The following is a 72,089-nucleotide window of genomic DNA, read 5'->3' as shown; positions in this document are numbered from 1 at the left end:
TTAGAGTCTTGTATTTCTCTCCCCGCTGTGTTTTTCCACCACCGCCCTATCCTCGAGTCAGTAGTATGCCTCCACACCACTGTGTCATGTCCGCCATTATGTATAATTATTGGTGTGCTTGTAATAATTTGGTTGAGCCACCGTAGTTCGACCCTGTAATATATTTTATGCTACTGGCTTATTGTATCAAGAATTTGTCTACCAGTGAGGAGGATTTCTCTCATACTGGACTCAAAAGATTGGTTTCTCAATAAATATTTTTATTGGAAAACCGGTCGTGACAAGCTTGGTACCAGAGCCAGGCTGACTGTAGGAAGCCGCTAGGTGCGATCGCTAATTGGTTATTAGCATGATAGAGCTAATTTATATTTTTGCAATTGTAGTCATTTTCTGTCAGTCAGCATAAATTTATGATCTGACCCTGCAGAATTTTTGCCTACTTTTGTAGATGGCCGACAACAGCTGCGAGTCTCAGACCTTCGCCAACGTGCCCGATGGGTTCGTCAAGCTTCTTTCTTTCATCGTTCAGGTCGCGATGGGGCCATCCGTGCGCCCAGTCTTCACACTCTGCCAGCACCGAGTCAACGACAGTCTGACCATGCACCAGGCCGCGGTGCAGTTCAAGGGAGGGCGTGGTGAGTTACGCCGCTTCCGGTTCGTGGGAAGAGCCATGCCTACGGAGAGGCATGCTATGCAGATGGCAGCCCGTGAGGCGATAGCTCGTCTCAGGGATGTCCTTCCCGTGATGAAGACTCGTCGTTACCGTTATCTTCCGTGCCATGTGCCTTACACCTGTCACTACGCATACTCCTGCCCCAGAGGAGAGCGAGACGAGGCTTTTGAGATGCTCATTGAGTATCTCCGGGCCCTGGAGGCAGCCTTCGACAACCTGGTGGACGACTTCGTAGCTACCCGCATGGACTCAGTTCATGGCTGTGCTGCCAACAGGAGGGAGCTCCTACCCATCGCACCGCCACTGACTTTTGTCTCGTCATCAGCATCTTTCACGCCTACTCGTCGCCTGCCTTCTACCGAAGAATTCAACCAAGTCATTGCACCCTCTTCAGCGCGCACTGCACCACCCTTCGCGCCCACTCCTGTACGTGTTGCTCCGCCCCTGGCAACCGCTCCGTCCACTCTGCGCAACACTACACGTATGGAGCCCATTAGCGAGGAGGAAGTTGAGTCCCCAACCTCGCTACGCCTCGCCCTCGGCAGGGCAAAGGAGGTCGTCAACATCTCTGCCTGAATACGCCTAGCTGCCATGTAATGTACCGCTTTGTAAGATATGTACATAGGTTGTGAGAAGTAGCCTGTTTGCGCATCATGTAGGATCTGGAGAAGTGCACTAGCCTAAATAACATGTCAGGATTATGTACGCATATCCTGAGTGATGTATTGTATAATTACCGCCCGCGTGTAAGATATGTAATGAGCCGTCCTTCTCCGTGCGCAAGTCGATTTGTTTTTTTTAAGTAAGCTGAGTTATTTAGTTTTATTTGCCAGCTTTATACATTTATGGATTTGTTTTTGCGACTCTTTCCGCTTTTCTTATGGATCTTACAAATATATCCCCAGAGTGAAAAATGTCTCGTCCTTGGACTCGCTCCATGCCAACTCCATCAGAGGAAAATTATGATGCACAACCCAGCAACGAGTTCACTCAGGGACAGTCAAGCCAACAGGGCAGTGAATCGGCACTTTCACAGATGTGCCGCCTTTATGAACAGAGTCAGCAACAACATCGTGAAATGATGAACCAAGTCATCAACATGGGAAATCACCATGGACAGTATCAGCAGCATTCCAAGTTATCTGAGCTACAGAAGACACGTCCTCAAACATTTTCTCACACTGACAAACCCCTTGAAGCCGAGGACTGGCTTCGAGATATGGAGAGAAAATTAATTATTGCAAAATGTTCAGACCCCGAGAAGGTATTATATGCTCCGCACTATCTCACAGGAGCAGCCGCATCGTGGTGGGAGAATTTTCTGCACATGCATCCCAACGAAAATGACATAACCTGGGATGATTTCAAGGAAGGTTTCCGTGGTGCACACATTCCTAAGAGTATTATGAAAATCAAGAAGAGAGAATTCGATGACCTCAAACAAAGGAACATGACGGTGTCAGATTACAACAGTCAATTTACTCTATTATCCCGCTACGCCAATGAAGAGCGTATGACTGAAATCAAGAAGATGGAGAAATTCCTTGACGGTCTGGCGCCCGCGCTTAAATGCCAACTGGTCGTGCACACTTTTCCTGATTTTAAAACACTGGTGGACAAAGCCATTACTCTGGAAAATGAGAGACGCAGTCTGGAAGATATCCGCAAGCGGAAAAGGGACCAGACTAACCATGCTCGCAATCACCGAAGCAGGACAGATTTTCAAAAGGGTGGGACACACAAATCCTCATCCAATGTCTCACGCCCAATCAAGAATTTTCATGCAAGGGACAAGGAATTCACCTATCGCCCCGGCGTTACTTGTTACGCTTGTGGAGAAGAAGGGCACTATGCCAAACAGTGCCCCAAGCCAAGGAATTCAACCCCAAAGCCAAACAACGGCGGCAACAATTCCGCGCCCAAGCGAAACAATTTCAATCCCAACAATAACCACAGGAAGGGTCATCTGAACCACGTAACCAAAGAGGAGGCACAAAATGCTCCGGATATCGTACTCGGTACGTTTCCTGTCAACACAATACCTGCAATGGTTTTGTTTGATTCTGGAGCTTCTCACTCTTTCATTTCGAAAAGTTTTGCTTTGCAAAATAATTTTTCGATGCTTCCCCTGGAGAAATCCATGACCATCAAGTCCCCTGGGATTCAGCAAGTTACTCAGAATTACTGTCAGAATGTGGTCATTGAGTTCGAAGGATTGGAGTTTCACGCAAATCTTATTGTGTTGGAAAATAAAGGACTGGATGTCATCCTAGGGATGGATTGGCTAACCACCAATAAAGGTTTTATCGACTGTTTCAACAGGACCGTAATTCTCACACACCACCAAGGGAAGACAATAAGAGTATCAGCCAAGGAAGGAAAAATACCCCGGCAACCGAGATTAAATAAGGTGGACGTTTCTGAGCTAAACAAGGTTCCAGTAGTGTGTGAATTTCCAGATGTATTCCCTGAAGAACTACCAGGCATGCCACCAGACCGGGAAATAGAATTCCGCATTGAGCTAGCACCAGGAACCACCCCCATATACAAGAAACCATACAGAATGGCACCATCCGAGTTGATCGAGTTGAAGAAGCAAATAAAGGAATTACTGGAAAAAGGATACATTCGAGCCAGCTCCTCACCTTGGGGATCACCAATTTTATTTGCCAAAAAGAAGGATGGAACGCTGAGATTGTGTATTGACTATCGAGCACTTAACATGGTCACAGTCAAAAACAAATACCCGATGCCAAGGATAAACGATTTGTTTGATCAACTCGCTCAGGCCAAGGTATTCTCAAAAATTGACTTAAGGTCAGGATACCATCAATTGAAGGTACGAACGGAAGATATCCCCAAAACAGCCTTCACCTCCAGATATGGACTGTACGAGTTCACAGTGATGCCATTTGGATTAACTAACGCCCCAGCATATTTTGTTCACCTCATGAACAAAGTATTTATGAAGTTTATGGACAAGTTCGTCGTGGTATTCATCGACGATATACTGGTATACTCCAAGACACCAGAAGAGCACGCAGAACATCTCAGGATTGTGCTAGGAGAGCTAAGAAAACACCAATTGTATGCCAAGTTCAGCAAGTGCGAATTTTGGCTAAGACAAGTAGGCTTTCTAGGCCACGTACTGACCCAAGACGGTATCGCAGTGGACCCAGAGAAAGTCAAGGCCGTACTTGGCTGGAAGTCACCAGCCAGCGTTACAGACATACGGAGTTTCTTGGGAATGGCAGGATATTACCGCAGATTTATTGAAGGATTTTCCACCATAGCCAAGCCTATGACACAGTTGCTCAAGAAAGATAAGAAGTTTGAATGGACAGAAGCCTGCGAGAAAAGTTTCCAAGAGCTAAAGCGGAAGTTAATGACAGCACCGGTATTAATTGTACCCGACATACACAAGAATTTTGAAGTATATTGTGACGCGTCCAGAAAGGGTCTCGGATGCGTATTGATGCAGGAAGGCAAGGTTGTCGCCTACGCTTCAAGGCAACTTCGCAAGCATGAGGAAAATTATCCCACTCATGACTTAGAAATGGCAGCAGTTATTCATGCACTCAAGGAATGGAGGCATTTCTTACTTGGGAATCGATGTGAAATATATACGGATCACAAAAGTCTCAAATATATTATCACGCAGCCAGAACTAAATTTACGGCAACGACGTTGGTTGGAGTTGGTAAAGGATTATGATGTTGGTATCCATTATCATCCAGGGAAAGCAAATGTAGTGGCCGATGCCCTTAGTCGGAACCCCAGCTCCGACGAAAACAATCTGCACAGCTTGAGGCCCGAATTCCAACAAGAATTTGCCAAGCTCAACTTGATAATGGTGGCAGAAGGCACCATATCAAACTTGGAAATACAACCCAACCTTGTGGAGAAAATTAAAGAAGCTCAGCCCGGTCACACCAGCATCGAAGGCATCAAAAGAAAGTTGAGTATGGGCAAGGCCTCGGAATTCGTAATAGACAATGAAGGAATATTATGGTACGGAGAAAGGCTCTGCGTGCCAAACATAGAAGACCTTAAGCAGCAAATTTTAGCTGAAGCACACACCACTCCATATTCGATCCACCCTGGAGGAACCAAAATGTATAAAGATATTCAGGAAAGATTTTGGTGGCACGGTATGAAGAGGGACATAGCCGCCTTCATTGCATGTTGCGACTCATGTCAACGCATAAAAGCTGAGCATCAGAGACCAGCCGGACTACTGCAACCGAACAAAATACCTGAGTGGAAATGGGATGAAATAGGGATGGATTTTATTGTCGGACTACCTCGGTCACGACACGGGAATGATGCCATATGGGTCATTACTGACAGGTTGACCAAAGTGGCACACTTTATTCCAGTGAAGACGACCTACAACACTCAGAGGCTTGCCAGGATTTATCTTTCCCGCATAGTTTGTCTGCACGGTGTCCCGAAGACTATAATATCCGACAGAGGCACCCAGTTCGTCTCAAGATTTTGGGAGCATTTACAACAGGCTCTGGGAACCCAACTAGCCTTCAGTACCGCATACCACCCACAGACTGATGGGCAAACAGAACGCGTAAACCAGGTTTTAGAAGACATGCTGAGAGCATGTGTCCTCACATATGGAACCAGTTGGGAAGAAAGCCTGCCATACGCCGAGTTCGCGTATAACAATAGCTACCAGGCCAGCCTACAAATGGCACCATTTGAGGCTTTATACGGACGAAGATGTCGTACCCCGTTAAATTGGTCAGAGACCGGAGACAGCCGCATCTTCGGACCAGACATGCTCAGAGAAGCCGAGGAAAAGGTCAAGCTAATCAGAGACCGACTTAAGACCGCTCAAAGTCGACAGAAGAGTTATTATGATCAGAAACATCGTAGGGTCAGCTTTGAACCCGGTGAGTTCGTATACCTGAGAGTGTCCCCTATGAGAGGATTGCAACGGTTTAAGATTAAAGGAAAGTTAGCACCAAGATTCATTGGACCATTCTGCATAGTGGCACGAAGAGGCACCGTAGCCTACCAGCTAGACTTACCCGAAGACTTGTCCGACATTCACGACGTGTTCCACGTCTCTCAATTAAGGAAGTGCGTAAGCAACCCAGAGAAACAAGTATCCCATGAAAACATTGACGTGCAGCCAGACCTCACTTATCGGGAACGTCCCGTAAGAATATTAGAGGAGTCTGAAAGGAGGACCCGACAGAAGACCATCAAGTTTTTCAAAGTCCAGTGGAGCAATCACACCGACAGTGAAGCAACTTGGGAAAGCGAGGATTTTCTTCGGACAGAGCATCCACACTTATTTAAGGATCAGCTGAAATCTCGGGGACGAGATTTTTCCTAAGGGGGTAGGTGTTGTGACACTCCAAAATTTTAATTTGGTTTTTTATCAAAAACCTTGTGGTTTTCTTTGAAAAGAGGCCATTTAAATTTTCTTTCAGAAAACCTTCCTCTTAAAAACATCCTTTGCTTTGGCAAGGATTTTATTTTTCAAACTTTGGTGTTTGAATCTTTTGAAACTTCTTCTCTGTTGGTTCCCTCTCAAATTTATTTTTGGGAGTTTAAATCTTTTTCTTTTAAAATGAAACTCTATGAAAAACTTGGGACTTTCATATCTTGAAAACCACCCATGACTTGGCATTTTTGCCCATGTGGTAAAAACCCCTCCAAAACCTCCCCTCCTCCTTGTGATCAACCTAAGTTCTCTGTCCCAACTAATCCAAACAAGTTTTGGATTTTATTCTAATTATTTTTCCTCTCAAATCAATTCTGAAAATTATTTGGAGCCTGAGTAATTTTCAAAGCAAGTACCCTATTGCATTTGAGTTTTGACCTCAAACCAACTCTCCTGGATAGTCCTTTGTACCCACAACTCAGAACCATCTTGATCCACTCCTACTCTTTTCAAATTTTTCAAAATTCAGTCTCTGCAAGTTTGGACCAGATTTGCCAAATTTGATGAAATTCATATCTACACTCCTCCAAAAATTCCACCAAAATTCAGGAAGCCTACTGGAGCAATGAGTAGCCACTCCACCAAAAATCAGCTCAAGGAAAAATCACCAGAGGCCAAATTCATTCTGTCGAACACCTTGCATGCACTGCTGCTGTTCAAAATTCAGAAAATTCAGTTTCAGTGTCGTTTTCGTCCGTCAGTTTCTATCACGCGTAGACAGTGCGCTTGGCTCGATGCTCGTAGCCCCTCCCTCTTGTCCGGAGCTTCACACGCGTGCGTGGAGCCTTCCTGGCGTCGGTGGCGCGCTGGCCCGCCCTCGCCGGCGTCTTCTGCGGCGTCGGGACCTCCCGTGGCGGCCGACAGAAGGCACACCACGGCAGAACGCCGTTCAGCGCCGCCCAAAGCCCCTTGGCTCTCCGCGTGTCCCTGCCGTGCCAGCGCATGCCCGTGGCACCGTCGCCGTGGCCCGGCAAGCACGGAACGTGCTCCCTGCCGCCGACGGGCCGCGCCACCCCCGTTCCGTCGAGCTCACCCATAGCACCAAACCCCGGCCCGTTTAGCGCCTAAATGGGATCGGTGGACCTCAACGGCAATGCCCAAACCCCTAATCCCCCTGCACATCCACGGCACCGCCGTAATCACTCGCCGGAGATCCCCGTTCACGGCAACCGCCTCGGGCCGCCTATAAAAAGGGCCCCCGAGCTCACCCTCGTGCACGCAGCATCACCACTCCTCACCAACGCCACGCCAGGCCACTAGGGGACCCCGAGGAGGTCTCCTCCCCCAACTCCGGCCGCCCCGATCCGCCTCGGCCTCCACCACGATTCGCTCCGGTGAGGCCATCTCCGGCGCCCAAACCCCGTCCGTTACCCCCTCTAGCTACCAGGAACATAACCCCCTCTTCAATTTGACCTCTGCAGCCCTCTCCGACGAGTCCCTCGACCACCCGAGCCGCCGTCCGCCGGAGCAAAGCTCGCCGTCGACGTGGTACTCGCCGGCGACCACCACCACCACCATCCGACGCGGAATGGCGCCCTGAGCACGGAGGTACCCTCCGATCCCCCTGCCTCGCCGTGGATCGCCGCCGGCGACCACCGCGGCTCTCGGGCGCCGACGAGCTTCGTTCCCCTTTTTTTTGAAGTTCAAACCTGACAGGTGGGACCCCACCGTCAGCCTCTCTGCTCTCTCTATTGAAACGTTTTCTGGAAGCGCCTTCGGGCAAAGTACGTTTTCCCTTTGGGCTGGCGTAGTTTCTGCCGAAGCGTTTCTGTTTTTATAAGCTAGCCCCTGGAAACTTTCTGTTTCATTACAGATGAGTCCCTGGGCAAAAACCCTTATAACTTTTAAACAGAAAAGTATTTTTGATTGATTCTTTTTCTGTTCTCTTTAAAATTTTGTCTAGTTTTTTATCAGATTTATTTTAAAAATATTTGAAATACTTTCTGTGCACTCCTTGGTATTTACGATAGCGCATATATTTTCTTTATACCGTAGATACCGAAGGAGGTGACGGAGCCGCGAACTTCACCGAGCTAGGCTCCGACTACTCTGAACCAGGCAAGCATGTTTGAACTTTTGATATGATGAGTGTCTTGGCATGTTTTGCATTTAGTTAGTTTCATAGCATGCTGAGAAGCATATCGATGAACGTTATTTTATGTGACAATGAGGTAAGTGAGTTCGATGATCCATATGTGAATGGATGTGAGGATGAATGGCCATGTGTTGGCATGAGTATGGGTGAGATGGCAGTGTCGTAGCATGCCAGTCTTACGCCAGACTATGTGACTTCAGTGTCAAACCGTATCGGTCCAATTCCTCTCATTTCCTTCCCTGTACTACCACATGTTTTCCGCAAGGAATATGGTTTAGTAAGTTGTAAACCGCTTTTCTGGTACACACCAAAAGGAGAGGCCGTGATGATGGTTCCATGGCCCTGGATTAAAGCCAGTCATCCGGTCAGGGGGCATGGGTGTTTCCGGTTGGGACCGAGAGGGGGGCACCCCTTAGAGCGCGCGTATATAAATTTGATCCCATGCTATTCGAGATTGTGATCTCCCCGTCTCAAAAGTTTTTCTTGGACGATGTCTAGGGTGATTCCTAGCATCGAGAGGTAGGATGGGTGTGTACTGGTTAGCTGTGTTTTCTTCCGAAATACCGTAAACGGAACTAGTCCTTCGTGACTACGGAAATCCGTTGGCTGTGGGAAAAATTTTGTACAAACTCTGCAGAGTCTTATATTCCTCCAAATCATCTATTCCCTGTCCCAGATCGATATTATCTTATCCTAATCAAATGTCAGTTTTGATGGCAGAGACTCCGGTGATTCGCTTGAGTGCTAATTCCGGTTAAATGATTATCCCTGTGGATGGACTAACCCATTTATTCTTATGAATTAAATGTTTATTATGAGTATTATTTACCTGTGAATAAAAGCCCTCTCTGTGATGTCGCCCCGACGTCCGACTGTGGCATTTCTTTTAAATCCCTTTCTGTGATGTCGCCCCGACGTCCGACTGTGGCATTTCTTTTAAAGCCCTTTCTGTGATGTCGCCCCGACGTCCGACTGTGGCATTTCTTTTAAAGCCCTTTTGTGATGTCGCCCCGACGTCCGACTGTGGCATTTCTTTTAAAGCCCTTTCTGTGATGTCGCCCCGACGTCCGACTGTGGCATTTCTTTTAAAGCCCTCTCTGTGATGTCGCCCCGACGTCCGACTGTGGCATTTCTTTTAAAGCCCTTTTTGTGATGTCGCCCCGACGTCCGACTGTGGCATTTCTTTTAAAGCCCTTTCTGTGATGTCGCCTCGACGTCCGACTGTGGCATTTCTTTTAAAGCCCTTTCTGTGATGTCGCCCCGACGTCCGACTGTGGCATTTCTTTTAAAGCCCTTTATGTGGCGTCGCTAAGGCGCCCGACTGTGGCATCATTTCCTTTTATTTATTTATTAACCTTTTGAGGCGTCGCTTCAGACACCCGATCGGTATTCATTTGTGTTTTATTGGGATTTCAGGCGGACTACCGCCGTTTCCCTTTTACTTACCTTGTTATGCTAATTTTTGAATGTACCTTGGTGAATTATTCATGACGCATCCATGCATGCATTTGTTATATCTTACGTCCGAACTGTCTTGCGAGTACTTTCAAAGTACTCACTGGCTTGTTGATTTGGCCAGATGCTGACGAAGGCGGTCTCATGGATGAAGAGTATGATAGCGAGTCCGACACCTAGAGGAGTCCCAGTCAGTCTCGTGCGACCCTGGATTTGGTCACTGTTTTATATCCGCTTCCGCTACCAAATAAATTCAGCGAGCCTCACCTCGACGCTCGATGAGATGACAGACTTAGAGTCTTGTATTTCTCTCCCCGCTGTGTTTTTCCACCACCGCCCTATCCTCGAGTCAGTAGTATGCCTCCACACCACTGTGTCATGTCCGCCATTATGTATAATTATTGGTGTGCTTGTAATAATTTGGTTGAGCCACCGTAGTTCGACCCTGTAATATATTTTATGCTACTGGCTTATTGTATCAAGAATTTGTCTACCAGTGAGGAGGATTTCTCTCATACTGGACTCAAAAGATTGGTTTCTCAATAAATATTTTTATTGGAAAACCGGTCGTGACATTAATGTAATTTTCTTTATTGTGGCATGAATGTTCAGATCCAAATGATTCAAAATAAAAGTCCATATTGACATAAGAAATAGTAATACTTCAAGCATACTAATAAAAGCAATCATTTCTTCCCAAAATAACATGGCTAAAGAAAGTTTATCCCTACAAAATCATATAGTTAGGCTATGCTTCATTTTTTCACACAAAAATGCTCCCAAATTCTACACCCCCGATGACAAGCCAAGCAATTGTTTTGTACTTAAGTAATCTCAAACTTTTTCAACCTTCACGCAATACATGAGCGTGAGCCATGGATATAGCACTATGGGTGGAATAGAAAATGATGATGGGGATTGTGTGGAGAAGACTAAAAAGGAGAAAGTCTCACTTTGACGAGGATAATAAACGGGCTATGAATATGCCCATCAATTGATGTCAACATGAGGAGTAGGGATTGCCATGCAACGGATGCACTAGAGCTATAAATGTATGAAAGCTCAACAAAAGAAACTAGTGGGTGTGCATCCAATTTGCTTGCTCAAGAAGACCTAGGGCATTTTGAGGAAGCCCATCATAGGAATATACAAGCCAAGTTCTATAATGAAAAATTCCCACTAGTATATGAAAGTGAGAACATATGAGACTCGCTACATGAAGAACATGGTTCTACTTTGAAGCACAAGTGTGGAAAAGAGATAGTAACATTGCCCCCTTTTTATTTTTTTTATTTTTTTCTTTTTCTTTTTTCTTTTTTGGGCTTTCTTTTTTTGGCCTTTCTTCTTTTTTACCTTTGGCCTTTCTTTTTTTTGGCCTTTCCTTTTTGGGGGGGGGGGACAATGCTCTAATAATGATGATCATCACACTTTTATTAATTTACAACACATGAATTACAACTCGAAACTAGAACAAGATATGACTCTATATGAATGCCTCCGGCGGTGTACCGGGATGGGCAATGTATCAAGAGTGACATGTATGAAAAATTATGCAAAGTGGCCTTGCCACAAATACGATGTCAACTACATGATCATGCAATGGCAATATGACAATAGTAATGCATGTCATGATGATAAACAGAATGGTGGGAAGTTGCGTGGCAATATATCTCGGAATGGCTATGGAAATACCATAATAGGTAGGTATGGTGGATGTTTTGAGGAAGATATAAGGAGGTTTATGTGTGATAGAGTGTATCATATCACGAGGTTTGGATGCACCAGCGAAGTTTGCACCAACTCTCAAGGTGAGAAAGGGCAATGCACGGTATCGAAGAGGCTAGCAATGATGGAAAGGTAAAAGTGCGTATAATCCATGGACTCAAAATAGTCAAAAGAACTCATATACTTATTGCAAAAATTTAGAAGTCATCAAAAACCAAGCACTACGCGCATGCTCCTAGAGGGATAGATTGGTAGGAAAAGACCATCGCTCGTCCCCGACCGCCACTCATAAGGATGGACAATCCAAGGACACTTCATGTTTCAAATTTGTCACACAACTTTAACCATACGTGCATGCTACGGGACTTGCTAACTTCAACACAAGCATTCTTTAAATTCATAATCACCCAACTAGCATGACTTTAATACCACTACCTCCATATCTCAAAACAATTATCAAGTATCAAATTGATCATAGCATCCAATTCACTTCATATGATAGTTTTCATTATACCCAACTTGGATACCTACCATTCTAGGACCAATTTTATAACCATAGCAAATACCATGCTGTTCTAAGAGACTCTCAAAATAATTTAAGTGAAGCATGAGAGACTAGCAATTTCTACAAAATTAAGCCATCGCCGTGCTCTAAAAGATATAAGTGAAGCACTAGAGCAAAAACTATCTAGCTCAAAAGATATAAGTGAAGCACATAGAGTATTCTAATAAATTTCAATCAAGTGGGCTTCTCCCAAAAGGTGTGTACAGCAAGGATGATTGTGGAAAACTAAAAAGCAAAGACTAATATCACACAAGACGCTCCAAGCAAAACACATATCATGTGGCGAATAAAAATATAGCTCCAAGTAAAGTTACCGATAAACGAAGATGAAAGAGGGGATGCCTTCCGGGGGCATCCCCAAGCTTAGGCTTTTGTCTATTCTTGAATATCTTGGGGTGCCATGGGAATACCCAAGCTTAGGCTCTTGCCACTCCTTATTCAATAGTCCATCAAATCTTTACCAAAAACATGAAAACTTCACAACACAAAACTCAACAGGAAATCTCATAAGCTCCGTTAGTGAAAGAAAGCAAAACCACCGCATAAGGTACTGTAATTAACTCATTATTTATTTGTATTGGTGTTAAACCTACTGTATTCCAAGTTCTCTATGGTTCATACCACTTAATACTAGCCATAGATGCATTAAAATAAGCAAACAACACACGAAAAACAGAATCTGTCAAAAACAGAACAGTCTGTAGAAATCTGTAACTAACGCAAACTTCTGGAACTCTAAAAATTCTACCAAAATAGGAAGTCCTGGACAAATTGTCTATTGATCTACAGAAAAACTAATCAACACAAAAGCACGTTTCTTTGATTTAACAAAACTAATTTCGTGCGTGCAAAGTTTCTGTTTTTCAGCAGAATCAAATTAACTATCACCATCGGTTATCCTATAGGTTCTACTTGGCACAAACACTAATTAAAACATAAAAACACATCTAAACAGAAGGTAGATGCAAAATTTAGTACTAAACGTAAATAAAAAAACACAAATAAAATTGGGTTGCCTGCCAACTAGCGCTATCGTTTAACGCCCCTAGCTAGGCATAAAAGCAAGGATAGATCTAAGTAGTGCCATCTTTGGCACTTAATTCATAAGTAGCTCGCGTGATAGATTCATAAGGTAATTTAATTTTATTTCTTGGAAAGTGATCCATGCCTTTCCTTAATGGAAATTGGAATCTAATATTCCCTTCCTTCATATCAATAATCGCGCCAATCCTTCTAAGGAAAGGTCTACCAAGAATAATAGGGCAAGAAAGATTGCAATCTATATCAAGAACGATAAAATCTACGGGCACCAAATTTCTATTTGCAACAACGAGAACATCATCGATCCTTCCCATTGGCTTTTTAATGGTGGAATCCGCAAGGTGCAAATTTAAGGAGCAATTATCAAGATCATGGAAACCTAGAATATCACATAAAGTTTTCGGAATTGTGGAAACACTAGCACCCAAATCACACAAAGCATAACACTCATGATCTTTAATTTTAATCTTTATAGTAGGTTCCCACTCATCATTATGTTTTCTAGGTATAGAAACTTCCGAATTAAGTTTTTCATCAAAAGATTGCATCAAGGCATCAACAATATGTTTGGTAAAAGCTTTATTTTGACTATAAGCATGAGGGGAATTCACAATGGATTGCAACAAGGAAATACAACCTTCTAAAGAACAATTAGCATAATCAAATTCCTTGAAATCCAAGATAGTGGGTTCAATGCTATTTAAAGTCATGACCTCTCCAATCCCACTTTTACCAAATTTAGCATCAAGATCTAAAAACTCTGAATTATTGGGACGCCTTCTAACTAAAGTTGACTCATCTCCGGTCCCATTATTGTTAAGATTCATATTGCGAAACAAAGATCTAATAGCGGACACATCAATAACTTTAAGATCTTCATCATTATTTTCACGTAAACTAGAAGAACACGCCTTTACAAAGCAATCTTTCTTAGCATGCAATCTAGCGGTTCTTTCCTTGCACTCGTCAATGGAAATTCTCATAGCTTTGAGAGCCTCATTGATATCATGCTTAGGAGGAGTAGATCTAAGTTTGAGAGAATCAACATCAAGTGAAAGTCTATCAACGTTCCTAGCCAAATCATGAACTTTGAGCAATTTTTCTTCAAGCAAGGCATTAAAATTCTTTTGAGAGATCATAAATTCTTTCACACTATTCTCAAAATCAGAGGGTATCTTATTAGAATTACCATAAGAATAATTGTAGGAATTTCCATAATTATTAGAGGAATTACTAGGGAACGGTCTAGGATTAAAGTTTCCTCTATAAGCATTGTTTCCAAAACTATTCCTACCAACAAAATTCATGTCCATAGATTCATTATTATTCTCAATCAAGTTAGACAAAGGCATATCATTGGGATCAATAGGAGCACTCTTAGTAGAAATCAATTTCATAAGTTCATCCATCTTCCCACTCAAAACATTAATTTCTTCTATAGCATGCACTTTTTTACTAGTAGATCTTTCGGTGTGCCATTGAGAATAATTAGCCATAATATTATCAAGAAGTTTTGTAGCATATCCTAAAGTAATTTTCATAAACGTGCCTCCCACGGCCGAATCTAAAAGATTTCTAGAAGCAAAGTTCAAACCGGCATAAAAAATTTGTATGATCATCCATAAATTCAAACCATGAGTAGGGAAATTGCGAATCATCAATTTCATTCTTTCCCAAGATTGGGCAAAATGCTCATGATCAAGTTGTTTAAAATTCATAATATCATTTCTAAGAGTGATGATCTTAGCGAGAGGAAAATATTTAGAGATAAAAGCATCTTTGCACTTATTCCATGAATCAATACTATTCTTAGGCAAAGACAAAAATCAAACTTTAGCACAATCTCTAAGTAAAAACGGAAAAATAACTACAATTTAACAATATCATTATCCATATCTTTGTTCTTTTGCATATCCCACAAATCAACAAAATTGTTTAGATGGGTAGCGGCATCTTCACTAGGAAGGTCGGCGAATTGATCTTTCATAACAAGATTCAGCAAGGGAGTATTGATTTCATAAGACTCAACATCATTAAGAGGAGCAATCGGAGTACTAAGGAAATCATTATTATTGGTATGGGAGAAATCACACAATTTGGTATTATCTTGCGCCATGGCGACAAGTAATCCAACACACAAGGAAATAGAAAGAGGCAAGCGAAAGAGAGGAGAAGATTGGGAAAGACAGGGCGAATAAAACGGCAAGGGTGAAGTGGGGGAGAGGAAAACGAGAGGCAAATGGCAAATAATGTAAATGCGAGGGAGATGAGTTTGTGATGGGTACTTGGTATGTCTTAACTTGAGTGGAGACCTCCCCGAAAACAGCGCCAGAAATCCTTCTTGCTACGTCTTGAGCTTGCGTTGGTTTTCCTTGAAGAGGAAAGGGTGATGCAGCAATAGTAGCATAAGTATTTCCCTCGGTTTTTGAGAACCAAGGTATCAATCCAGTAGGAGGCTCCTCAAAAGTCCCACGCACCTACACAAACAAACAAAGAACTCGCAACCAACGCAATAAAGGGGTTGTCAATCCCTTCATGGCCACTTGCAAAAGTGAGATTTGATAGAGATAGTATGATAAGATAAATATATTTTTGGTATTTTATAATATAGATTGGAAAAGTAAAGATGCCAATAAAAGTAGATTGAAAGCTTATATGATAAAACATAGACCCGGGGCCACAGGTTTCACTAGTGGCTTCTCTCAAGATAGCATAAGTATTACGATGGGTGAACAAATTGTTGTCGAGCAATTGATAGAAAAGCGAATAATTATGAGATTATCTAGGCATGATCATGTATATAGGCATCACATCTGCGACAAGTAGACCGACTCCTGCCTGCATCTACTACTATTACTCCACACATGGACCGCTATCCAGCATGCATCTAGAGTATTAAGTTCATAAGAACAGAGTAACGCATTAAGAAAGATGACATGATGTAGAGGGATAAACTCATGCAATATGATATAAACCCCATCTTTTTATCCTTGATGGCAACAATACAATACGTGCCTTGCAACCCCTATTGTCACTGGGTAAGGACACTTCAATATCGAACCCAAAGCTAAGCACTTCTCCCATTGCAAGAAAGATCAATCTAGTAGGCCAAACCAAACTGGTAATTCGAAGAGACTTGCAAAGATAACTCAATCATACAAAAAAGAATTCAGAGGAGATTCAAATATTTTCTCATAGATAAACTTGATCATAAACCCACAATTCATCGGATCTCGACAAACACACCGCAAAAAGAGTTACATCGAATAGATCTCCAAGAAGATTGAGGAGAACATGGTATTGAGATCCAAAAAGAGAGAAGAAGCCATCTAGCTAATAACTATGGACCCGAAAGTCTGTGGTAAACTACTCACAACTCATCGGAGGGGCTATGGTGTTGATGTAGAAGCCCTTCGTGGTCGATTCCCCCTCCGGCGGAGCGGTGGCTAAGGCTCCAAGATGGAATCTCGCGGATATAGAAGGTTATGGCGGTGGAAGTTCTTTTTCGTTGGCTCCCTGGATGTTTTTGGGGTACGTGGGTATATATAGGAGGAAGAAGTAGGTCGGTGGCCACCCGAGGGGCCCACGAGATAGGGGGGTGCGCCCTGTAGGGGTGGGTGTCGGTGTCAAAACCAGCGGATTTCGAGTAGGGGGTCCCGATCTGTGCGTCTAAGCCTTATGGTTACAGGAGGCAACGGACACAATGTTTTACCCAGGTTCGGGCCCTCTCGATGGAGGTAAAACCCTACTTCCTTCTTGATTGATATTGATGATATGAGTGTTACAAGAGTTGATCTACCACGAGATCGTAGAGGCTAAACCCTAGAAGCTAGCCTATGATGATTATGATTCTGTCTCTCAGGACTAAACTCTCCGGTTTATATAGACACCGGAGAGGGCTAGGGTTTACATGGAGTTGGTTACAAAGACGGAAATATAATATCCGGATTGCCAAGCTTGTCTTCCACGCAAAGGAGAGTCTCATCCGGACACGAGACAAAGTCTCAGTCTTGTATCTTCATGGTCCAACAGTCCGACCAAAGTATATAGTCCGGCTGTCCGGATACCCCCTAATCCAGGAATCCCTCAGTAACCCCTGAACCAGGCTTCAATGACGATGAGTCCAGCACGCAGTTTTGTCTTCGGCATTGCAAGGCGGGTTCCATCTCCGAATACTCCAACGTAATTATCAAACACTTAAACTGTGTCCGGATCTGCAAGATGATCTTCACATACCACCGTAGAGAGAATGATATTTCACAAATGTAATCTGCTGACAACTTTAGACAACGTGACACGACACTATGGTCGGGTCATTATTCGAACCGTTTTCCCACAACCAGCCCTAGCGCATATTGCGAGGCGGTTTCCTCGGCACTTCTTGTCAAAGCAGAGATCATGTCCCCTTATCACGGGATTCCCATCAATATGGGTATGGGTAGCCCAACCGCACAATCAATCATGGCGCTCGGGAAATAAGCGATTCTCAACAGGAAAGTGGGGAGGCGCACCGTTCTTGTCGCCTCTATAAAGGGATAAGGATTCCCCATTTTCACCCACGCCTTCTTCCTCCTCTGCTTATCCATTCTCACTCCCTCGAGCTCCAGCGCCCTAGTTCACGCTTTCTCCGCACATCCAAACATGTCCGGAGCAGGAGGCAAGTGGGTGCTCTCCATCATGAAGGAGGAGCATATTGCGAATCTCCGGGCGGCCGGATACTTGGCCGCAGACATCGCGCACCGGCTACCGGACGAAGGGCAGATCATTCCAGTTCCGGAACCCCATGAGAGGGTCATGTTTCTCGCCCACTTTGTCCATGGACTGGGATTTCCACTTCACCCCTTCGTCCGCGGGCTCATGTTAGTACGGGCTCGATTTCCAAGATCTAGCCCCAAATTTCGTCCTCAACATCTCGGCATTTATCGTCGTGTGCAAGGCCTTCCTCCGCATCAAGCCTCAGTTCGGCTTGTGGCTACGAATCTTTTGCGTGAAGCCGAAGATCATGAGCGGCCAGCAAGCGGAGTGCGGAGGTGCCATGGTGGGCAAGATGCCCAACGTCACCTGGCTTGACGGCTCCTTTGTGGAGACCGTGAAAGGGTGGCAATTGGGGTGGCTCTACATCACCGAGCCGCGCGACGCCAACTGGGCGGCGGCCCCTGAATTCTGATCTGGAATTCCCATGCGGCTCACCTTCTGGGAAAAGAAGGGCCTGGCATGGGGCGAGCCCGCGGAGCTGACCGGACTTCAGAACTGCATCAGGAACATGAAGGACAAGAAAATCAAGCTTGTCAACATGGTCCAGGTCATGCTTGTCCGCCGGATTCTTCCGTGCCAAAGACGGGTATTTAATATGTGGGAGTTCATCCCGGCCGAACACCAGACGCTTCAAAAGCTCTATGGCATGACACACAAGGGCGCATGGAAGGTGCTATTCAAGGCCTCCGAAATACCTCCTCCCACATCCAAGGACCGTGCACTTCACGCCACGCGGCTCCCCCGTCCGGTGAGTTTTCTGGCTACCACCGGATGTAGTTTTTCCCAATGTACTCATGGGGGAATGTCAAGTCATTGTGTGTATTTGATCAGGAGTATGTAGAGACGGCGAAGTGGATTGACTGTCCGGCTCCACTGCCCGAAGGTCCAGATGGTGCTCTCCTGATGGAGATGCTAGTCCCGGCGCCCTACAAGGCGCCGGAAAAGAAGGCCGAAAAGAAGGCCCCGGGGACCAGGAAGGGTCTCTGGCGTAAGGTTGTACCAGACGCCTCGTCCGAAGACGACGAGGCACACTCCTCCCTTGTAGGGGAGGAGGAAGAGGAAAGGGCCGCCCCATCCGGAGAGGACGAGGGCCCCAGTAAGGCAGCCCAGGGGACCGGGAAGGGTCTCCGACGCAAGGCCGTCATACCCTCGTCGTCCGAAGATGACGAGGCAGATTCCTCCCGCGGAGGCAAGGGGAAACACGAAGAAACTCTGCCTCCCCGCACTGGGGAGGAGAAGAAGAGGAAAGCCGCCCCGGAGGGGGAGGCTAGGATGCCCAAGAAAGGAAAGGTGTCCCTTCTGGATTACTCCACCACGGCCGCCTATAGCGAGGAGGAGTGGTTGCCTAGGGGGAAGCCCCTAGTAAGATCATAAGTATCTGCACTCCGTTGTACTTTAGTATGACTTTGCTTCATAGTCTGTTATAACGCCGAACACGTATATGCAGTCCGGCCAGGGTCCATCCCAAGGTATCCTCTTCGGATGGGTCCCTGAGTGATTCGGTGATGAACTCGCTCCCGACCGCCACTACCCCTCGGCCTGCAGACGACACATAGGTGTTGTCCCAAAGGTTCCCAAAGCAGGGGGAGGTGGTTCTGGAGACGCCCCAGGGCGAAATTCCAGATGCCGAGCACACGAGGTATAAGCTCCCCGTGGACCGTGCCGATGAGAGCCGCAGCAAGCCGGGCTCTCAGCCAGATACTGTACCGGAACCTCCAATGGTTCCGGACTCGGGCAGGTGGCCCCTTGCTAGGGAGGGCGAGCCATCCATGCCAATGACTTCTGTTATGGCAGGGGCATCGGATAATCTGCTGGAAGTGCTTCACGGTGCTTCCATGGATGAAGAACACCGTACTCTTATGAGTGTGGTGATTCAAAAGGTTCTGTCTGCCAAGAGCGGACTAACCGAAGCCTGCACCAGCCTACTAACAGGGTTTGAGGTAAGTAATCAAAAATGTCTGAAATTATCACCCGATAGGTAGTAGCCCCTGATACTCTGTTTGGTGTTCGGAACGAAAAACCAAACGGAGGGTCGATTATAATCCGCAGGAGTCTAATAGTAGGTTTGCATGTGAATAAGGAGGCGGTGCTGCTTGCCGCTGCTTCCCGCACGGCCGAGGTCGCCGGACCTAAACGGGACCTGGAGCAGGTACAAGGAGAGCTCGGCCTCACGAAGAGGCAGCTCAAAGAGAACAAAGGTGAGTGATACCCCGTTCGCGTATTATAAATAATAAACAAAATTGGTGATTCTAACGACAAAGCGTTGTGACTTTGTAATAGGGGCCACAAGTGGCGTCCCTGAAGAAAGCGTTGTTCGAGGCCGAAGACAAGGCGGCCATGGAGCGCGTTGAGCGCGAAAATCAGAATGCTAGGGTGGGTGAGGTATAGCAAGAGCTCCAGGAGCTCGGTAAGAAGTTCGAGTCCTTGGAGCATGACCTCAAGATGATGGAGTCTGAGCTTCCGAAGGCCCTTGCGAGTATGTAAGACGCCAAGGCCGAAGCCGAAAAGGCCCAGCAGGAAATCCAGGCAGCCAAGAAGATAGCGGCGGGTAAGACATTCTTTATGCAAAGCAAGCATGTGGAGGAGGCGTTTCTCTTACTTACCCGAATTCAGAGCTCTCTAGGGGTATTTGCAGATCTGCCACGCAGCGTATCCGATGCCGCGGAGTTCTACCGTGCCGAGGAGCGGAGCTCGACGGAGAAGCTGTTCTGGTCCCAATATGCTGGAGCCGAACACCCGATGCCTCTGAGTGACCAATTGAAGCAATTGGTTGAACTCCACAGGGCGGCCAAAGTGGCTATGAAAGATTTCATAGTCCGGATGTGGTCTGGTGAGCCCTTGTCTGCCAGCTACTTCGGCCTGACAAAGCGGATGGTGAACGCCTGTCCGCGGCTTGAGGTGATCAAGCGATCCGTTTGCATTGAGGTTGCCCGCCGGGCCTTTGCCCGTGCGAAGGTGCATTGGGGCAAGCTGGATGCAGATAAGCTGGTGAAGGACGGGCCACCGGAGGGCAAGGCGCATCGCTGTCCCGAAAAGTATTATGATGGCGTTATGAAAGGCGCTCGTCTTGTGGCCGATGAATGTGCCAAGGACACGATCCTTGAGTAAACGTACTTCTGTCGTTGCTGTAATATTTAGATGAAGTTGCTTGCGCTATATAGCGCTTTTTGATTTAAAATATTACCTTTAGTGTGGTTGTTTATAAAATTCTGAAAGTAGGCCAGTCGTTGGCTTCCGCCACCACATAACTAGTACCGGGGTGTTCCTGGAAAAACCCAGACACTCTTTATCCAAATTTTTGGTCCCTGAAGGAGGTGTTTGGCCTAGCGAACAAGGCAATCGGACTATGCGGCTTTATAACTTTCACTTAGCCATAGAAGTCTACAATTTTAAATTTCGGCGAAGCCCCTAGAATTCGGAAAGCTGAATTGGGGCGCTATATACGCCTAAATCGGATGAAGCCGATTCCTCGCCTAAAGCGGAAAAAAATCTTTAAGGATTTTAAGACCTCTCGAACAGCGACCAGCTCTCGCCGCATCATGCCGGTCAGTTTTCGGCTTTCTCTACTGAGGTGCTCGTCCGGAAGAACCGGGACACAATCGCAGTAGTTCTCCCTGCGCTACCTTAGCCGATATAACGGAACATAAGGTACCAAAACAAGGGAGCCGGGCAAACCCAACTATTGACCCAATACATGATTCGAAGCTGATGCATATAGTGCTATAAGTTCGGGGTGTCGCACTGTTGAAAGTGTCCGGACTTGTCTTGCCGTGTTATGGGGCGCCATAAGGAGCCCCTGGCAAACTAAACATACCAAGGTGTACGGATGCAATATTAAATAAACATTTATAGAAAAAATGTGCAAATAGGAATAATAAGCTGATGCTATATATTATCTCCCATTGATAAATAATACGTCTAAGCGTATGTTTACAATGAATGCATTAAGCATAAGTAAATAGGACTATTTGACATGTCCCATCCAAGGGCGGGCTGCATGTAGGTATATACAATAGGTATAATGATCGTAAACAGATTCCACTTCGGTATTCCCTATGTGCGCAAAGCCTTTTGCCTCCTTGGTTTTCTCTCCTGTGCATGTCCGACAATCCGGCTCTTCTGAAGAGGCTGCCCGAAAGCAGTATCCTGAAAGGTAAAAAAGGGGGGTTATTAAGGTATGTTGCGGCTGAGCCGCGCTGTTTGACTGAGTCCCTATTGTGCCTCCGTCTATGCCCATGGTATTTTTAGTGCGTAATTCTGTACGCGCGGCACAGATGTTGCCTAGATGGGGCTGGAGCGGAGGCCGGACTGCTAGTCGCGCTCTTGGCGTGCCTGGCGATCCTGTTGCGGGGTACTCCGAACTCGCTTGATGGTGTTCGGGGTTGTCGTCGCCGGATTGGTGGTTTGTCGGAGAAGGCTGTATTGTACTTCCACCGTGAGGGTTGCAGTATGTTCTTCTGTACGGAGAGAGCGGTCCATGTTTTCGTTGACTGTTATGACCCCGCGAGGTCCTGGCATCTTGATCTTGATATATGCATAGTGTGGTACCGCACTGAATCTAGCGAATGCGGTTCGTCCAAGCAGTGTGTGGTAACCACTACGGAAAGGGACGATATCGAAGATTAACTCTTCGCTTCGGAAGTTATCCGGAGATCCGAAGACCACTTCCAATGTTATAGAGCCCGTGCAACGGGCCTCTACTCCTGGAATTACACCTTTGAAGGTGGTTTTGGTGGGCTTGATCCTTGAAGGGTCGATGCCCATTTTGCGCACCGTGTCCTAATAAACCAGGTTCAGGCTGCTGCCGCCATCCATAAGGACTCGCGTGAGGTGGAATCCGTCGATGATTGGGTCTAGGACCAATGCGGCTGAACCGCCGTGACGGATGCTGGTAGGGTGATCCCTACGATCGAAGGTGATCGGACAGGCTGACGATGGGTTTAATTTTGGGGTGACTGGCTCCATCGCATACACGTCCTGTAGTGCTCACTTCCGTTCCCGTTTGGGAATATGGGTGGCGTAGATCATGTTGACCGTTTTCACCTGGGGAGGAAAATTCTTCTGTCCTCCTGTGTTCGGATGCCGGGGCTCCTCATCATCGTCGCTGTGCAGCCCCTTGTCCTTGTTTTCGGCGTTTATTTTACTGGCCTGTTTGAACACCCAGCAATCTCTGTTAGTGTGGTTTGCTGGTTTATCCGGGGTGCCATGAATTTGGCACGAGCGTTCAAGTATGCGGTCCAGACTGGACGGTCCCTGATTGTTTCTTTTGAACGGCTTTTTCCGCTGACCGGATTTGGATCCGCTGAATCCAGCGTTGACTGCGTGTCTTTAGTGTTGTCGCCATTGTTCCACCGCTTATGCCTGTTGCGCCGTGGGTTGCCGTTATTGTCGCGGACATCTGAGGTGCCGGAACTATAGGTGTGGTGCTACTGCGAGTCAACCAGCTGTCCTCGCCCGCGCAAAAGCGGGTCATGAGTGTCGTGAGGGCCGCCATGGATTTTGGTTTTTCCTGGCCGAGGTGTCGGGCGAGCCACTTGTGGGGACCGATTCTCCGGGTATTAATTTCCAGAAAATGGCCCTTGTGCTCACCAGCCCCAGGATAACTGTTAGCTGATGAGGCACCAACTTGATACAGAAATTCCAAGCAAAATACAAAATATGTAGTACAAGACCATTCTGGCCTGTGAGTACAACAAGATGGTTCTAGTGGTTGATGGCGGAAGCGGTTTGTGGATCATCAGTGTCCATGGAACTCCATTTCCCACAGGAACAGCTGACCAGGTTAACTCCTATCTTCGCGAGGCTGCTATCACCGTTGCTTAGGTTCCGGGACTGTCGCCACGGTCGCTCCTCTCCGCGCAAGAAAAATCTGGCCAAGACAATAGCCAGGGACAAGCCAGTGAGTACTTTGAATGTACTCTGAAACATTATGAATACAGGTATAATATAACAATGATGTGCTGAAAACATATTATGCTCAAGACGTTAGTCACAAAAGATGAATAAAACTCTGATGCGTGCAAGCATGTTATTTATGAATATGCAATAACATAGTAGTATTAAAATTATGAAATAAATAGCCAACATGCCACAGTTGGGCGTCTTAGCAACACCACATAAAGGGTTTTAAAAGAAATGCCACAGTCAGGCGTCTTAGCGACACCACATAAAGGGCTTTAAAAGAAATGCCACAGTCGGGCGTCTTAGCGACACCACATAAAGGGCTTTAAAAGAAATGCCACAGTCGGGCGTCTTAGCGACACCACATAAAGGACTTTAAAATAAATGCCACAGTCGGGCGTCTTAGCGACACCACATAAAGGGCTTTAAAAGAAATGCCACAGTCGGGCGTCTTAGCGACACCACATAAAGGGCTTTAAAATAAATGCCACAGTCGGGCGTCTTAGCGACACCACATAAAGGGCTTTAAAAGAAATGCCACAGTCGGGCGTCTTAGCGAAACCACATAAAAGGCTTTAAAATAAATGCCACAATCGGGCGTCTTAGCGACACCACATAAAGGGCTTTAAAAGAAATGCCACAGTCGGGCGTCTTAGTGACACCACATAAAGGGCTTAAAAGAAAGACAAACATAGTGAATATCCAGGAGGTAGAACCATCCCAGGGATATTCGATAATACCAATAATATCATGGGTTAGTCCACAACAAAAATTTATAATCATAAATATCACAAGTCACAAGTTGTGTTTCCAGTTCTGGTTTAACAGTTTCACCTCCGAATACCGACACTAAGACCGACACTTGACCCATCCCAGACTGTAATCCTTAACCTTGGACACGGCTATTCGAATAGGTTTAATCTTTGCAGAGGGTGTACTCTTTACCCATGAGTGACGGATTCCTTTAGTCCATTGGGACTAATTCCGTCTACGGTCTTTTTGTTGGAAACACACCTAACTTGCACACACCAGCTTAACTCACATGTGTCTGGAATCACCCACGACACCTGTAAAGCAAAAATCTAAGTGGGGAGGCTACAACCTCGACGTAACATGGGATCACAAAAATTTATACCGCGCGCAAACTGGGGAAGCTACCCCCTTCGGCTACAACCGAAACACCCATGCTCCCGGACCCGGTGGCATGACTACCGGATGCCTCCAGTATCTTCCACCATGGCCTCTCTGTATGGTGTGTGCTAGGAAAGGGGTTGACAACTTACTGAACCGTACCCTACTTGTTGTAGAGACGAGTGGTAGTACGAAGCAAGTATGGGGGTTACTAGCACAAGACTCGATCTACGGTCGACTCAGGAGGTTGAAATATTTCCTGCATGATTAGCATAACAATACATATACTTTAACCAACAGATAGAAACACCACGCGACATATCCCCTCATGCCATACCGGACACGACCGTCTCGACGGTGAACTAGGAACAAGACTGTGTCTACCCAAGACAGAGGCCTTCTCGGCTTTCCTCCCGGTATGCATGAAAGGCATATGACGGTGATTTCCATCACAACCATATCAACTCCATTTGCATGAAATTCCTTAACATGCACTCATGAGTAGGAACACATCCTCACGTAAAATGACGTATGCTCGTGTCGGGGTGGTGTTGTCACCGAGTCAAACAACACACACAAAAAATTACACCAGGGTTCAGAATGCTTGCCTTCAGGTCATGGGAAAGCAGGGTGCATTCCAAAACATCTTGAAATCTTCAAAAATCCTATTTAAAAGAATATATATAAATTAACACACAAAAATCAAAACAGCACAAAAAGTTGTTTTGAATTTTTTTTCAAATAAATCTTAAAATAAACTAGACAACATATGAGAGAGGTAGGAAAAAGAATTAATTTATTTGGAGTTGTATTTAAAAAGATATAACCGGTCAAAGTTTGGTCAAAATCTGTTATTTAAATAAAAACAGAAAAGAAAACGTTTCGAATATAAATACGTACACGTTGAAGGCGTACTATGGAAATGCGCTTCCACTTAACCCACGTGGACTGGGGCGGGGTCACTAACAGTGGGTCCAGGGGTCCCACTGGTCAGGTTTGACCAGTCCATCCCTCCTTCTTCTTCCTTCGCCCGAACGGAGGCGAGGCGACGGCGATCAACATCGACGCATGGCTGCTCCCCGCGGGCTCTCGAGAGTCGAGATGGATCCGCAAGACCGGGGCGGTCCTCTCGGTGGTTGTTGGGTCGGCGGGGGTGGAGGGAGTCGCCGACGGTGAGCTTCGCGGCGGAGGAGGCCTCAGGAGCAAAGTGCTTTTGGGGCTGCGGTGGTTCCCGATCAAAATCGAGTAGGGGAAAAAGTTCACGGGAGGAAAAGAGGGCTTCTGGTGGAGAGAGTGGAGAGGGGGAGGCCCTGGTGGTGCCGGAGTGGCTGGGGCAGTGGCGGCGGCAGGAGTTGCCGGAGACGGGGATGAGAATCTCCCCGGGTCGATTGCGAGCTAGTGGAGCGCCATAGGGGTGGCCTGAGGTTGCCTGTCTGCGGGAACGGGCTCGAGGCTTCCTTAAATAGGCGAGTCGAGGCGGTTCGGCGGCGGCCGCGGATAAGGGCGCCGGTGACCGTCTTCTGTAGCTCCAGGGCATCGTGGCGAGGCTAGGGATGGCGGCAGGAGCTAGCGGACGAGCGACTACTACTCCAAGGGCAAGCTGGCGAGCGGAGATGGCTTGGGCGGCGCTGGCTAGCGCAGGAGCTATCGGGCGCACGTGCGTGCCAAACGCATGCTCTAGGCGCGCCCAGAGCATGCCCGGGACGTGCTCGATGAAATGCCATGGCATGCTAGGGGGTTCCAAACCACAAGAGAGTTAGCAGAGTGGGGTTATAGGCTAGGGAAAATCCATGAGACATGCTGGATAGGTCAGGGGCTCAAGTTCACAATGTAAACTTGAAATCTTGCCAAATCTAGCCATGCACTCAGGGTGTTTGACAAAATGCCAAAGGCACCTAGGCAGTTCTTGGGGTGGCCAAATCTCCCAGAGTGGGGTCTCTTTAGAAGAAAGAGGGGGTGGTGAAGCTAGTTTGCAAAAAGGAGAAACTTGCTAGTGCAAGTTTTGCAAAACTACAATTCTGTACAGGGAGTAAATGGCATCTTTACATGGACCAAAAGTGTTCCAAAGAGTGCATGCTCCTGGACTTAGGGGTTTTGCAGGGTTGACTACAAGCATGAGAAAGCACAAGGTTACTAGAGCAAGAATGGATGGGATTGCAGTAGAAAACACAAGTCTGGTCCAGAATGAAAAGGAGGTTGGAGCACTTAATTTCTCCATAGAACATCACTAGGTTTTTGCATAAAGTTGGATGGCATGCTACCACTGACATCCCATAATTTTGGTGGAGGCTCTAGGGAAATATTTAATTAGGCTATAGTTCAAAAGTGCCCACTGACCAGATTTGAAAATCAGGTGTAAAACTCAAAATATGCAATGAAATAAATATATGATTGCACCAAAGTGATTTAGAGACATCACATGACATCTCCAAAATTTGGTTGGATTTTTAGATAAATTTATCAACTGGTTGTAGTACAAAAAGAGCTCCAAAAACTTAAAGAAAGTCATTTTAATGAATAAAGCTCAGGGTGAAATAATTTAATAAATAAATCTACTGATTAAGAAAATGCCATGCAGAGAGCATAGAAGTCCAATATATTTTGGAAAGCTCCACTTGGGAAAATAAAACTCCTTAACAATAAAAGAAGAGTTCTGAAATCAACAGAAAAATCCAGAATGTAAAATTTTATAACTCCTGGCAAAATTTTAACATTTAAAACTTGGTTAAATTTTTGGGGTGTTACAATTACTACCCCCCTTAAGAAAAATCTCGTCCTCGAGATTTGCTAAGGGTTGTAAAACAAAAATACTTTTACTTGGTCAAAAGATCATTTTACACAAGCGGTAAAAAGTGGCTACAGTGAGAGGGCAATAAGTGGTGAGTAACTACAGTGTGGGATACTGGCGTTGTGCGGAGAAGTTCCACGTTTAGGAAAAACGAGCGATTTCTACGCTGGACGCCGTGAATTTAGAATAAATTCTAAATTCTACAATATGCTGGTCGTACCCAAGAGCACAGTGCTCCCTCTGGCTGACAGGTGGGACTGGGGCCCACTGTCAGTGTCTCCTTCTTCCTCTGGCTCTCTCTTCTTCCTCTCTCCCGCGCGCTTTTCCCGGTTTTCTCCACCGGCGATGTCTAGCGCGTAGGGCATCTAGGCCGTACTGCGGTAGTGTGCGGCGTGCTTGCTGCCGGTGCAGTGTGCACTCACCTCGCGGGCCAGTGTGCTGTCGGCACTGCTCGCGGATTCGCCTCTGAACACCGGCGATCGGGCGACGAGCGACGCTAGTGGACTTCGCCCACCGTACACCGATCTCGAGCTATAAAATGACCGCGGTGCTCCTTCTTCATCTTCGCACCTGGCCTTGTTTATCCTCCTCCTTCTCCTCCATTACTGCTTACCGAAGCTCGAGACGAGGCTCCAATGGCGGGGACGGTGCCGGACTGGTACGTGATCCTGGTGTGTGGAGGGCTGGCGACAGTGCTGGGGCTCTCTGTGCTCCTGTGCGCGATGATCTTTGATGATCGCCGTGATGCTGCCGCTCGGGTGCTGGCTCTCCGTGGTGGTGGTGATCAGGGGGATTAGGCGTAATTCCGGTTATTCACTGTGATCGGTGTGCCGGAGGTGATTAGTATCCGGATGATTATCCGCTAATCTCTCCCTTGGAGGCATGTGGAGTGCTTAGGGAGATGGTCGGTGAGATGCAACATGGTTGCGTGTATTTGCAAGCAGTGTAAGAGTCCGAGTGGTTGTGGGTCTACTGCCGTGGTGCTGCGTGAATAAAAATAATCCATGTCGTGAGAGGATAAACGATGCAGCAACCCAGGGAAAAGAATTCTCATTCCAGGATTTTCGCGGTTACACAGGTTACTCACGAAGAAAACCACTGATATAAGTAGAAACTAAATATTCGACTTGCCACACAAATTTGAGGTACCATGCATAAGTTACAACGTAATAATAAATGCTGAAATAACAACCACAGCAGTGACGTCTAAAATGAGAACGGTAACTGGACAGGGTCTCGAGAAAAAGTTTCTGGCAATGGAATACACTCCTCTTCTATCGGAGGAAGTGGATTGACCAGTCGATGTATGTGTCTCTCCGGGTTGGGCCTCAATGGTCTGCCGATTGCAATCTGAGGATTCAAATCAGCGAGACTCTGGAGATAATCCATCACTCGCTGGTTCAAAAGCTCTTGAGCGATGATGTACTGGATAAGGTTGGCTAGCACTGGGTCTCTCTCAATTCGTCCACCGGGAAAAGATGTTACTCCTCCGGGTGCTGCACGACTCGGAAAGTAATAATATCCTCGTTCGCGGGCATAGGGTACCGTGAATCGAAGACGAGCAATTGCTTCGTTCGCAGCAGCTTCTATGGCCAGGCGTGGGGTCGGCATAGATTTCCCCACGAAGGAAACCTCCGTTGGATCTTGGTTGGGGTCTATGGGAGGGATGTGTATTGCTGCCCAATATTCCGAGGTGGAAGGGGTGATTCTCAATTTGAACAGCTCGTAGTGGGGTGGCTAGGTAGAACCCATAGTACTGCAGGTAAAGTCCCACAATATTTTGACAAATCTACCTGGGGTTGCATCTGGGGTTCTCCGATAAATACTAGGGCTCAGCATGGTAAGAAATGGTTGTGAGAGTGGTGCACGCGGTGAGGGTTGCTGGGTAAGGTCACAAGGTGGCCTTCTTATATAGCATCTGGGTTGGTTTACTTACCGTGGTGAAAGGTAATAAATTTGCCAGATCACCTCCAAAGGTCGGGGTCAGTGTCAGGGATACACATATCTCATAAAGAGACGTGTTACTGTGGGTGTCGTCAGAGTTGGTTTTGGTAGCTGTGCCCGAAAAATGTGCAACTAGGCGCTGACAAAACACGCAAGGCTAATATTAAAACAGAGGCACAACGACAGGCTGCGTTAATATACAAGGTCGCACGATTACAAGAGAGGATACACTGAGACTCGGTACTACTCGTACGGCTTAGTCTACCTCGTTTATGTCTAAACGGGCGTGCCTGGTGGATGTCGAGGCTTCTCCACGTGTCTCACTATCGGGATTAGTCGGAGATGGTGGAGGAACTGCAGGGTCAGGGTAGCGATGATGACCATCGCGGGGATTGTTGGCCACAATTCCGTTGGAGTGTGCTCCCAAAAGGTGACGAAGCACTTCTGGGGTCATCAAGGTACCTTGGCCGCTGGTTGGAGCTGACCTCAGCGTCTCAATCGGGTGTCCGAACAGCACGACTGGGTTGTCGGCGTCGGGCTCGGTTTCCCTGTTCGTCAGGGCTCTGCGAACCAGCTCTCCTCGAGCTGCGATCAGATCAATAGTGATTTGATCGAATAATGCCTCTAGTGCACTTACATAGCGCACTAGGTGCAACAATGCAGGATCCGTCTCGTGATCTCCGTTGGCGACTTGGGGTGGTCTACCATACCCTTCACGCCTGGGGTAGTAGTAGAACGAGCGACAGTTAACTCTGGGCGACAACTGCCGGAGTTGAACTATAGCCTCTCGAGTGGCTAGCTGGATGGCTTGTGGCTCGAAGGAAGTTGTTCTTCCGGTGAACCTGTAGGGGCGTTCTGGCGACAGACCCCTACCGTAGATGTGCACAGTGGCCCAGAATTGGCGGTTCTCACCGCTCATGGGTCCTTGGTACACAACATATTCTGGGGGCTCTTCTAACGCATAGGCACGACGGGTGAGGTTTGCGAGTATGGTCATGAAACCTCCAAGGTTGGTTGCTGTGGTCTCATTGTGCACTATGGGACCAGGCATTGTTGCTAGGTTGGGGAAGAGGCTGTGCTGTGCTGGGTTGAGGCTAGCGTGCCCTTTTTATAGAAAAGGGAACAGAGTCTTCCTTCGCAAGCTTGCGAATGAGACATTTTAGCCATCGGTCACTGGTGTGTGATCGACAGGCTAGGCTGATAGGTTGGGCACCGACTGCCAAAAGTGTCGGGATCACAGTGTGGCTATCTTGCACGGGAAGCTTGGCTGGGGTTTTGGTTAGGGTCTGGTGGGTTGGTTTGCCTAAGTTTTCCGACCTGGCTAAGATAGGATTAGCCAATGGTCAGCCTGGCTCTGGTACCAAGTTTGTGGGGACCGATTCTCCGGGTATTAATTTCCAGAAAATGGCCCTTGTGCTCACCAGCCCCAGGATAACTGTTAGCTGATGAGGCACCAACTTGATAAAGAAATTCCAAGCAAAATACAAAATATGTAGTACAAGACCATTCTGGCCTATGAGTACAACAATATGGTTCTAGTGGTTGATGGCGAAAGCAGTTTGTGGATCATCAGTGTCCATGGAACTCCATTTCCCACAGGAACAGCTGACCAGGTTAACTCCTATCTTCGCGAGGCTGCTATCACCGTTGCTTAGGTTCCGGGACTGTCGCCACGGTCGCTCCTCTCCGCGCAAGAAAAATCTGGCCAAGACAATAGCCAGGGACAAGCCAGTGAGTACTTTGAATGTACTCACAAACATTATGAATACAGGTATAATATAACAATGATGTGCTGAAAATATATTATGCTCATGACGTCAGTCACAAAAGATGAATAAAACTCTGATGTGTGCAAGCATGTTATTTATGAATATGCAATAACATAGTAGTATTAAAATTATGAAATAAATAGCCAACATGCCACAGTCGGGCTTCTTAGCGACACCACATAAAGGGCTTTTAAAGAAATGCCACAGTCGGGCGTCTTAGCGACACCACATAAAGGGCTTTAAAAGAAATGCCACAGTCGGGCGTCTTAGCGACACCACATAAAGGGCTTTAAAAGAAATGCCACAGTCGGGCGTCTTAGCGACACCACATAAAGGACTTTAAAATAAATGCCATAGTCAGGCGTCTTAGCGACACCACATAAAGGGCTTTAAAAGAAATGCCACAGTCGGGCGTCTTAGCGACACCACATAAAGGGCTTTAAAATAAATGCCACAGTCGGGCGTCTTAGCGACACCACATAAAGGGCTTTAAAAGAAATGCCACAGTCGGGCGCATTAGCGACACCACACAAAGGGCTTTAAAATAAATGCCACAGTCGAGCGTCTTAGGGACACCACATAAAGGGCTTTAAAAGAAATGCCACAGTCGTACGTCTTAGCGACACCACATAAAGGGCTTAAAAGAAAGACAAACATAGTGAATATCCAGGAGGTAGAACCATCCCAGGGATATTCGATAATACCAATAATATCACGGGTTAGTCCACAACAAAAATTTATAATCATAAATATCACAAGTCACAAGTTGTGTTTCTAGTTCTGGTTTAACAGTTTCACCTCCGAAGACCGACACTAAGACCGACACTTGACCCATCCCAGACTGTAATCCTTAACCATGGACACAGCTATTCAAATAGGTTTAATCTCTATAGAGGGTGTACTCTTTACCCACGAGTGACGGATTCCTTTAGTCCATCGGGACTAATTCCGTCTACGGTCTTTTTGTTGGAAACACACCTAACTTGCACACACCAGCTTAACTCACATGTGTCTGGAATCACCCACGACACCTGTCAAGCAAAACTCTAAGTGGGGAGGCTACAACCTCGACGTAACATGGGATCACAAAATTTATACCGCGCGCAAACTGGGGAGCTACCCCCTTCGGCTACAACCGAAACACCCATGCTCCCGGACCCGGTGGCAAGACTACCGGATGCCTCCAGTATCTTCCACCATGGCCTCTCTGTACGGTGTGTGCTAGGAAAGGGGTTGACAACTTACTGAACCGTACCCTACTTGTTGTAGATACGAGTGGTAGTACGAAGAAATTATGGGGGTTACTGGCACAAGACTCGATCTACGGTCGACTCAGGAGGTTGAAATATTTCCTGCAAGATTAGCATAACAATACATATACTTTAACCAACAGATAGAAACACCACGTGACATACCCCCTCATGCCATACCGGACACGACCGTCTCGACGGTGAACTAGGAACAAGACCGTGCCTACCCAAGATAGAGGCCTTCTTGGCTTTCCTCCCGGTATGCATGAAATGCATATGACGGTGATTTCTATCACAACCATATCAACTCCATTTGCATGAAATTCCATTAACATGCACTCATGAGTAGGAACACATCCTCACATAAAATGACGTATGCTCGTGTCGGGGTGGTGTTGTCACCGAGTCAAACAACACACACAAAAAATTACATCAGGGTTCAGAATGCTTGCCTTCAGGTCATGGGAAAGCAGGGTGCATTCCAAAACATCTTGAAATCTTCAAAAATCCTATTTAAAAGAATATATATAAATTAACACACAAAATCAAAACAGCACAAAAAGTTGTTTTGAATTTTTTTCAAATAAATCTTAAAATAAACTAGACAACATTTGAGAGAGGTAGGAAAAAGAATTAATTTATTTGGAGTTGTATTTAAAAAGATATAACCGGTCAAAGTTTGGTCAAAATATGTTATTTAAATAAAAACAGAAAAGAAAACTTTCGAATATAAATACGTACACATCGAAGGCGTACTATGGAAATGGGCTTCCACTTAACCCACATGGACTGGGGCGGGGTCACTGACAGTGGGTCCAGGGGGCCCACTGGTCAGGTTTGACCAGTCCATCCCTCCTTCTTCTTCCTTCGCCCGAACGGAGGCGAGGCGACAGCGATCAACGCCGGCGGATGGCTGCTCCCCGTGGGCTCCCGAGAGTCGAGATGGATCCGCAAGACCGGGGCGGTCCTCTCGGTGGTTGTTGGGTCAGCGGGGGTGGAGGGAGTCGCCGACGGTGAGCTTCGCGGTGGAGGAGGCCTCGGGAGCAAAGTGCTTTTGGGGCTGCGGTGGTTCCCGATCAAATTCAAGTAGGGGAAAAGGTTCACGGGAGGAAAAGAGGGCTTCTGGTGGAGAGAGTGGAGAGGGGGAGGCCCTGGTGGTGCCGGAGGGGCTGGGGTAGTGGCGTCGGCAGGAGTTGCCGGAGACGGGGAAGAGAATCTCCCCGGGTCGATTGCGAGCTAGTGAAGCGCCATAGGGGTGTCCTGAGGTTGCCTGTGAGCGGGAACGAGCTCGGGGCTTCCTTAAATAGGCGAGTCGAGGTGGTTCGGCGGCGGCCGCGGATAAGGGCGACGGCGACCGTCTTCTGTAGCTGCAGGGCATCGTGGCGAGCCTGGGGATGGCGGCAGGAGCTAGCGGACGAGCGGCTACTGCTCCAAGGGCGAGCTGGCGAGCGGAGAGGGCTTGGGCGGCGCTGGCTAGCGCAGGAGCTGTCGGGCGGCGGTGGCGGCTAGCTGCTAGCCTGCCGGAGACATGGTGAGAGCTGCGGAGCTCGTGGGGTGCAGAAGGGGACACGGCGTGCTGGCTGCGGTCGGTCACGGACGGGAGTGAGTGCGGGGCGGTACGCGGCAACTCGGGCGCACGTGCATGCCAAACGCACGCTCTGGGCGCGCCCAGAGCATGCCCGGGACGTGCTCGATGAAATGCCATGGCATGCTAGGGGGTTCCATACCACAAGAGAGTTAGCAGAGTGGGGTTTTAGGCTAGGGCAAATCCATGAGACATGCTGGATAGGTCAGGGGCTCAAGTTCACAATGTAAACTTGAAATCATGCCAAATCTGGCCATGCACTCAGGGTGTTTGACAAAATGCCAAAGGCACCTAGGCAGTTCTTGGGGTGGCCAAATCTCCCAGAGTGGGGTCTCTTTAGAAGAAAGAGGGGGTGGTGAAGCTAGTTTGCAAAAAGGAGAAACTTGCTAGTGCAAGTTTTGCAAAACTACAATTCTGGACAGGGAGTAAATGGCATCTTTACATGGACCAAAAGTGTTCCAAAGAGTGCATGCTCCTGGACTTTGGGGTTTTGTAGGGTTGACTACAAGCATGAGAAAGCACAAGGTTACTAGAGCAAGAATGGATGGGGTTGCAGTAGAAAACACAAGTCTGGTCCAGAAAGAAAAGGAGGTTGGAGCACTTAATTTCTCCATAGAACATCACTAGGTTTTTGCATAAAGTTGGATGGCATGCTACCACTGACATCCCATAATTTTGGTGGAAGCTCTAGGGAAATATTTAATTAGGCTATAGTGTAAAAGTGCCCACTGGACCAGATTTGAAAATCAGGTGTAAAACTCAAAATATGCAATGAAATAAATGTATGATTGCACCAAAGTGATTTAGAGAGATCACATGACATCTCCAAAATTTGGTTGGATTTTTAGATAAATTTATCAACTGGTTGTAGTACAAAAAGAGCTCCAAAAACTTAAATAAAGTCATTTTAATGAATAAAGCTCAGGGTGAAATAATTTAATAAATAAATCTACTGATTAAGAAAATGCCATACAGAGAGCATAGAAGTCCAATATATTTTGGAAAGCTCCACTTGGGAAAATAAAGCTCCTTAACAATAAAAGCAGAGTGTTGAAATCAACAGAAAAATCCAGAATGTAAAATTTTAAAACTCCTGGAAAAATTTTAACATTTAAAACTTGGTTAAATTTTTGGGGTGTTACACCACTCGTCATGAATATTATGCTTGAAGGCCGCCAGGGCTTCGGTGTCCGGACAGTCGACTATTTGGTTCTTTTTGGTTAGGAACCGAGTCCAGAATTTCCTGGCTGACTCTCCGGGCTGTTGGGTAATGTGGCTCAAGTCATCGGCATCCGGTGGTCGCACGTACGTGCCCTGGAAGTTGTCGAGGAATGCGTCCTCCAGGTTTTCCCAACTGCCAATGGAATTTGCCGGCAGGCTGTTTAGCCAATGTCGGGCCGGTCCTTTGAGTTTAAGGGGGAGATACTTGATGGTGTGTAGGTCATCTCCGCGGGCCATGTGAATGTGGAGAAGGAAATCTTCAATCCATACTGCGGGTCTGTTGTTCCATCGTATGATTCGATGTTTACGGGTTTTAACCCTTCTGGGAATTCATGATCCATCACTTCGTTAGTGAAGCAGAGGGGGTGTGCGGCGCCTCTATGCCGGGCTATGTGGCTACGCAGGTCGAATGAGTTGGGGTGGCTGTATTCGGCCCGGCGGGACTTGTTCATTGTGTATCCGGCATGACGATCATCGTTACGTGTTGGGGCGTGCCCCCGCGATCCGTAGATCGACCTTGGCTGTCCTGCCTTGTTTTCCAGTATATCTTGCAGGTCCTGCCTATTGCCCCGGGCCGTAGTGTATTGGCGTGGGGGTGCGGGCTGGTATTCAGGCTGATATGTCGTTTTATCCCGGCCGCGAGGTGGCCGGTTAGCCGCTTGGCGTTCTAGTCCATGTTCCTCAGCTGCCAGGACTTTGGTCCATCCGTCTGTGAGCAGGTCTTGATCAAGTTGGAGCTGCTGCTGCTTCTTTTTCAGGCTCCTCGTAGTGGCCATAAGCCAGCGCTTGAAGTGCTCCTGCTCCACGGGGTCTCAGGCATGCCGAACTCGTCGTCACCGAGGCTAATCTTGTCTTCGGTGGGGGCATGTAGTTGTCCTCCTTCAGATATCCATCCGTCGCCTGTTCGTCTGGGCTGACTTGCCCGTCTTCCTGCTCGAAGGCGGGCTGATTGGGGTTGTATTCATCTTCGGCACCATCCGGATTGTTTTCGTCTCTTGTGCCGGTATTGGTGTGGCGGGGCTTGGAGCGGCGCTGACGACGCCCATGCTTTGCTTTCTTCCCTGAGGGGTTATCCTCCATTGCTTCATGGCCATTGGTTTCTTTCGGAGTGTCCACCATATATATATCATATGAAGAGGTGGTTGTCCACCGCCCTGTGGGCGGTGGTTCCTGTTCTTCTCCTGCATCATCGTCCATACCGTCGATGTCTTCGGAATCGAAGTCAAGCACGTCGGTTAAATCATCGACCGTGGCAATGAAGTAGGTGGTGGGTGGGCAACGAATTTCTTCGTCGCGTGCTTCCCACTCGAGCCGGACATAGTTCAGCAGAGAGTCTCCTGACAAAGAGAGGGACCTTAAAGAGTTCAGCATGTCGCCAGAGGGCGAGTGCTGGAAGATATCCGCAGCGGTGAACTCCATTACCGGAGCCCAACCAGATTCGGCGGGCTCGAGAGTGCGTGGACTGGTACCTACAGCCGGATACGAGTCCGGGGGTCCGGTATCACAGGCTTCCTTGGGGGTGAGGCCTGTGTTCGGCTCTACCGCCGATGAGCGTGCGGCCTCTGGGGCGGGGTCCATCCACCCGTCCTCGGGCGACGCAATCTGCTCCGGATTTAGGTCCGGGGCTCCTGCAGGGGCGATATCCCGAGCATTGTCCGACGGCAGGTCTAAGCCGTGCTCATCGTGACTGTCCAGCGCTCCTAGCGCAGGCCCGAACCCGTTGAAGATCAAGTCTCCGTGGATATCGGCCGTGTATTTCAAGTTTTCGAACCTGATCTGGTGGCCAGGGGCGTAGCTGTCGATCTGCTCTAGATCGCCAAGCGAATTGGCCCGCAGTATGAAGCCGCCGAACACGAAGATCTATCCGGGGAGAAAAGTCTCAACCTGGACCATGTTGTTGTTGATCGAAGGAGCCATCAAGCCTTGCAGCGATGACACAGAGGAACTCTCAATGAAAGCACCAATGTCGGTGTCAAAACTGGCAGATCTCGGGTACGGGATCCCGATCTGTGCATCTAAGGCTGATGGTAGCAGGAGGCAAGGGACACAATGTTTTACCCAGGTTCGGGCCCTCTCGATGGAGGTAAAACCCTACTTCCTTCTTGATTGATATTGATGATATGAGTGTTACAAGAGTTGATCTACCACGAGATCGTAGAGGCTAAACCCTAGAAGCTAGCCTATGATGATTATGATTTTGTCTCTAAGGACTAAACTCTCCGGTTTATATAGACACCGGAGAGGGCTAGGGTTTACATGGAGTCGGTTACAAAGAAGGAAATATAATATCCGGATCGCCAAGCTTGTCTTCCACGCAAAGGAGAGTCCCATCCGGACACGGGACAAAGTCTTGAGTCTTGTATCTTCACGGTCCAACAGTCCGGCTGTCCGGATACCCCCTAATCCAGAACTCCCTTAGTGGGCGCGCCCTCCACCCTCGTGGCCGCCTCAGCTGCTTCTTGGCTTGCACTCCAAGTCCTCTGGATCACGTTCGTTCCAAAACTCACGCTCCCGAAGGTTTCATTCCGTTTGGACTCCGTTTGATATTCCTTTTCATCGAAATACTGAAATAGGCAAAAAACAGCAATACGAGCTGGGCCTCCAGTTAATAGGTGAGTCCCAAAAATGATATAAATGTGTGAAATAAAGCCCATAAACATCCAAAACGGGTAATATAATAGCATGGAACAATCAAAAATTATAGATATGTTGGAGGCGTATCAATCCCCTACAGACCACCGCACAGGCTGCCGGTCGAGCCACCAACCCCCACCCTCCCCTGAACCGCCCACCACCTCGGGTCTTCCGCCACCCCCGGCCATCCCTCTAGCCAACCCCACCCCCACCCCCCACCCAAGCCAAGTTTTGCCTCTGGCGAGGCCCCACCATAGCTCGAGGACCCCCCCCCCCCACACACACACACACATAACGACTGTACCCACCCGAAACCCTAAGGTAGATAAAGGAGCAGCCCTCCAACAAGCCCCTTCCTTCCCTCCGACGAACTCTCAAAAATGGACGGACCCCAAATTGAAATTCAGTCGACTGTCATTTAAGCTAATGTGGAATATAAAGGGGGGAAACCATAAGCATTGCGAGTATAGTGGTGAGCATGCCATGGCAGATCTAAAGGTGCAAACCGAACAAAGGCAACTTTTGCAACCAATGTGTGCTTTCAACTACTAGTATGATTCTAAGTGATGCACAAGAAATCACAGTAAAGCTGTGGCGATCTATTTTCTTGCTGGGATAAATAACTTGAGAAAATACGAAAGAGTACTGCCTCTGGTGTGGCATCGCGTAAGCATCTGCTGAGGCATTGAGGGTACTACAGTATTGATGGTTGTCAGTGGCATGGAAGCAGATCTAGGAGGGAAAAGGGTGGCGGCGAGGGAAATATCCCGGTGTAGTGGATGAGACGGTCGTAGGAGAGGCCTCGACAGGGTGGACGACGACGCGGATGAAGCGAGAGGACACGATGCAAGGATCCTGGTCTGAAGCCTTGGATGAGAGAGGTCGATCTCTTTTAATGGACAACGGCGATGGGGTATCAGCTCCGGCATGGTGGAGGAGGATGGCGGTGGATGGGTTGGCGGATGGAGGAGACTAGAGTGGAGAGGGTGTTTTGCCGCCCATGGAGTACTGATACATCTCCAACGTATCTATAATTTTTCATTGTTCCATGCTATTATATTATCTATTTTGGATGTTTTATATGGATTATTATGCTATTTTATATTATTGTTGGGACTAACTTACTAACCTAGAGCCTAGTGCTAGTTTATGTTTTTCCTTGTTTTTAAGTTTTCAGAAAAGGAATATCAAATGGAGTCCGAACGGAACAAAACTTTATGATGATTTTCCATGGACCAGAATACATCCATGGAGCTTGGAGAGGAGGCTAGAAGAGTCCCAAGGGCTCCACAAGGCCTCAGGGCGCGCCCTAGGGGGGGCGTCCCCCTGGTTGTGGGCCCCACGGGACTCCTCCGACCCTAATTTTTGCTCTATAAATTCCCAAATATTCCCAAACCAACAGAAGCGTCCACCAAAATACTTTTCCGCCACCGCAAGCCTCTGTTTCCGCGAGATCCCATCTTGGGGCCTTTTCCGGCATCCTGCTGGAGGGGGATTACGGAGGGCATCTACGTCAACTCTATTGCCCTACCGATGAAGCGTGAGTAGTTTACCACAGACCTACGGGTCCATAGCTAGTAGCTAGATGGCTTCTTCTCTCTCTTTGATTTTCAAAATAATGTTCTCCTCGATGTTCTTGGAGTTCTATCCAATGTAATATTATTTTGCTGTGTGTTTGTCGAGATCCGATGAATTGTGGATTTATGATCAGATTATGTATGAATATTATTTGAGTCTTTACTGAATTCTTATATGCGTGATTTGATATCTTTGTATTTCTATTTGAATTATCGGTTTGGTTTGACCAACTAGATTGGTTCTTCTTGCAATGGGAGAGGTGCTTAGTTTTTGGTTCAATCTTGCGGTGTCCCCACCCAGTGACAAAGTAGGGGTGACGAGGCACATATTGTATTGTTGCCATCAAGGGTAAAAAGATGGGGTTTTCATCATATTGCTTAAGTTTATCCCTCTACATCATGTCATCTTACTTAAGGCGTTACTCCATTCTTATGAACTTAATACTCTAGATGCATGTTGGATAGCGGTCAATGTGTGGAGCAATAGTAGTAGATGCAGGAAGGATCGTAATAGCCATTCCGTTTTATTATGACACGCACCATCATTTTCATATTGATTTGCATGATCATGTAGTTGGCATAGTATCTGTGGCAAGGCCACCATTCATATTTTGTATACATGTCACTCTTGATCATTGAACATCCCGGTACACCGCCGGAGAAATTCATATAGAGTCATGTTTTGTTCTACTATCGAGTTGTAATTCTTGAGTTGTAAGTAAATAAAAGTGTGATGATCATAATTATTAGAGCATTGTCCCATGTGAGGAAAGGATGATGGAAGCTATGATTCCCTCACAAGTTGGGTTGAGTCTCCGGACTTTATAAAAAATAAAAGAGGCCAAAGAAGCCCACAAAAAAATAAAAGAGGCCAAGAAGCCCAAGCAAAAATGAGATAAAAACAGAGAAGGGACAATGTTACTATCCTTTTTCCACACTTGTGCTTCAAAGTAGCACCATGATCTTCATCATAGAGAGTCTCCTATGTTGTAACTTTCATATACTACTGGGAATTATTCATTATAGAACTTGGCTTGTATATTCCAATGATGGGCTTCCTCAAATTGCCCTAGGTCTTCGTGAGCAAGCGAGTTGGATGCACACCCACTTAGTTTCTTTTTGAGCTTTCATACACTTATAGCTCTAGTGCATCCATTGCATGGCAACCCCTACTCACTCACATTGATGTCTATTGATGGGCATCTCCATAGCTCCTTAACACGCCTAGTTGATGTGAGACTATCTCCTTCTTTTTGTCTTCTCCACAACCACCATATTCTATTCCACCTATAGTGTTATATCCATGGCTCACCCTCATGTATTGCATGAAAGTTGAAAAGGTTTGAGAACATCAATAGTATGAAACAATTACTTGGCTTGTCATCAGGGTTGTGCAAGATAAAATCCTTTGTGTGCTGAAGATGGAGCATAGCCAGACTATATGATTTTGTAGGGATAACTTCCTTTGGCCATGTTATTTTGAGAAGACATGATTGCTTTATTAGTATGCTCGAAGTATTATTGTATTTATGTCAATATTAAACTTTTGTTTTGAATCATATGGATCTGAATATTCATGCCACAATAAAGAAAATTACACGGATAAATATTTTAGGTAGCATTCCACATCAAAAATTCCGTTTTATCATTTACCTACTCGAGGACGAGTAGGAATTAAGCTTGGGGATGCTTGATACATCTCCAATGTATCTATAATTTTTTATTGTTCCATGCTATTATATTATCTGTTTGGATGTTTTATAAGCATTATTATGCTATTTTATATTATTTTTGGGACTAACTTATTAACCTAGAGCCTAGTGCTAGTTTCTGTTATTTCCTTGTTTTTGAGTTTTACAGAAAAGGAATATCAAACAGAGTCCAAACGGCATAAAACTTCACGATGATTTTTCTTGCACCAGAAGACATTCACGGAGCTTGGAGAGGGGCCCAAAAGAGTCTCGGGGGCTCCACAAGCCCTCAGGGAGTGCCCTAGGGGGCGCCTCCTGGCTTGTGGGACCCACGGGACTCTGTCAACCCTAATTTTTGCTCTATAAGTTCCCAAATATTCCCAAACCAACAGAAGCGTCCACCAAAATAATTTTCGCCACCACAAGCCTCTGTTTCTACGAGATCCCATCTTGGGGCCTTTTCCGACATCCTGTAGGAGGGGGATTCGATCACGAAGGGCATCTACCTCAACTCTATTGCCCTACTGATGAAGCGTGACTAGTTTACCAGACCTACGGGTCCATAGCTAGTAGCTAGATGGCTTCTTCTCTCTCTTTGATCTTGAATACAATGTTCTCCTCGATGTTCTCGGAATTCTATCCGCAGTAATATTCTTTTGTAGTGTGTTTGTCAAGATCCGATGAATTGTGGATTTGTGATCATATTATCTATGAATATTATTTGAGTCTTTACTGAATTCTTATATGCATGATTTGATATCTTTGTATTTCTCTTTGAATTATTAGTCTGGTTTGACCAACTAGATGGTTCTTCTTGCAATGGGAGAGGGGCTTAGTTTTGGGTTCAATCTTGTGGTGTCCTCACCCAATGAAAAAGTAGGGGTAGCGAGGCATGTATTGTAGTGTTGCCATCAAGGGTAAAAACATGGGGTTTTCATCATATTGCTTGAGTTTATCCCTCTACATCATGTCATCTTACTTAAGGCATAACTCTGTTCTTATGAACTTAATACTCTATATGCATGCTAGATAGCGGTCGGTGTGATGAGTAATAGTAGTAGATGCAGGCAGGAGTCGGTCTACTTGACACGGGCGTGATGCTTATATTCATAATCATTGCCTTGTATATCATCATAACTTTGCACTTTTCTATCAACTGCTCGACTATAATTTGTTCACCCACCGTATTATGTTCCTTCAAGAGAGAAGCCTCTAGTGAAACCTATGACCCTCGGGTCTATTTTCCATCATATATTTTAAGATCTATAAACTAAAAAAACCAAAAAAACCTTGCTGCAATTTATTTACTTTTATTTTGTTTTACGTTTTAGTAATCTTTTATATATATCTCTATCAGATCTCATCCTTGCAAGTGACCGTCAAGGGATTGACAACCCCTTTATCGCGTTGGGTGCAAGTGTTTGATTGTTTGTGCAGGTGCATAGATTGGAGACTTGCGTGTACCTCCTACTAGATTGATTCCTTGGTTCTCAAACTGAGGGAAATACTTATCTCTACTTTGCTGCATCACCCTTTACTCTTCAAGGGAAAAACCAACACAAGCTCAAGAAGTAGCAAGTACGAATGGGGAAATGGAGGGAGAGGGTAGGGGGAACCATGTCTTCAGGACGCGCTTGTCTCAAATGCGAGGAAATTTACAAAGTTAGCGGCCGTTTAAAATTTCCTACATCACGGCAATATTGGTCGGTTGGGGATAGGACGGTAATCTCGCATACACCAAATATTTACAGACGGGTCTTTCGGCCGAGGAGAGTTTGCTTTGGCACCTACCGTGTATGAATTGGGGCGTGAGGCGATTTCGGCCGAGGAGAAGCTGTGTTTTGGCGCCCACCGTGTATGAATCCGGGGATGTGAGAGGTGGAGGCGGTTGTGTCATGTTTGAGTGAAATTACAAGCCTACCCCTATCGAAACCTATAGGTATCGAGCCGATAGGCTATATGTGTCAGGGATAGGCAGTAATTTCCATCTCGTAGATTTTGGTTTCGGGTGGTTACTGCGAGTTTCCCCGCTTCTTTCAATTTTTTGCAAAAAAAACATTGCACTTTACCGTGCCAACTCAATTCGAATCCATTTTGTGTTCTTTTTTCAGGCAGGATCCAATTTGTCTTCGAATACAAATCTATATACCTCATTTTTAATATCTACTTTCAAAAGCACAACAGAGAATTTTCCTCCTTTATATATAAAATATGATTTACAAATGCAATGATCTCAAAGTCATAAGGTTGGATTCAAAAAATTTAAACCAAATTATTTACAACTTTGAATTCAAATTTTCGAAACCAAATATGTTCAGCTCAAATGTGTTGATCGGTAATATCAATATATTAAATAACATACATGCTCGCAAATTCAAATTAGTATGCATGTTTGATAGATCAATTTCGGTCCGAGTATGAATTACATGTACCATCATCTAGAATTTAAATTTTTTAATCCCTTTTATATATGATGACATCTTATATACACACAACTAAATATTTGAATCTCGTTTCATGCCCATCTCTCTCTAGGTCTCTCTCGCATGCTCCTTCATGTAGCTATCACTCTGTTTTCTCCATCTCACCCGCAAGGTCACTACATGCTTCTCCCTTTTTTGCAAACACGGTCTCTCGTCGTCTCCCTAGAGAAGTGTCACTCTTTCTATATCTTCGTAGATTACATGGTTTCATTATCTCTCACGTATCCATTCTCGGGTATCACTATAGCTACCTAAGCTTTCTTTTTCACCGCCACACACACTCTCTCACTCGTCTTTCACTTTGCCTTTCTCTCCAAGGTTCTCTCGCGCACCCTATATCTTTCTAGATATGACTTCTACCACTAAAATTACTCTCCCCCGCACACGCACCGTTTGTAGGGGTCTCCATTCCGTCTTCATCTCCATTCCAAAACTAACATTATATTCATTTGTTTACCGATCAGACAAACTCGGCCCCCCTCACTCTCTCTCACACATATACAACTTTCGCGTTGGATCCCCCTACCGAATACCGTCTCTCTCACACACACAAAACTCTCGTTTTCACACCCCGCCTCTATCTCTCTCATAAACATTGATCGACTAACCTCTAGATAGCTTTATCCATCTATCACACACTTTCGCTCCTTGTATCTATTTAGATTTTTCATCCCATCTTGAGACACGCCCTCTCGATCATGCACACGGACACTGTTGCCTCATTTTACGTTAATACCTCTCGCACTTGATGTCTTTGTCACACACACACTCTGTCCTCCTCCTCTCTACCTCTTTCTCTCTCCCACACATGGGATTTTGCAACACTATCCCACTTCTCGAATCTTGAAACTAACCACATTCCACCCTTATCTCATCTAAACAGCCAAAGGAATATATTTTGAGTGAAACATAAGATATTTTTAGTGATATATGTATATCAAAACTAGACTATTTTCTATCATATTGGTGAATATGTATTACTCTACTTTGGATGCGTTGCAATGCATTGGCACATTGCCTTACCGTATTGTTTTCTAGACACCAGACCAACACTAGAATACATACACGAAGAGAAGAGGCGCATGCACACAGTTTGTCTCTCGTTGTCTCGCACACATGAGACTTACGTAAGGCATGGTAAACAAATTAACCCATAGGTGCATGATTGTTTCATGCACGGGTACCGGGTATGTGGTGGAGCGCACCTTTGTAGGAATAGTCAGCTCTCATGATACTTTGATCCGTAGGAGCTGATGGTCAGGGACCACAGGTGGACGACCTGGAGGCGGTGGCTCGCCAGTCGCCACTGATCGAGTTGCCACATTTAAAAAAATATTTTTTTAGCTGGGTAAGAGTCCCGATTTCCAATGACGCGTGATACGTCTCCAACGTATCTATAATTCATGAAGCATTCATGATATTTTATTATCTGTTTTGAATGATTACAGGCTTTATTATACACATTTATATCATTTTTGGGACTAACCTACTAACCGGAGGCCCAGCCCATATTGCTGTTTTATTGCCTGTTTCAGTATTTTGAAGAAAAGGAATATCAAACGGAGTCCAAACGGAATGAAACCTTCGGCAGCGTGATTTTTTGGAAGAATATGATCTTGGAGACTTGGAGTTCATGTCAGAAGATCCTCGAGGAGGCCAAGAGATAGGGGCGTGCCCCCCTACTGGGCGCGCCCCCTGTCTCGTGGGCCCCTCGAGGCTCCCCCGACCGACTTCTTTCGCCTATATAAGCCTACGTACCCTAAAAACATCGAGTATCAAGATAGATCGGGAGTTCCGCCGCCGCAAGCCTCTGTAGCCACCAAAAACCTCTCGGGAGCCCGTTCTGGCACCCTGCCGGAGGGGGAACCCATCACCGGTGGTCATCTTCATCATCCCGGCGCTATCCATGACGAGGAGGGAATAGTTCACCCTCGGGGCTGAGGGTATGTACCAGTAGCTATGTGTTTGATCTCTCTCTCTCTCGTGTTCTCTCTCTGGTACGATCTTTATGTATCGCGAGATTTGCTATTATAGTTGGATCTTATGATGTTTCTCCCCCTCTACTCTCTTGTGATGAATTGAGTTTCCCTCTTGAAGTTATCTTATCGGATTGAGTCTTTGATTTGAGAACACTTGATGTATGTCTTGCCGTGTTTATCTGTGGTGACAATGGGATATCACGTGCCACTTGATGTATGTTTTGGTGACCAACTTGCGGGTTCCGCCCATGAACCTATGCATAGGGGTTGGCACACATTTTCTTGACTGTCCGATAGAAACTTTGGGGCACTCTTTGAAGTACTTTTGTGTTGGTTGGATGAATCTGAGATTGTGTGACGCATATCATATAATCATGCCCACGGATACTTGAGATGACAATGGAGTATCTAGGTGACATTAGGGTTTTGGTTGATTTGTGTCTTAAGGTGTTATTCTAGTACGAACTCTTGAATAGATCGATCTGAAAGAATAACTTTGAGGTGGTTTCGTACCCTACCATAATATCTATGTTTGTTCTCCGCTATTAGTGGCTTTGGAGTGACTCTTTGTTGCATGTTGAGGGATTGTTATATGATCTATCTATGTTATTATTGTTGAGAGAACTTGCACTAGTGAAAGTATGAACCCTATGCCTTTTTTCCTATCATTGCAATACCGTTTGTGCTCACTTTTATCATTAGTTACCTTGCTGTTTTTATTATTTCAGATTACAAAAACCTATATCTACTATCCATATTGCACTTGTATCACCATCTCTTCGCCGAACTAGTGCACCTATACAATTTACCATTGTATTGGGTGTTTTGGGGACACAAGAGACTCTTTGCTATTTGGTTGTAGGGTCGTTTGAGAGAGACCATCTTCATCCTACGCCTCCCACGGATTGATAAGCCTTAGGTCATCCACTTGAGGGAAATTTTCTACTGTCCTACAAACATATGCACTTGCAGGCCCAACAACGTCTACAAGAAGAAGGTTGTGTAGTAGACATCAAGCTCTTTTCTGGTGCCGTTGCTGGGGAGGTGAGTTCTTGAAGGTATATCTTTAGATCTTGCAATCGAATCTTTTTGTTTCTTGTTTTATCACTAGTTTAGTTCATAAAAGAAAACTACAAAAAATGGAGTTAAGTTTGTCTCATACACTTCGTCTTTTTAATATCTTTCGTGAGAATGATGGAAAGGAAAATTGTGCTCAAGTGATAGAAGAAGAATGCATTAAAATGGTTGGTACTAAATCTTTGTATGATGAGCATGATTGCAATGTTGTTAGTATGAATTCCTTGAATATCCATGATTCTAGTGATATGCAAAGCCACAAGCTTGGGGAAGCTATGTTTGATGAATATGATATTTTTAGTCCCCCAAGTTTTGATGAGAATATTTATTATGATGAAAGCATGCCTCCTATTTATGATGATTATATTGATGAAAGTGGGTTTGGAAGAGTGTCAACTTTAGGAGGTAGTGATCCCACTATTTTGGAGGATGTTTAATTTTATTGTGATGAACATGAAAGTGGATTTGGAAGAGTGTCAACTTTATTTAGTGATGATTCCACTATTTCGGAAGAGGTTCCAATTGATTATGAGAACAAAGTTGCTATCTATGATTATTATTGTGATGACTTGTATGCTATTAAGAATAATGATAACCATGAAACTTGTCAGCATGATTTTAGTTTTCAATTGGATTATGCCTCACATGATAATTATTTTGTTGAGTTTGCTCCCACTACTATTCATGAGAAGAAATTTGCTTATGTGGAGAGTAGTAAATGTTCTATACTTGTAGATCATGAAAAGAATGCTTTAGGTGCTGGTTATATTGTTGAATTCATTCATGATGCTACTGAAAATTATTATGAGGGAGCAACATATGCTTGTAGGAACTCCAATAATGTCAAGTTTCCTCTCTATGTGCTTAAAATCTTGAAGCTATGCTTGTTTTACCTTCCTATGCTAGTTGATTATTGTTCCCATAAGTTGTTTGCTCACAAAATCCCTATGCATAAGAAGTGGGTTAGACTTAAAAGTGCTAGTCATGTGCTTTATGATGCTCCCGTTATGTTTCAATTCTTATCTATTATGTGAGCATCATTGTCATCATCATGCCTAGCTAGAAAGGCATTAAAGAAAAGCGCTTGTTGGGAGACAACCCAATATTTACCCTTACTGTTTTTGTGTTTCCACATGATTATTATACTGTAGTAATCATGTTTTATAGCTTTTGTTTTAATAAAGTGCCAAGTAAGACCTTTAGGATAGCTTACGGTGATAGTTGTGTTGATCCTGCTGAAAATCAGAAACTTTTGCACCCAGTAATTTAGTTTTTTTAATTCACAGAAACGTGATTCTGATCTGGTTCTTTTTGCTATGGATTTGTACACAAAGTTATTAGGACTTCCTAATTTGGTAGAATTTTTGGAGTTCCATAAGTATACATTAAATATAGATTACTACAGACTGTTCTGTTTTTGACAGATTCTGTTTTTGACAGATTCTGTTTTCTATGTGTTGTTTGCTTATTTTGATGCATCTATGGCTATTATTAAGTGGTATGAACCATAGATAACTTGGAATACAGTAGGTTTAACACCAAAATAAATAAAGAATGATTTCATTACAGTACCTAAGTGGTGGTTTTATTTTCTTATACTAACGGAGCTTACGAGTTTTCTGTTGAGTTTTGTGTTGTGAAGTTTTCAAGTTTTGGGTAAAGATTCGATGGACTATAGAATAAGGAGTGGCAAGAGCCTAAGCTTGAGGATTCCCAAGGCACCCCAAAGTAATATTCAAGGATAACCAAGAGCCTAATCTTGGGGATGCCCCGGATGGCATCCCCTCTTTCGTCTTCATTCATCGGTAACTTTACTTGGAGCTATATTTGTATTCACCACATGATATGTGTTTTGCTTGGAGCGTCATTTTATCTTGTTAGTATTTGTTTGATGTTAGTTAGAATAATGTTTTGCATCTTTAGTTTCAATAAAAATGTCAAGGATAGCCTTTTCCATGCTTATTTTGCTAGTATACATGTTGCTGTTTGAAAACAGAAAGTTTATCGCTGTTGCAAAAAATCCCTAGAAAAGTCCGAGAATGATATAATGTTGAAACTTTTTGCATAATGATATCTGATAAAGTTACTATAGTGGGAATTGTATTTCATAATTTTTGGAGTTAGGGAAGTATGATGAAGCTTGCATTCTTTACAGACTGTACTATTTTGGCAGATTGCTGTTATGGTTGCATTGTTTGCATTTGTTTGCTTGTTTAATTGTTCTATTTGACGATACGAGTATTAAATATGCAGAGGCATTTAGTATTCAATGTTGAATAATAATTTTAGTGATTTATTACAGTAGAAAATGATAAGGTTTTGCATTGGTTTATACTAACCTATCTCATGAGTTCTTGTTGAGTTTGGTGTGGATGAAGCTTTTGATAAAAAGAGAAACCATGATATGAGAGGAATTAAGGAGACCCAAAAGTTCAAGCTTGGAGATACCCAAGGCACCCCAAGATAATATTTCAAGAAGTCTCAAGCATCTAAACTTGGGGATGCCCCTGTAGGCATCCCACCTTTCTTCTTCAACCACTATCGGTTAGTATCGGTTGAGCCTAAGTTTTTGCTTCTTCACATGAGTTGTGCTATCCTTGCAATGTCATTTTATTTTGTTTTGCTTTCTGTTTGAATACAATACCAAGATCTAAAATTCTTAAATGAGAGAGAGTCTTCATATAGTTACATAATTATTTAGCTACTCTTTGATCGTCACTTATATCTTTTTGGAGTAGTTTGTCATTTACTCGTGTGCTTCACTTATATCTTATGAGTAAATTGTTGAATGAGTTGATTGTCATAAATCTGAAATCATATATGTTACATTTGTTTATCCCATGGGGAGTAATTACTTCACATCTAAGAAGTAGAGGTTGTAAATTTATTGAAGGTAGCAAGCATTGTATTGGTCATTTGAACAATTCATGAAAGAATATTTAAGGAAGAGAGATTTCACATATAAATATACTATCCTAGACATATTTTATAATTGGGAGCACTCATTAAGTATGACATGCTAAAGAGTTGATGTTGGACAAGGAAGACAATGTAATGGTTTATGTTTTCCGACATCTCAGTTAAAGTATATTGTCATGGATCATTCAAACATGTTGAGCTTGCCTTTCCCCCTCATGCTAACCAAATTCCTTGCACCAAGTAGAGATACTACTTGTGCATCAAAATATCCTTAAACCCAATTTTGCCATGAGAGTCCACCATACCTACCTATGGATTGAGTAAGATCCTTCAAGTAAGTTGTCATCGGTGCAAGCAATAAAAATTGCTCTTTAAATATGTATGATCTTTTGGTGTGAAGAAAATAGCTTTATACGATCTTGTTATGGAAGCAATAAAAGCGACGAACTGCATAATAAAGGTCCATATACAAGTGGCAATATAAAGTGACGTTCTTTCACATTAAGATTTTGTGCATCCAACCCTAAAAGCGCATGACAAGCTCTGCTTCCCTCTGCGAAGGGCCTATCTTTTACTTTATGTCTTTTAGTATTATGCAAGAGTCAAGGTGATCTTCACCTTTCCCTTTTTCATTTTATCCTTTGGCAAGCACCTCGTGTTGGGAAGATCCTGATATATAGATCCAATTGGATGTAAGTTAGCATGAACTATTATTGTTGACATCACCCAAAGGTGAATACGTTGGGAGGCAACACTATAAGCCCCTATCTTTCTCAGTGTCCGGTTGAAATTCCGTAACCATTAGTATTGCGTGAGTGTTAGCAATTGTACAAGACTATATGATAGTTGAGTATGTGGAGTTTGCTATTCCTGAAAATAAGATGAATTGCAATTGTTCGATGACTAAGAATGAAGTTTGCTAGTTTGCAAGAAAGTTTATGGTCTATGCTTTGACATGTGAATTGCTTGTTACTTTATCGTGAGAAGTTTTATGAGATGAACTACTGTTATGACATATTATCATGCTAGAGAAGGTGATTGAAATTATCATTGATCAAACTTGTGCACCTCCTAGCATTCACACTTCATAAATTCTTTCTTTTATCATTTACCTACTTGAGGACGAGTGGTAATTAAGCTTGGGGATGCTGATACGTCTCCAAAGTATCTACAATTTATGAAGCATTCATGCTATTTTATTATCTGTTTTGAATGATTACGGGCTTTATTATACACATTTATATCATTTTTGGGACTAACCTATAACCGGAGGCCCAGCCCATATTGTTGTTTTATTGCCTGTTTCAGTATTTCGAAGAAAAGGAATATCAAACGGAGTCCAAACAGAATGAAACCTTCGGCAGCATGATTTTTTGGAAGAATATGATCTTGGATACTTGGAGTTCATGTCAGAAGATCCTTGAGGAGGCCAGGAGATAGGGGGCGTGCCCCCCCTACTGGGTGCGCCCCTGTCTCGTGGGCCCCTCGAGGCTCCCCCGACCGACTTCTTTCGCCTATATAAGCCTATGAACCCTAAAAACATCGAATATCAAGATAGATCGGGAGTTCCGCCACCGCAAGCCTCTGTAGCCACCAAAAACCTCTCGGGAGCCCGTTCCGGCACCCTACCGGAGGGGGAACCCATCACCGGTGGCCATCTTCATCATCCCGGCGCTATCCATGACGAGGAGGGAATAGTTCACCCTCGGGGCTGAGGGTATGTACCAGTACCTATGTGTTTGATCTCTCTCTCGTGTTCTCTCTCTGGTACGATCTTTATGTATCGCGAGCTTTGCTATTATAGTTGGATCTTATGATGTTTCTCCCCCTCTACTCTCTTGTGATGAATTGAGTTTCCCTCTTGAAGTTATCTTATCAGATTGAGTCTTTGATTTCAGAACACTTGATGTATGTCTTTCCATGTTTATCTATGGTGACAATGGGATATCACGTGCCACTTGATGTATGTTTTGGTGACCAACTTGCGGGTTCCGCCCATGAACCTATGCATAGGGGTTGGCACACGTTTTCTTGACTCTCCGGTCGAAACTTTGGGGCACTCTTTGAAGTACTTTTGTGTTGGTTGGATGAATCTGAGATTGTGTGACGCATATCATATAATCATGCCCACGGATACTTGAGGTGACAATGGAGTATCTAGGTGACATTAGGGTTTTGGTTGATTTGTGTCTTAAGGTGTTATTCTAGTACGAACTCTTGAATAGATCGATCCGAAAGAATAACTTTGAGGTGGTTTCATACCCTACCATAATCTCTACGTTTGTTCTCTGCTATTAGTGGCTTTGGAGTGACTCTTTGTTGCATGTTGAGGGATTGTTATATGATCTATCTATGTTATTATTGTTGAGAGAACTTGCACTAGTGAAAGTATGAACCCTATGCCTTTTTTCCTATCATTGCAATACCATTTGTGCTCACTTTTATCATTAGTTACCTTGCTGTTTTTATTATTTCAAATTACAAAAACCTATATCTACTATCCATATTGCACTTGTATCACCATCTCTTTGCCGAACTAGTGCACCTATACAATTTACCATTGTATTGGGTGTGTTGGGGACACAAGAGACTCTTTGCTATTTAGTTGCAGGGTTGTTTGAGAGAGACCATCTTCATCCTACGCCTCCCACGGATTGATAAACCTTAGGTCATCCACTTCAAGGAAATTTGCTACTGTCCTACAAACCTGTTTACTTGCAGGCCCAACAACATCTACAAGAAGAAGGTTGTGTAGTAGACATCAGTGCGTTATACTATTTTTTAGAACCACTGGTATGGAGCGAAAATAGAATTCGTCACTACTACCTCCGTCCTAGTTTACTAGTCCCCGTCGTATTTTGGGTCAAATTTTGTCCATGAATTTTACTGGTAAAATGTGAATGCAAAATGTGGTTTTCTTATACCCAAACAAAAAAGGACCGGAGGGAGTGATTGCTCTCACACAGACATGACCTCTCACTGGCACAGGCATTGAATCGGCACGCCAGCCAAGAGGGGCCCACTCGCTGCACGCCAGGTAGAACACGCCTCCTCACCGCATTTAATTGGCTACAGACTGCCCCGCCTACCTCCACTGAATCTGCGGTGTGCCAGAACTCGTCCTTCCGCGAGTCGGACGACATTTTAGAACACAACGTTGGTTGGCTCCTATCGTCCGCCCGTTATTTAAATGAGGCCAGACGGCTGGCAAGAACTGTACCACACCGCCGCTTACCATATCCTCCTTGTACCATTTTCACCACACTCTCCGTAGCATCCGGTGAGTAGGAATACGAGTTCTCCAGCATAAAAGTCGGTTGGGTGCCCCGACGAGCCAAGCAACTCGCTGCCCCACCTCCCTCCCCGCCCAAGGCCATCAGTACCATGGGCAAGGCTTAGGCGAGCAAGCGGAGGAGCAAGCCGCCGCTCAAAGCTGGCCCCTGGTGCATCAACTCGATGCTCCAAGCCTGCTCGCAGAGGAGTGACCAGTTGTTGGACATTGGCACACAGGGAACCATGGCGTCCAGTGCATCGTGGCTGGTCACGCCATCCAACGCAAAAGTTATCAAAACTGTGGCATGATGGAGGAGGTGGCCAACACATCCGTGGCCACCATCGACACTGAGGAATAGTAGACCCCAGGAGCCGCCGCCGCTCAGGCCCATGAAGGCTACGACCACTGCGTCGCCAACATAGGCACCCGTTGTGTTGCCCGGTTTGGCTCAAAACATTGTGAACCCCAGCCGCGGTCGACATTAGAAGTTATACCTGCTTCCAGAAGTTATTCGCGTTTAGCTAAAAATGTCCAAAATATAATTAATTTTGTATGGTCTTGTTTTGTTGTGCTCGCACTGGTAGTAAGAACTAGGGATTTTTATTTATTTATAAGTCTCCTCAATTTTATTTGCTTTGAAATGAATCATGGTTGTGGACATTATTTATGAATGTGAAGATATATGTGAACATGAGTTTGATGTGGAAGTTGAACTTGGAATGTTGGGCTTGCGTGTGAACTATACCATGTCCAACGGTTCGTCTGTTATTGTTTGGTAAGTAATGGTTGTTATTACATGACCCGGGAAAAATATATTTTTTGCCACATCTCGGCATCACAGACTTGCATACATCTCAGAAGATGCACGGACGTCACAACAGGCATGCTGACTGGATAAACATTTGAACCTAGTTATTATGAATGAAAATTTGTATTGACAATAGTTTTAGATAGCAGGAGACGCCTATCCTGCTCTGCCTCTGCTAGCTTCTTTCTGGATTCTTCCATATCTTCTTTGGCTTGGGTGAAGAGAGCATCTGATTGCTCTTTTCGCTTCTTCGGGAACTCAGCAACTTGTTGCACGCTTTCTTTCAGCCTTTACTAGAGCAACGAGCACACGAACAGTTGACGACCCCACCTAGCTTGTGAGTAATCCAACATCATCTGGGAATTTGGACCTTGTGTTTAATCCGGTATCATTAGGGAAATGGCACCTTGTGTGCAATCCATCCTCATTTTGGAAACATGGTCTCGAGGTTGACCATACTCACCTCCTCGCAGGAACTGCTTCCTAACATGAAGTACTTCTTTTTTAGATAAATAGTCAGAGCTCCCCCAGATCCATTAAGTAGATGCTCGATAAACAGGACTAGGAGAAGTGAATTCAAAAGGAGAAATATAAAAACAGACTGCAAGGTGAGAACACCCACTTCCTACATCAAGCTAAAAAGGAAAGCATTAGGACAATTAAGACTGTGCTTATTACATATCAAGCAGAGCCAGCTTATAGAAACTACGATATATACATCGAAGAACACAAGGCTAAGAGAAATGGAAAAACCATCAGAGGGGCGCACTAAGCCAAGAGTTGTTGCAGCAAAACAACTGACAACCAGATGATCTCCGGGGCGTCTGTAGGCATGTTTGGTTGACTAGCTTCAACACTAAATTGCAAAAGATTCATCCTATGGTGTCATGGATTTGTCACAGCAGATGTCCTAGGGTGAGGACTTAGTCGTGAGGCCGCGCATCTATGTGGTAGCTTGAGAGGGGTTGAGCGGAATCGAGAGACGCAACACAAGACAAAGATTTAGAAAGCTTTGGGCCCCGGGAAACATCATCCGGTAAAAACCCTACATGCTGTTTGAGGCTAGATCTCATTATCATCACGAGGGAGTCGCCGTAAACCGGCTCTCCTCTAGTTGTGTCTAGCCCTAAAGATTGTTTCTTCTTGCTTGTAGCTTCCCCCCTTTGGGGAGCCCTGCCCCTCCTTATATATGTTGAAGGGGCGGGTTACATGTGGAGTCCTATTAGGATTAGGACTAGTCTATCTCTAATACAAACTGGATACAAGTCCAGGTCTTAACTCCTTGTAAGACAAATATTCCTTATTCCTTTCCTATTAAACCGGCCCACCATAGTATGAACCGGCCTTCATGAACCGCCCGTTGGGCCACCAGGTCTTGTCGCTCCTCACACCCGCCTGTCGGATTACCAATGAGTCGTGAACCGCCAGGTCCAAACGGGTCGCCGGTGAACCGCCAAGCGTCAGCGGGGTCTCAAATAAACCGCCAAGTCCGGCCGGGTTAACTTCCGGCCGGTTTACACCGCGGGGTATATCCCCGACATATGGTATGGTGGGTCCACTGAGTAAATTGAGATCCTACGAATAATTGAGAGCCTAATCAAGTGTACAGGAAATTGTTTGTCTCGGTTATTATTGTTTGATAATATGCCATGTTCTTGGATTGCATGGCAAGAACCCTAGCCAAGCAGACAACTTGATGTTATTTTGGGCTCATGGCTTGCCCAGGGCCTGGCCTAGTCCTGTGTTCACTACTGCTGCCAGACACGTACCATGTCAAAGTAAAAAATGATCAAAAGAGGGGGGCTCCCTCTGATTTCACTAACGAAACCATCAAGGACACACAAAATATCCACCACTGCTAGTCACGTTCTCAATGTCAAAGTAATTGAAAGGTTGTTACTTACCAAAGCTCGTTTTACAGGCTCGGTGCAGCTCCTCTTTAACTTGCGACCTTCCCTGAAGATGTCCCCGACATCTGGTATTTGGTCTTCATTGCTCCTCTACATGTTCGCACTCATAGTTTTAAAATCTCAACATGGCAAGAAAAACATAGTAATACACACGCATCTTGTGGGCAACATTAAAGCACTCATCTGCCATGTTAGCACGAGTGATTTTTAATATCCTGCTATGTGTCTCTTCAACTTTGATAGAACTACGTTGTGGTTTCATTTTGAGTGAATAGAACAGGGGGATCACCTCGTTGCTATTCTAAAAAACTTTCCATCATTTGTGACAGTCACAGTACTGGTTACAGATGAAGAACCTACCCAAGCACAGCGCAATACAGGAGCGACGCACAACTACAAGATGATATTCTGTTGGACAATGTAAGCTATAACCAATTACTTTTATCGGGACAATAGCAGCCAGGAAATTTGAAGGGTAGGTATGAACATAATCGGAACTGCACATGTACTGCTAAGAGAATCAATATACACACTAACAATCGAGGAGGAGTACGAAGGTCGCGGTGTCGTTTGTGCATCATTGTTGGCAATGGGAGTCAGTTCATTGTCGACGATGGTGGTCCTGTTGCGCTTGGCGTTGGCTTTTGGGAAGCAGATCCGAGACCGTGGAAGACGGCGCCGGGGAAGCGGCTCCGTGTATGAGAGCGACGGCGGATCAACCCCTGTGTGGTGTACGACGTCGTCGATGAGGCAGACGCGCTACGGTGGACGAGTGTGCTGATGAAGAAGGGGAGGGGCACGAAGGTGTTGCGATGTCGTGGAGAAGTATTTGTGGTGGGGATAGAAATGGGGAGTAATGAGGAGTACCTTGGGTGCCGGGGTGGGGTTGGATGGGTGGGGTGAACATGAAGTGACCAAAACATCCCCCTACCAACCAGCATCCGTCGGCCTGTTCGACCAAGGGTATGATGGTAACTTTGCATCGATCTAATCTGGGTCATGCGAGATCTCGATGGAAGCGGGACTTTGCCGCCGACCTAAAAATCTGTAACACTGTACTACTCCCTACTCCCCGTGTGGTGTGTTGGGTGATTGGGCTGAGCAGCTAGGAGTACTGTACTCCCTCCATTTTTATTCACTCTACATATTAGGTTTGACTGAAGTCAGACTTCCTGAAGCTTGACCAAATTTATATAAAAAATATGAACTTACCATAACAAATCTGTATGATGTGAAAGTACATTCAATAATGAATCTAATGGTATTGATTTGTTGTTGTATATGTTAATATTTTGTTTATAAACTTTGTTAGAGTTTACAAAACTTGACTTTGACCAATTCTAATACACGGACTTAAATAAAAATGGAGGGAGTATACATCTGTTTTCTTAGTTTGTCGTGGCATTAATTATTTTTGTAATTGTGAAATAAATACATTAAGCTACTAACATCGAATGTAATGGTTATACAATTTAATATTTAGAATCGTTGTTGAATTCCAAGATGAATACCATGTCTATAGTACTTCACAATATGCTCAAACTCACATAATCCAACTCAAATGAAAATCTAAATGCATTTCATAGTTATTAATTTGTTCGATGCAACAAAACCAACCATAACTCTACATAATCCAATCTAAAGCAATTTTCAGAACACATCCCAATGTGTGAATGAAACATAGAGAGTTTGTGAAGATGGAACAATGGCGGGAGAGAGATGAGTGCACTCAACACACAAGATATACACCTAGTGGAAGAAAGAGACAAAGGACGGGAAAGATTGTATATATGTGAGCGAGAGAGTAGGGGAGAAACTGACAGAGAGAGAGAGATGGAGGGGGAGGGAGGGAGGGAGAGAGAGAGCGGGGGAAGTGTGCGAGAGAGGGATATATATATATATATATGTACATGTATGTATGTATGTATGTATGTATGTATGTATGTATGTATGTATACGGAGGAACAAGTTAGGCATGTGAGAAAGATGGAGACATGTAATATAAGGAGTGAGATGCGTGTGCACCGAGATTTTGTACATGTGGAAGGAGAAGAGACAAAAGGTTTGATGAGAGAGTTCGAAAGAACATGCACTAGAGGGGAATCTTGTGGGATGAGGGATTGATAATTTTGCGCGGGAGGGAGGGAGAGGGAGAGAGAGAGAGGGGAAAGGAGTTACTCAGCCGTCATCACATCATCCTACTTTCAAATGGCCCTGCGATCTCTAGCGCGGTCTGGTCGTCGTCTTTGTTCTTCCCGATGCCCTCCTTGAAGATCAAGGTGGTGTGCATGTGGGGGTGAAGATAAGCACAAGCGACGGTGGTTGCTATATAACCTTGGATGTGGATGGATAGTGTGCCCGGGGGGAGGGGGGACTATGTGTGTGTGTGTCAAATATTGAGAGAAATCAAACCTATGGAGAGAATATGTGTGCATAGTGAGCATGCGGGAGAGGCTAATGGTGCAAGACATATACATCGTGTGTGTCAATGTTTAAGCAATATGGAGAGTTCGTGTGCAGGATACGAAGAATGGATTATGGGGAGTGTGTTTGTGAGGCAAAGAGACATAGCGACAGATAAATGTGTGTGCTTGGTAGATGGTGTGTATGTGACAGAGAGGTACATGCATGCCAAATAGGGTTCTCATGAAGAGATTGTGTGTGCGAGATAGAGAATGTTGTGGGGTCCATGAGGAGGGCAGGGGCTGGATGAGGGTGTCAAAATTTGTGCGTTGATGCATGTGTTACATGCGATTGTGCAGGGACGGTCAAATCGACGGAGATGGTTGTTGTGTTACGGATGCCCCTCTCTCTCTCACACACACACGCAAATACAAATAGAAGACCGTTCTCTCATGTATACACAACATCTCTCATGATCATTTTCACATTCACACCTCTCTATGACTATCACACGCACACCGTCTCCACATTACCCTTCTACAACAACACACATATAGACACATACGGGCGTTCTCTTGTTGTTCCACAGACACACACACATAATCTCTGTTAAAAAGTTGTAGAGGGCACCTAAAACGTCCAAATCCAAATAATCACGAACTGAAGCTAAATACAAATATATAGAAATATTGTAGCGTGAAGAACTTCTCTAGCAAAAAAAGTAGAGTAATATTCGGGGATTGTTTTCACACACACAAAAAGGTTCGGTTGATGTCCTTCCAGTGCGCATCGTGACGCATCTTTCGATCAACCATGCGGCCGGGGTGCATGCGCTTGCACAGGATTCCGTATCGATGTTGTGCTAACTAATGTGGTGTGTAAGCATGGCCGTGATGCACGCGCTTGCACAGGATTACATACTAGTACGGTGTTCTTCTAAGTTTGACCAACCCTATTACCAAGCTCCCATAAGCACACTCATCAATATGCGGCCGCGGTTGTTGCGCATGCATACAGTCACTGTAGTACTGTATGGTGTAGTACTATTGCTGCCATGTGAGACCCGGCCTCACATGTCATCCGCACTACAACATTTTACGGTACTATAGAGGATCTCAACCCCTCACCCACTCACATCGTCTGCAGTCCCTCCTCACGATGATGTCGCGCTGCCAAGCACGCGAGCAGGTCGAGCCATATCTATGCCCGCAATTTACAAAGAGGAGGAGGACGAGCGCGTGTTCCAACACGTCGGGGAGAAGCTAGCGTGTCATTGTTGTCTCCTCCCGCGTGGAGGAGGCTCGCATGGTGGTTGTCGTGGCGGAAGCCGGTCGCACCAGCGCCGTGCCCGCAAACCGGGTGCAGACGTGGAATCGACCTTTGAGACCTTCAATGCCACATGGATCATGCAATCTAAAGGAACAATTTGGGTCAGTTAGCTCTTGTGAGCCGTTGGATGCAACATGGACCGCCAGAATGGCTTCTTCGTCCTCTGAAAATTATGCACTGTTCATCTTCTCTCTCAAGCATCGAGCCGCCAGCCTACCACATGCCTAACTACTAGCCGCCGCCGCCCCACCCTCCCCTCAATGGCCTGCCACCGCCATGCTCCCCCACCCCCAGCATCCGTTTAACCCCCGTCACGATCCGTTTTTTCGACCGAACTGAATTCCACACCCAACACTCATAAGATAGGTCATGGGCACCCTGCCACCCTAATATAGATACTGGAGTAGCTTCTCTGATGTCTTCTTCCTTCGCTCCGACGAACTTCTTATTTCACAAATCAACTAACCCAAATTATACTACTAGTACGCATTAAGTACAATAGGAACGTGAAGAAACGAGTAGTAGTACCAACTACAAGAAGAACAGTAGTAAGACATACTATAGCGACCATGATCCGAATGGACCGAAATCTCTATGCATCAGTGTCATCCCTGGATTGGTAATGCCGACACGCACAATACTTGAGGAATTATAACAGAGTTCAATCACACACTTATTACATTGAGTCCTCATAAAGAGTATGATTACACAAAAATATCATGGTTGAAGGCCATCTAAATTAAATAACTGCAGAAGCTTCGAAGGTAAATGAGTCCAGCAACTCCAACGACATAGCTGAGTGCAAGACAATGACCTATCGCACTTTATTTGTTTTCTTAGTAGTCTGCAACATCAGACATTGCAGCCGTGTAGGCCAGCACATGGAATATGCTGGCAGAGTTACACTGTAAAGCAATGAAATGCAAGAACTATATCTACATGCAATATTTGGCTGGTGGAGCCTCTAAGTTTAAGATTTTGCATCAAGCTATTTTTTCTGTACAGCAAAGGAATAGATTTATTTAACTACTCCCAAGTTGTTCCAATATTTGAGAAGGTTTCCCCAACTCAAATCCCAATTAAAAGTATCATCATTAAACCCAATTCAATTAAATTAAGAGTGATGAGATCAACAATAATATCCAATTCCAGATACTCAAGATGTCCATAATCGGGGACACAGCTAACCATGATTAGTTTATACACTCTGCAGAGGTTGCACACTTTTCCCCATAACACTCGACCGCATCCATGATTGGATGATCGAGACATAGTCTTTCTGAAGCACTTACTCTCTACTCCGGGCAGACCGGTACACCTACTTTCCTCTACATCTGCTAGTCCGCCTCTTCGAGAGCTCATACAACTTACTCAACTATGCCAGAGCCCATAATGGCTTGTGGCTACACACGGAAGTTCCTAGGCATGAAATATCATATGATCCCTTTGAGCCTGGGTGGCGAACCGAAGGAAAAATCACACGGGTACTCCAGGATTTCCCTAAATAGACAACACTGGGTTCCCCAGGTGCCTCAACCAATCCACCCAGATGTGTATTAAAGTTTCCACCTTAATGTTATCCAAGATTAATAACTCTCAAAACTTACATGTGAATCGCGATCCAATCCCCGTCTACGAGCATGGCTAAGCAATAAATAAGCATAACACATATTCTCGGGGTGATCGAAAGGTATTAGGTTCCTACCTCAAGCACTACAACCAAACCACATGTTCCCAAGCCTACTCATGCAAATATTTGAGGGGCAAAACTAATGCATAGTAAAAACTGGCTATAGAAGAGTATGATCAAAGTGTAACTTGCCTTACTGATGATCTGCAAACTCTAGAGATTCGTAGTAACAAGCTTCGCACTCCGGATAATCTAGCGTAGTCAAACAGTAGCATACATAAGCAATCACTCAAACGAAACAACGAGAAAACTGAGAAAAGATCCACATCAAACATGAAACAAGCAATGGCTTAAATTAATAGAAAGTAAAACCTAATAGCATTATTATCATGTAGATTAGATCTTAACAGTAGGTACATGTGATTAGCTACGATTTGCAAAAAGAAACAACTCAAATGGAGAAACCAAACTCAAAATATGAACGAAACAAGATCGTTTACTAATCTGAACTGAAGTTAAATTTTATAGAGTCAAAATCATGTTCAAGTTGGTTAACTGGAAAGAACAGAATGTAACTAAGATTTAGGCACTGGTTTCATCTAATTTGGACAAACGAGCAAAAAGTTACACTAGTTTTAAGATCAGGGCTAAATTGCGAGAAAACTATTCACGGATAGGTCCCTGGCCGAAAATAAAACTAAACAGAAAAATCTACCGTGCGAACGTTCGCTAACAGAACTAATCTAATGAAAACTGTTCACTAACCGATCTAAACGAATGAATGAACGAACGTTCGTTAAATAGGTTTATCAAAAAAATCGATCGAATCTAATCAAAACAAAACCGAAAAAACAAAAAGAACCAGACGGTTCTTACCGGTTCGCGTCAGAAAAACCGGCGGCGGCGGCGGATCCGGTCGGCGGTAGTGAGGCGGCGGCGCGGGTGGCGGCTTCGGTCGGCGCGGGGTGGTGGCGGCATGATGAGGGACGGCGGCGGCGCCGCGGCGAGCAGCGGCAGCACCGCGGCGACTCTAGGCGGCGGAGCTCAGGCGGAGGAGGCGGGCTGCGGTGGCGGCACTCGGTGGTGGCGGCGTCGGCTACGGGAGGCGGGGCGGCTTGGGGAGAGGAGTGCGGCGGCGGGGGGGGGGCATATAAAGGGGTCGAGGGGGGCCCTTGCTTGCGCGAGGGGGGTGGGGCGGGGCCGACCCGGACTCCTCCTCTCTGGAGTCTGGCATCCTCACAGGAGGCGAAGGCAACACGGGGCGGGTGGCCCGGCTAGGTTTTGGCCTAGTCGGTCTGAGAAGTTTTTTTTTAATAATTACACCATGAAGGAAAAATCCTAAATAAATATTAAAAAAATCTAAAAATTTCAGAAACAATTTTCACTGTCCAAACCTAATATTTAGGACAAGATGAACATTTTTCTAGACAAAAATGCAATTTTCAAAAATGCAGTTTTTCTCTAATTCAAATAAAATACCAATAAAATAATCATTTGATTTTAAAATTCTTTCTCCAATATTTCTCCTAGGTTGAAGAAGTCATATTATCTTCTCTCATTTATTTTTATTATTGGAAATAATTTGGGAGAAAAATAATAAAATCAAATTGATCCTCTTTTCAAATTTGAAATAAATTCAAATCTGAATTTTTGTGAAACCTCCAGCTCTCTCCTTGGGTCCTTGAGTTGCTTAAGATTTCTAGGATCACAACAAAAAGCAAGAATAAATATGATATGCATATGATGATCTATGTATAACATCCAAATTGAAATTTGGGATGTTACACATACTAGTACGTACTACTAAAGAGTTCAAACAATGAGAAAGAACATAACATAGTTCTGCTAGGGGCTCAGCACAACAGACCCCTGAAATAAAACTAAGCAACTAGTCCGCTTGAGCCAGCATGAGCAACAGCACTGCTACCTTACTCAGAGTCCTCGTACATGTCCTTGACTTTGTTCTCGTCCCTCTTCCTCTTCACCGACACTTCTTTTCTTGAACCGGACACTGGGTTCTGCTTCTTCATCCAACCCTTGTAGATATTTAAACAAAGGTAGGAATCCGTTGTTGCGTACACAATGTGATCTTCATTTAGTGTCTTCGACTCCCATGCATGATGAAACTTGGGGTGAGGTTTCTTGCATTCATCGTCCGAAGGATCAATCATGGTTGCTACCAGGGTCAGCATTGAAGGCTGAGAGGAGGACACCGGGCTTTCCTTCTGAAGATCGAAGGGCTGGCCTACAACAAGGCCTATCCGATCCAGGACTCTCCTATCGTTCGTAAAGTCTATAGTAACGAATTTCACTCTTTTGTCCTTGAGGAAGACCTCAAAATCCTGGCACCTAATGTCAGCATGGCATATGTGGTAGACCAAGCACACGTTATGTACGCAAACCTAGATCACGGCAGGCTTCTTCATATCTGCCTCCTTTAGAAGCTTCTCCTTTTCCAGGACTAAGGTATACTCAACATCTAGCCCAGAGACCCACTCATCCTTTGAACTTTTGAACATGTGTAGGAAGCGACCAAGGCATGCTTACACCGTCGTGGATCTACGGGTGTAGATGATGATGAACTAATCACTGGTGGTGGTTCTAACCTTGTACTCACCGCCGATCATTGAGATTTGGGAGGCCATGGATTTTGGAGGTGGATTAGGAGAAGTGGAACTGGTGTAATGTGAAAGGACGGGACGACTGGGAGCGAACTGTTGTAAGGTAGAAGACGAGGATGTGTACGGCGTGCGGACAAAGTGGGGTAGTGGCTTGCCCGGTGGATAAATGGTTGCATGCTCACAAAGAGTTCTCGAGTACTATACGGGACCCACTAGATGTCATGTCTACTAGACCCACATCATAGGCCTGACTGTATAGCTTCTGCGTGTTCGCACGCCATGCCGGCAACCATCGCGCCTCCCACAACCTTTGCCTCCCTCGCGCGGTTGCATCCTTTGGGACTTCGGATAGCTATAAATGAGCAATTTTTTTGCCTACTCCGCATGTATGATACTCCCTCTAGTCCTTTTTACTCGGCGTAAGATTTGTGTCATGTCAAAGTTTGCAAAGTTTGACCAAATTTATATTAGAAATATCAATATCTACAACACCAAATGTATATTTTATGAAACTACATTTCATAATGAATATAAAAATATTGATTTGACATTGTGAATGTTGATACATTTTTCTAAGTTTGGTGAAAGTAGAGGTACTTTGACTTCAGACAAAACTTATATGCACTTCAGACTAGTTCCTCCATTCAGGTGCGTTATGCTATTGCCATGTCATATATAGTCATCACAACAAGGTTAGCTATAAGAGTACTACTAGCTCCCTTCTAGTTTAAAGGGATTGACTAAAAAATCTAACCTACTCTTACCAATATAGAGGCGGTGGAACAATTTTTGTTTGTTCTCTGCAAAAGTACTCAATTAATGCTCTCGTTCTTCACAAAAAATGTGTTTACCGATGCATTATTACATTGCATGCATGAACACTAACAAATGACAAAGAATTTTTACATGCATTAGTCAATTCTTAATCCTTGCATGCAATAATCCAGTGCACCTTGAAATCTGAACATATGTAGGGCGTGTATGTTTTTAATGACTTCAGACTACCAAGCCCGGATGCAATGGTTAGTTCATTGCATGTAAGATGACTTATGCACCATTCCCCATACCCGCAGGAAGCCTGTTTGTCTCCAAATATTTTCCTCTCCATGTGTGGAAACAATCTGCATGCTTGACTCTCCTTCTCCCTCCGACAGTCCCACCACTCCTCCCTATGTGAAAACAATTTGTATGCATGACTCTCCTCCCCCCGCGCTCGTCCAATCCGTTGTGACTAGCAATATGTCCACACCTCTCCTCCCCTGTAATTTACTTCAACAAAAATATGCCCACCTAGTTGTTACGCTAATCACGTAGGTGTGGAATTTGCTCGCTACAAATACTGCGCCTCCCACGACATTCAGAAGAATGCTCACATTTATCGCATTTATCTCCATCCCTCTCTCTCAATTAAGGACCCATCGACCACCATGGCATCGCCCCTCCCAAGCCCTAGGCGCCCCTCGCTGCCCCGCGTTGAGGGTCGCGCATCACCGTTATGTTCCTCGCCGCCACTAGTCGAGGAGGAAACATTGGTGTTCCCTTCCTCGCTGCCACCAGTGGAGGATGACGCGTCGGTGTTCCGCTCCTCGATGCGACGCGTCATTGTTCCGCTCCTCGATGCGACACGTCGGTGTTCCCAGTCTCGCCACCATGTTCATCAAAGGACGCATCGGCTCTCCGCTACGAGGAGAACATCGTGCCGCCCGCCGAGAACCCCAGCCTTGAGGAGCTTTGGAAAGAAATGGAGGTCGCCTTGTGGGAGGCTTTGCCTCCGGCAGAGCGCGCCAAAGAGAGGCCAAGAAGAAGTCCGAGGAAGAGAAGCGCGCCGTGAGGCATGCTTCCTGGCAGGCCTATGTCGCGTCCGAGAGAGTCAGGCAATTGGCTCTTTGGTAGAAGGCTTGTGCGAGGGCCGTGTGGGTGGCAGAGGATGCCTGTGCCAAAGCCCTAAGTGCAATCGGGCCCAAGCGTCTCATCTACGCATGGCGGTATGTGGATCGGGTGCATGCTTCCAGCAAGGAGTACATGTTGGCGCCGGACCACTAGACTGGTGACATCGCGCTTGCCCGTTGGCTGGCTGCCAATCAGCACCTCGCGAGTTGTGAGGCCGAGGAAGAGGCGTTGTGTCGCCGCGCTGGGAAACGGCCGTGCACCAGGGCACTCATGGCGTGCCACAAGTGCTCTTGCGAGCGACGTGGCTTTTATTAGGAATAACTAAGTGTCATAAGGTGATCTCATTAGTTTTGGGACGGAAATGATAAATTCTGAATGTTCGGGAATTATTAGCATCCTTAATTAAGTATGTAAAAGGGAAACCTTCTGTATCCATACGCATTTGTAAATGCACGTCTCTCTATATATCACAGTACATGTCTCTTTCTATATATGCTTTTAGACTATACTACTGCTATTATGTATACACACAAATGCACGTTTTAACATTACGATGTGTTTTTTGTAAAAGTAGAAAAACAACGCTAGTGAAGCTTGTGAAATGATTCAATGCAAAAGAAACGCAAAAATGCTCTTTTGATTGTTTACTTTAGCTTCCTTCTCTCTGTGGTTTTTTCTCTATCATACTTTGTACGGAGTATCTCACTGATCGGGAAGGCATGCAAATTTCCAAACTGCTTTGTACACCCTGTATCGAATTTTTCCCTAAGAAGTTGTGTCATGCAATTGGAATTCCAACTTGAGTACTGCTATTCGCAGTAGGAGTAGTAGCTAGGGATCAAGTGTGTGAGATGAATGCAGGGAGATGAAATGCAAAAAGGACAGAGGGATGTGATGGTTGCTTGCCTGTTTATTTTACCAGGCCACTTATTACCGGGAGTGGTGGGGTTTTGTGATATGACAGCTTTACTGTCGTGCCACGAGTAGGGGTGGGCATAAAAACCAAGTAACCGAATGCTGAACTGAAACAAAAAAACGAATTCTTGGTTTTTACGGCTGGTTCAGTAAAATTCGGTTTTCCCTTATGATAACCGAATGCAAATCACTTGGTTCGGTGTGGAACTGTATAACCGAAACAAAAAATGAAGCTAGTCCTACTGAGCCTCCGCTCATCACACGTCTCACCAAGTCCTCGCTAGAGAGAGTAGCCACCGCTCGCGGCTCGCAACATACTGTGTACGAACAGCCCACGTGCGAGTTTTTTTAGCTAACCCACATACGAGTTAAGCCAACCAACTACACTAGGCCTTTTGCGTCATAATGGGCCTTCTATCTAAATTACATGGCCCAGACGCAATAACAAATGCTTCTGAGCACTGGTGGAGTGTGCAGCGGGTTTGACGCAATAACAAATGCTTCTGAGCACTGGTGGAGTGTGCGAAGGGTTTGTTTATTCTCACATCACTTCCTTAAGCTCAAGGTGATAGTTAGCTCAGTTATATAAGAAGGTGGTGGCACTCAGCGGAGATGCGCTCACAACTTCTTAGGCAGGGAAGGTAATGTTTGGTAAAAACTGATAACTAAACCGAATTAAATGGTTAGCCGAAAGTTTGGTTAGCTGTTTTAAGGTATTATTTTTGGTTAGCATTTTTGTAGGCCGAATTTGAAAAAAAAAACAGATAGTATAAACCAAATTGTGGTTTCTACCGAATGCCCACCCCTAGCCACGAGCGGGTGAGACTCCCGTACAGCGCCGCCCTCTACACTAGGACTACCTCTATAGTGGGGGTCATCTCATGTGTAACAAATATCGATAGGTTTTTCCATAGTGAGGCAATACTATATATAGTAAGATGCCCGTGCATTGCACGGAACAGTGAAATGCATCGTTTGGGGAGTTGTTTATTTTAACAAAGTATGTGGGGGTCATCTCATGTGTAACAAATATCGGTAGATTTTTTCGAACATTGTTTCTTCCCTAAAGATCACAAGCATCCGTGTGAATAGGAAATGTGGGCTAAATAGAAAAAGAATTATCTTTTGCAAATAAAAGCGTTCAATTGTTCAACCTGCATCCAAAACTATTGAAGAAATAACACTTATTGTGCTTTGCAAGTAATGATCTTTAAGAATTATTTTTGAGTATCGATTTTGTTTATTTTTCTAGGCCACCATGAATGTAAATCAGGATGAATTGGAAGGGGGCAGAGGAGGTGGCGACTTGGAGGGGAGTCCAGGTGGTGGTCGGCAATGCAGCCTGAGAGAAGGCATGAGAGGAGTTGGGTGCAGATGGGCGCCGAAAGCAGCAACCTCTCCAGATCCTTCTTATTTTTTCCTGAGATGGATAAATGAGGTGAGAGGGAGAGATGGCTGAACGTGAGAGGTAGGGGGTTATCTACTAATGAGGAGTGAAGTACAGGGGTCTTTTTGAAAAACTGGCATAGTTTGTCTCAGATGCGTTCGATGTAAATTGAACGGTTGTAAACGAAGCATAGTAGGCACACGATCATCACCAACTTAACTTTTTATAGTAGAGATAGAGATAGAGATATACTCCTACTAGTGAGTTGCACGTTCTTTCCACATGAGCTTTGAGATATTGTTACAACACGATGTTAGTAACAAACAACTGACACTTACATATTACGTCTTTGCAAAAGGAAAACCTTAGCTGCAAAGTGGTCCAATACATGTATATGACACATTATATGTATGGACCTCAAGGCTTCATGAATATGCAAAGATAGTGTTGTGGCATTTGGTTGAAATTCTCTGAAAAATATATATGTGTTGTAAGAAATGGTTCATCATAAGTCTTTCACCATTAGTAAAAATTCACAATTGTGTTTTGTTTTAAGTGTCGACTATGAGCTTTGATGGACCTTGAGACTTTGTTACGTTTTTATTTAATAATGTGGATGCATGCATCGATTGATGCAGAGGCCGGGGGTTATCCTCCTTTAAAAAAAGAAGTAAAAATTCACAATTACTCTCATAAATGGCAAGCGAGAACTTTAATGGAGCAAAAGTATACATGGAAGATTCTAGACTAAACCATAAATGGATACACTTTTATTCAAGCACAATACTCTGATGGAGCAAGATCATGCATGGAAGGTTCTATACTAAATAAGAAGTGTCCACATGCTTAGACAGCGGCTTACATTGAGCGAAGACTAATGATGAACAGTTAACTTGGTAATGCATATGCCCAGGCGAACCTCCTTGGAGTCCCTGTGCATCATCTGGGGGTGAACAATCATATGAAACCAGCCCTCTTCCATGTCCACATTGTCGGGTAGCAGCTCGCCACAGTCCCATTCAGCGTGAGGGAAACACCGAGGTCGCCCTCGTACACCAGAGGGGCAGCAACAGTGAGCACACACCTGTACTGCGGCCTCATGGCAACATCAACGGCGTTGCCTCTGATGCACAGGACAGGGATGGGGCGGCAGCCAACGTGGGCCTTGCCGGTGCCCGCAGCCAAGAGGAAGACGTTGTCGTCCTCCTCCGTGACTAGTAGGCGGCGGTGTTCCTCCAGCGACTCCATACTTGATGTTCACCGCGGGCAAGAAGTGACTGCCGGACGGTGTTGTGAGGTGATGCACGAGGCTCGCCAGCAAGCCCTCAAACGGCGGCGTGCACTCATAGCAGTAGCAGGGCACGTGCGCACATCTAGACCTATGCTCCACCACCGAGTATTGGCCGACGTACCTCTCGCAGCAAAAACTCTTGTAGACACAGGGCACCTTGCAAGCATCGACCAGGCCGTCCATGAAATGGGAGCGCAGGAGTAGCACACAAAGCGGTAGATGGTGTACTTACTAGTACTCCCTCCATTTCTTTTTACTAGTTTGCATATAATTCCAAACACCACGTAGACACATTCTCTAACCATTTTACAACTATATTAGTATCATTGTTAATGGTCAGCTGGTGCAAGTTCTAGCCCCGGGTATTTTAACCTTTTTTTAGTAATGATATCTTGCGGTTGTTCGCCACGAGCCCAATCCTGGCGAATGTGCACATAACCATCAGATTTCCATCTGGCGATGGCCTTTTTGAATTCATAGTATTTGAGAAAACCGCCACCGTTACACATGTACTGTAACTGCGACGCATGCATCTGCAACTATGATGTCTCCCAGCGAACATTTGCTGGGGATTGACGTTGGCATTGATGGCGGTTCGTAGTCTCTCCATGCTCCGGTGCTAGTAGTAGAGCAGAGTCCTACTCCACTATACTACTCAGGCATATAGTGGTAGGTATTGTAGTTTATTGTACTAGTACTATGATCACTCAAGTTGTCTGGCATCGATATGACTCTACGCTGTTGGGATGTGTCTCATAAGTCAAGCGGCGTGCTGCTGCTACATTGTCATCATCACCTGTCCCACTTCCTGCAGCACATATTTGCTTCTCCATCCTCGTCCGTGCATAATTGTCCAATCTTCCATCCCCGCTAGACGCCTCCCCCCTCTTCCGAAACCCAAGAACTAACAATGGCGGAACCGAGCAGCGTCCGTCGAAAGAGTGGCTAGAATTCTCTCCCCACGGAGCTAATCAAACTCATTGTTTCGCATGTGGACAATTTCAGTACCATGCCACTCGCCGCGTGCTCGCCATGGCTGTACCGTTTACTCAAATCCCTCAGGCCGAAGCTTTTTAAGCCAGCTCTCTGCTTGCTGATGTCGCCTGATCTTCTGAAATGGCATGTCACGTAGCATAATGATCATAGGGTGGCGAGCATCAACCCCCTCGATGGCGATCTGATCCCCGTTACCGTTAACTACATTAATGGTAAGTACTGGGTCGGCATGAACACACCTTGGATGGTGCTCGTCGACGGTCATGCCAGCTGGATGCTCGTGGTGGTCTACACCCGGTGATTAACCCCCCTTCCTTTGATTAACACTGCACTGCTTTGGCACCGCGGCCCAAAAATACTCGGAATCTTATAGTAGCCAACATGATACCAAGTTTGATTTGCTCAACGTTGTAATCTGCCAAGTGCCCACAAGATCTGCAAATTATAAAGACTTCAGGCTAATTGCATTCTTCAATCGTGGTCTTGCCTCTCTGATAGGTCATTACAGTTAGTGGATAAATTTGCATGTCCATCGCAGGATCATACATCCTCCATGGCTCTCTGATGCCATTGAACACAAGGGCTTCATTCACGCTGTGGACTCTTTCTATGGCTGGACATATTGTTGGCCTACTCCAGTCATCGTTTCAAACGGTTGTTAGAGCAGTATGTTACTTTCCTATGATATCATGATGGCTTTCTTATATTACTATTAACATTTACAAAAAAAATATCCATGCTCATAACACGCCGTTCCTAAGATTGACTATAGTACGAGCCCTTTTTTATTGACTCCAACTTGATATGATGTTGTAGGCCGCCTAGTGTACCTACCCTTCCTAATCCCAGAACCTTTCAAAGAAAAGTAGCATGGCAGTTACAGGTGGTTCCTGGCTCGATCAGACGACGGCGAATGATTGATGATCGTTCACACATACTAGACGTGTTGTTTCATGGAATACAATCACAGTTATTGCATGGTCTTTGAGCAAGATCCCAGCTTGTCTAGGCCTTAAGGAATTTTTGACTGGAGGCTAGTAAGTAGCCTTGGTATACACTCTCTGTTTCCCGGACTTGATTATCCGATTAACCATGAGATAACCGACGGCAAGGATCATGATGGCAGCACGGTTTCGTTCATCGGGCAGAACTATGTGTACACAGCGTACCATGTGTCTCTCCATGCACCAAACCCTGATATGTACTGCCACGCTCTGCATCCCAAAGTAGGAGAGAGGGTCGCAAGTATCAGACTTCGACCTGCTGGTTGGAGTTCCCCATCAGGCACCCATCTAGTTCAAGCCGTCAGCCAATCTCCACAGCTTAATAAATAGTAACGTATAACTGAGCCAGTTAGTAAGATGCGTACACTTGGTGTAGTAGGATCTTTATTTAGTTTGATGCATACACTTGTTATTTTTGGTATCCCATTTGTGATGTTGAGTGATGTTTGGTTTCGAAAAGAGAGTTGCGTATTTACTCTTCTAGCCTGCTTACTGCTTCTGTTGCACCCCCCCAGCCCTAGTTGTTGTTGCTGTTGTTTTTAGTGTATAATTAGTAATATATTTCGTCTATTGGTTGAATAAATGTGTTGTTAGAACGACAAACACAATGTATTGGAAGTCGTTGCACGGTCTGATCCTTTAGTGCCCCGTATGTAACACATACTATTTTGGTACGGAACACATTTTTCACTTGTCGATCACATGCAGCCGAGTGGTGAAGGCCAAATAGAGGAGCCCATAATTAACTCGAAGGGAGGCTCTCACATGAACCCGGCCCAGGTACATGCTCATGGTCCCCTAAACATAAATAAATAAATAAAGCTAAATGCTCATGCACCGGTTCTTTAAATTTATGATTTGAAAATTCAAATTTTAGTAGGAGGATATTATTTATTCTGAGAGTGT

Source organism: Triticum aestivum, chromosome 6B (genome assembly GCF_018294505.1).
Source record: "Triticum aestivum cultivar Chinese Spring chromosome 6B, IWGSC CS RefSeq v2.1, whole genome shotgun sequence".
Classification (NCBI taxonomy): Eukaryota; Viridiplantae; Streptophyta; class Magnoliopsida; order Poales; family Poaceae; genus Triticum; species Triticum aestivum.
Note: the sequence above shows the minus strand (reverse complement) of the source record.